General features: G+C 35.9%; 2 protein-coding genes and 1 pseudogene across 3 annotated transcripts; 1 reads left to right on the forward strand and 2 right to left on the reverse strand.

Annotated features, from left to right (window-relative positions):
- Window positions 1-8,019: 8,019 nt before the first annotated feature.
- Window positions 8,020-10,297, reverse strand: LOC110912545 (annotated as a pseudogene).
- Window positions 10,298-25,028: 14,731 nt separating this feature from the next.
- Window positions 25,029-28,859, forward strand: LOC118487960 (cell division control protein 2 homolog A). 2 transcript variants are annotated; one of them, XM_035984899.1, is made up of 9 exons: window positions 25,029-25,165; window positions 25,846-25,900; window positions 25,987-26,171; window positions 26,299-26,419; window positions 26,521-26,694; window positions 26,857-27,020; window positions 27,105-27,192; window positions 27,320-27,373; window positions 28,518-28,859. In XM_035984899.1, exons 2-9 carry the CDS (start codon window positions 25,892-25,894, stop codon window positions 28,605-28,607), a joined length of 885 nt encoding a protein of 294 aa, XP_035840792.1. In that variant the 5' UTR covers window positions 25,029-25,165; window positions 25,846-25,891; the 3' UTR covers window positions 28,608-28,859. The 2 variants fall into 2 exon arrangements, with proteins under 2 accessions (XP_035840792.1, XP_035840793.1); XM_035984900.1 differs by having other exon boundaries at window positions 25,042-25,165; window positions 25,852-25,900.
- Window positions 28,860-30,807: 1,948 nt separating this feature from the next.
- Window positions 30,808-34,898, reverse strand: LOC118487961 (FT-interacting protein 3-like). The gene is made up of 2 exons (XM_035984901.1): window positions 34,679-34,898; window positions 30,808-34,119 (listed from the first exon to the last, which is right to left on the reverse strand). Exon 2 carries the CDS (start codon window positions 34,059-34,061, stop codon window positions 31,062-31,064), a length of 3,000 nt encoding a protein of 999 aa, XP_035840794.1. The 5' UTR covers window positions 34,062-34,119; window positions 34,679-34,898; the 3' UTR covers window positions 30,808-31,061.
- Window positions 34,899-72,089: the final 37,191 nt, after the last annotated feature.

The following is a 72,089-nucleotide window of genomic DNA, read 5'->3' on the forward strand; positions in this document are numbered from 1 at the left end:
ATTATTTTGTAAAACGCAATGAACAAAAAACACACAAAAAGGTGTTTTTTCATTCTTTTGTAAAACGTAATGGAAAAAACGTTGTTTTTTCATTCTTTTTTAAATGCAATAGACAAAAAAAACACAAAAAATATGTTATTTCATTCTTTTGTAAAACATAACTAAATGAAAGTTTAAACTGAAAACTGTTTTTTAATTTTCTTTGAGACATTTTGTCAAAGACATGGTGTGCAACTTTTTACCACTGATTTCTTAGTAAAATTGAAACCAATAATGTTTCCCAAACGCAAGAATAGATAAGAGAAGGTTAGAATCATAGATATTACATGCTCTTTTTTCACAAGTTACCTAGAATAGATCAAGAGAAGAATAGATAATGTTGCCCAAACTTAGAATCATAGATATTACATGCTCTTTAATAGTCTAGTCGAAGTAGGGCAACGGGAATCATAGATATTACATGCTCTTTTTTCATAATTCTGCATTTTTTCATAGAGAAAAAAAATTGGTATAGTTGTGCATAAAAATCCCACTATCAAGAAAAATAACAACAAAACAATAAGAAAAACTAAACACACAAGGAGCAGAAATTTCATGTCATATAAATGATAGCCATTAAGTAAATAACGTAATCAAAATCAACATAAACACAGTGAAAAAAGTAACACTCTTGTATAAACAAAAATAAAGCAATCCACACTACAATAGTAACTACATACAGTCATACACCCGCTCAAGTGAAAGTTGCAAACCGCAATTTACAAGCCAAGTAGAAATGGTATTAGGTGGTCTGATAACAAGATATCAAGCTTTAGAATGTGAGTCGAGTCTTGTAAAAAAAACCATATTTTTTTAAACAATGACTTTCTTGTATTAGGCTACCGCACTCTCCAAATTGAAGAGCCTCGTGGCCCTACTTCGGCTAGACTATTAAAAAACCACACAACTATTAATAGCATATACTAAGTTTAGATGCCATCAACTAGCAAAAAGTGTAACTTATTTCCACTTTATTATTTTGTTATATTTATTTTCTAAATTTAATAATCATCAACTGCCATGAATAAGTTAATTTTCTCTCATGCAATAAATATAATTTAATTATAAAAAATCCGCAACTATATATTTATTTATTATTTATTCAATTATCATTATTATTATCATTATCAGTTATCATTATTACCATTATTATTAGCGGGCGGGGTTCGGCTACAAAGTACATTTTTCCTACAAAGTGTAAAAAGTCATAAAACACAATAATTTCAGGCCTAAAACACACTCAAAGCTACAAATAAAAGAGTGAAGATCACTAAAACACAATATCTAAACCCTATGAATCTATAAAAACTTCAAATACACTATCGTAGAACTATGAATATAAAACACAATATGATAATCAACATAAAATACACTAATGTTAGTCATTTGTTAATCAGAGTCTTATCATCCAAAACACAACACAAAACCTACAAATATGGCATTTTAGTAATCTTTACTTTGTTATTTGTGGGTGTTGAGTGTGTTTTATGGTTGACATTATAGTGTTTTATGATTTTTTTACACTTTATAGGAAAAATGGACTTTGTAACCAACTTCCACCATTCATTATCATTATTATCATCATTTATTAAATTTAGAAGCTTGTGAATAGTATCCTTGCCATGTGGCAGGATGCTATTGGGTCTTATTTTTTTCTATTTTTCTATAATTATTATTGTATATAAACCTTTTAGTTTGCTTGTATTTGGACAATTTGGTAAAGTGGTTTGAATGGAGCCACTTTATTCAAGCCGCACCCCTTTCTATTTTTTATTATTTATTTATTTATTATAATTTTTTTTTTTTTGCTTTTGCTATTCCCTATAGCCATATAATTCCATAAAGCCACACAACTATTAAAAAAAGTCATTATTGGAAAGTAAAAAATAGAGTAAATCAAGTAAGACTACAAGAAAAGTACTATAGTTTGTACGATAATCTATCCCTTCACCAAAAAAAGAACACAATCAACTAAGTTTAGATGTCATCAACTACCAAAAACTGTAATTATTTCCACTTTATTATTTTGTTACTAGGATATACTACCGTGTATACACGTGTTGGATAATAAAAATAGTTTATTTGTGAATAATACAAGTAGATGTACGTGGTAGTCATTCCACAAGTTTGTAATCTTTTACTTCTAGTAATTAATAACCCACTTGTAAAGTGCTTGTCGCGGTCATCAATTCTTTAGGAAACTTTTTAAGTGTAACACCTCGCAAAATCATGTCCAATACAGTGGTGACACGTGTCATAAACCCTGATCGTGATTAAAGATAACTTGAGGGACTAAAACTGTCAAACAGTGTAAAGATGTAAATGGAAGGACTAAAAGTGACAACATGCCAAACTTATGCCTCTGAATGACCTTATAAGATATTCATATTCGTTATTGAATAAATTGACGGATACAAGAAGCCGTTTGTGCTTAAAAATCAAAAGTTACGAAACACAGGGGTTAAAAGTGTCAACATGTTAATTCATACCTCTGAGTGACCTTTTAACATTCCTGAAGCTTTGTAATATATTAATATACCCTCATGAATATCTGATAAAGATCCGGTTCAATATTGTGGAGTAAATTGAAGTTTCCAAGAATAAGGGTTAAGAGTGTAAAAATAAGAATTTTTCAATCGGAAACCATTTACAATATGACCAAGACATCTTTTTGCATGGCTACACTCCCCAGAGCATCCCAGACCTGATTATGTTGACCATGCATGCTGAAAATGTTAGATTATCGAGCAATGGAAGTGCAGGGGCTGGTCTTGCAACAAAACAAAACAACTATAAAAAGTGTTGTCTCGCGTGGCACGCCAGGAACTGCCTGGTCTGGCGCGTGGCGCGACGAAGATGGTTTTTCAGCAGAACTGCCAGCTGCCCAGCTCTGCAACCTGCAATCTTTGGAAGATCTCTGCAACCTGTTTTCGAATTCAGCAGCAAGATTAACTGTTTTGGAAAACCACTAGACACTTGGGAGCATCATAATCCACCTGAGGACACATGGAGTCATCTCAATTCACCCTCATTCACTATAAATAGAGGCCTTAGTTTCTCATTGTTCTTACACAATTCAAAATTCTTAAACTTTTCACTCTCAAGTGATCTATGAAGCATCCTGGTCTTCAAGGAAGCTTTCTCAAGTCTAAATTTCGTGCTAAGGACCCTTGTAAGCGTTCTTAGCTTCTATAGTTAAGGTTTTATTAGCTTAATGACCGAAAGTCAAAGATATCGTAATTACGCTTTGACTTTGTGATTATTCACTAACGGTCCTGCCATTATTCAAATTGAAAGTGATTATGTGTTGGTAATTATGTAGGTGTTAAACCCTTAAAAGGGCACCTCCTAATTATCACATTTACTTGGTCAATTGTTGGGTCAAACTTCTTAACAGAAAAGTCAAACGAGTCAGTTTTTGCAAAATAAATCATAACTGATAATGTAGAAGCTATAAATTACATTTTATCAGTTAAACAACTTGGTAAATAATATAAGAACATGTTTAGGCATGTTCAACCCGACAATTCTGAGTTTAGGCTCGGTTCGTAACCGAAAGTCGCAAAATTAGACTTTTGCTTTGACTTTCAGTTCTGACCCGATTTAGCTTAGTTTAGTTATACCTTAGGGTTCCTTTGGGACCACATTATATGTTAGTATAACCCTCTGAGGTTATGCTACATGTTTCCTTAGAAATCTGAATCATTTGCATGTTTCCGTTAAATGCTTAAAAATGGACCATTATGCCCTTTTGTAATTAAAACGAGATTTTTGAAAATGTGAGAGGACAAAAAGTTTTATTACTGATATATAAGTATGTCCTAAAAAATTGACATCAGTTTATGGCCTAAAATGAAAGTTATGCAAGATATCGTAAAACAAAAGCTTTTTGTTAATTAAATGGCATTTTGGCATAAATCATATTTAAACCCAAATTTTGGCACCAAATTTCTACCCACTGTTATAATATAATATTTTGGAATTTTTTTCAAATTTTATACTGACCATAACATAGAGTTCTAGCATAAATTCGGTAATTGACGATAAAGCCTTTTTTTGTTAATAAAATGAGTTTAGCATATGAATTGCATACCAAACCTTTTCCTACTGATATCATATGTTAAATAAAATATTTTAAACACTTGAGACTGATCAAAATCTCAGATTTCCTTAAACAACTCGAATATCGTCAAATACCGACTTTTATGCGAAATAGGCGCATAGTATGGTTTAAAACCATATTTAGCACCTAAGACTTGTTACCTACTGATTTTAAAAATAAATTTTTATACTTTAAAAGTAAGTATAAATCTTGAATTCAGATTTCCAAATTAACCTTAAAAGCATATGTGAAATGACCAAAATGCCCCTACGGTGCATAGTTTGGCCATAAATGATAAACCTCATATATGTATGATATCTTACTGATGTAACTTGATAAAATTTATATTTTTACTGTATATTTTAGACCAGAACCTCAGTTTACTATTTAAACTCTTTTATAAACTTTAAAATGACCAAAATACCCTTTCGGGGCTTAAATTGGTTTTAAATCCGTTTTGGGCATAATGGAATATATCCTACTGATATCATAACATATTTAAAGCATATTAACTTGTGGAACTTGTACATGGCTCATTCTATTACCCGTTATGCTTATACGCGTTCCGTACGGTTTATGTAACTAGTTTGCATAAATTAACCAAAACGGGTCAAACCTTATCATTTTTACTTCAAAATCCAGAATGTGTTTAGTAAACCCATTTTATACAAGTCTTCATACTTGTTGGGTCTAAATCACATTCTAATTCGGTCTTCGCTTAATCTTGCGTTTTGAACCGTAAACCTTTCATTAAAACTAATCGGTCTAAGTTAAAACTTAAATAAAGACCCGTTAGGAATCTAATAGGTTATTAAAACCTTCGTTCCAGATTAGGAGCCCAGTAAAAGCTACTTGTACTTGCTGAATTGAAATATGACTGAGAATAAAGTAATTTTAGCTCAAGTAAATAAGTTTAACTTATTTTCCCTTATACGGGTTTGGGATACGGTATTTAATAATACCGCTTGGTCGGGTATGAAATCATTTAATTGGATTGTGATTAATAAATTTACATAACACGTTTTAATCTGTTTTGTTTGATGAAATGCCTTTGGGGGGTTAATGACCGTGTCCTGGATATCCTCTGCTCATTCATTAGAAATGACCACGACTTAAACACGGGGTGTAGGCATACACCTGACAGTTGCGTATGTAAAACGGTATCTCACTTGTGAGGAAACTTCTTGTGGGCCTATACTAGTGGTGTGTCTATTAATCTTGTCTCGGCTCTTCTAACCGGGCCCTGAACGGACGACAAACATATAAATCTGTATAGAAAGTTATTTTAAATAATTGTCCCAAGTTATAAAAGAATATTTGTGCCTTGTGCATTTAAATCAATTTTCTTAAATATTTTCAAAAGAGTTTGTTAATTGTATTTACCAGTATAAACTGACGTATTTTTCAAAAAAAAACTAAGTGCAGGTACTATGCATAATGGGCTGGAAACTCCTGAGTATTAAATAAAGAGTCTTGCAAACCTTTGATACTTAAAGTCTGTTGAACAATATTTTCTTTTTGTTTTAAGATCCGCCTGTGGATCCATTTACAATCCGTTGTGTAATATTTTATTATACTTTCAACTCGGTTTGTATAATTACTTTTAGACTTCCGCTGTGCATTAAACTGTGATTAATTGACTATGATGACATCAACTACGTCACGATACTCCCCACCGGGCCCACTGGTAATACGTGGAAATATCGGGGTGTGACATTAAGCCAATGAGGTAACGAAGTAATGAAATAAATTTCATTAAATACATTGGAGAATCCACGACATATGTGACTATTTTATTATGTTTAATTGTATCTATATTTTGTTATGTTTAATCGTTATCTGTATATACTGTTGAATATTTTTTAATTGTAGTAACGTATATTTATTTGCTAATGATAACAAAATTAAACGAAAAAATGTCATGTGGTAATTGTAGTTAAACATAATAACGATTAAACAAAATAGAAGTTACTTGTCGTAAAATATATTTATTGTAGTTATCCATATTAATTGTAGTTATTCATATGATATTTTTAATTAGTTATTCGTAATATATTTTAAATATAAAAATGGAATATAAATTAATATTATGTTTAGGTAGCATAAGGAATTGCCATATGACATTTATTGGAATGATTTATTAGAGTTTAGATAGAAGATTAGATAATATTAAAATGAAGAGAATTTATAATAAATAATAATAAGGATAACAAAATAATTTTTAAATTAAATAAAAAAGTAAAATTACAAGATTGAAGGAGAGATTGCCATATGTCATTAAGGGGAGTTTTTTATTAATATTTAGATTAGATTTAGATATTTACTAGGATAATGCCAGCGTAATATGCGGGTTTCAACCAAAACCATATTTTACTTTGAAATGAAATATTCTGTACAAATACATACATTGGAAGAAAAAACAGAAAACTATTCAAATGCCGGAAAAAACTTCCTTGTCGAGATATAGATGTGTAAAAATAAGTGGCTTTGATTTTTCAAGTAAATAAAAAAAATAGCATAGCAGGTAAATTTCTTCATATTAATAACTGATGAAAACATTTATAGAATATGAGATTTCTTGACAAAATGCTGATACATGACAATTATATATATGATAATTATATAACTTACAGTCTCAAGAAGTTGTGATGCAACACTAACAAAAGTTGCACAACCACAAACTTCTTTAATATAAAAAAGTCATTTGCAAGACCATAACAAATATAAAAATGAACATGAAAATGCTCATTATACACCAAGCTTAATAAGATATTTCACCATCAATGAATTCAGCGTTGTCCATCGAGGATAGCCGGAAGTGGAAAACAAATAATCATGAATAATTGATAGGGGCACTATAGGTGGGTTGGGTAACAGGTTATTCAAGTTGGTTCACCCTGCCCCTAAAATAGCCGAGTCGGAAATTTTGCTGATTTATTGGACACCTCTTAATCTCTTTGTTCAAATTATATCTATAATTGATGATTCAACTTTTGTAATCCTATATAACAAACTTAATTATCTAAAAACTTTCTACAGAACTGGAATAGCATTCATCTTGACCTGACCACTTTTTGCATGTTACTAAACATGTCTGACTTGCCTAGAATCAAAATAACAATCAAATAATACCTTCCATGAATAAAAGATATTAACAAACCTTGTGTGCGAATTCCTTTAACTTTGGCTTTTAAAACTTTGTATGTCCAATAGGCATTGATCTATAACATTTCTTTGTTAAATGGTAGAGGCTTAGCCACAACGTAGCTGTAAATGTATGACTCACAAGTAATATGTGTGCTGCAAGAATAATAAAATAAAAGTACAGATAAACATGCAAATAAATATAAACTTATGTTACAACCTTTCTTATTTCAAATGAACTTATTAATCAACCATTTTCCTTCAATCTCAAACATTGATACACCAGATAAAGCCAAAACTATGTTTTCTTGAATTCTTGTAACAAAGGGTGCTGACTATTAACTAACCAAACCAATTTGTTGCCTTAACCATTTCAACTTAAGCTCCTTAGTGTCATGTTATCCTTTCCCAGCATGTCATTCTACACCATGTCTAAACATTTCTTACATGAATAACACTATTTATTTCAAAAGAAGGTACTAGAAGGATATTGTATTTATGCAGAGTACGATAAAGATAAGAAATTTCCCACAATTACCCAAGTGTTCAAGATTCTTGAAGACCAATACAGGTGTGTAATGTATGTTAATTTTATGCACTAATTAACCACTCAATCAGTTTCAAAAAACAAACAAATTGGGTGTGTAAGGTTTTTGTGGCAAGAATATCTTATGAGCATCTATGGTGAGGAAACAATTGTAAGGTTTTTGAGTTCAATAACAAATGCAAAACACGTCAAAATGATTTATAAGATAGCAAATGCCAACCAAATACTTTTTATTTCCCATGTTTGTGTCAAACCCATGACAATAGAGCTACCATCCAGTCCGGTTCAAATATCGAACCATTGGTTCAATTCTACACTATCATTTCAAGAAAAAAGAACTCGAGACATTATGCTCTCAGTTGGAGGCTGCGACAATGCCATATGCTCAATCAGATCCAACACCCGATTGCTGCACAAATCAATTTTAAACACTCACTAAGTAACCCACAATCCCACAACAGGCAGCCAGACGGGCCCGAATGACAAAGAGCAAGACATGCTTTGTTACCTGTAACCCCACTCATTGTCGTACCAGGACACCAGCTTCACAAATGATGCACTTAGCCCTATGCTGGCCTTTGCATCAAAGATACTTGACCTGCAAAATGGTCAAAGTCAACATCTTCATCAGTCTACTCAAATATAAAAAAGTCAAAAGCCAAAATGAACCCTAAAATGACCTGGAATCGTCAACAAAATCATTGGAGACAACGTCTTCATTAGTGTACCCAAGGATTCCTTGCATGGGACCCTCAGAAGCATACCTTCAATACAAAGAGACCGTTATGAGGCAACTTGCTAAGTATGCGATAACTACAATAGACTTAATAGTGTAATATTAGATGGCATACTTTATTGCAGCTTTAACGTCTTCATAAGAAGCACTCTTCTCAAGTCGACAAGTTAAATCCACAACAGAAACATTAGCTGTCGTGACTCTAAAGGCCATAGGTCAATTTTCCATTTAGTTCTGGTAACGCCTTCCCAACAGCCTGTAATTTTACATAAAACAATAAAACTTATGTGTTCACAATCTCTTTTCATCTTCGAACAGCCCAAATAATTGCAAATTTCAGAAATTAAGCATATGCAAAGTAAGAAATTAAAAAGTTTTCACTTTTAACCGATCAGATAATTTAAAAATGTGTGTTAGTTGAAGACCCTTGTATAGTTGTATACCTTAGCACCAGTTGAACTGGGGATGATATTTTGTGCAGCACCACGACCTCCACGCCAGTCCTTCATTGAAGGCCCATCAACGGTTTTTTATGTAGCTGAACAATTATGGACAAAATAATATAATCATGATTTTTAATAAATGAAAGGAAGGAAGACGGTTTATAATTTTTAAACATGTACATGCACAAACATAAACAGACCTGTGGTTGCTTGCACAGTTGTCATCAGACCTTCAACAATACCAAACTCCTCATGAACCACCTGTACAAGTGGAGCATTTCAACATCAGCAAGACTATTTTAATTTGTAAATGCTGTTCTGTTTAAACCACGAGGCCCACAAATCACAATTGCAGAAAACTAAAATTAAGTTGTACCTTGGTCAAAGGAGCCAAGCAATTAGTGGTGCAGCTTGCGTTGGATACAACATCCATGTTTGGCTTGTAGGTGGTCTCGTTAACTCCTACAACAAACATAGGTGCATCAACTGATGGAGGTGAGATCACCATCCTCTTTGCACCACCCTGCACGTTGACAAAAAAGTCAACCTATGGGTATAAATGTCCTTTAAAAGTTTAAGTAAACAAAACCGTGATTTTTTACCTTCTTGTGTGCTGAAGCCTTATCAAGAGTTGTAAAAACGCCAGAAGACTCTACAACATAGTCAGCTCCAAATTCACCCCAAGGGATGGTTGTAGGGTCTCTGAACACGCATGAACTTAACGTTTAGGGTAAAACAAATAGAAGCTCATTTCACAAGTAACAAAGGTAAAAAAAAGCTATTAACCAAACGAAGACCACTTATATACCTTTGACTAGTAACTTTAATATGCTTCCCATTGATTTCCAAAGTGGATTCATCAACAACCGTGATAGTTCCTTTAAATGGGCCATGTGTAGAATCATACTTCAACATGTAAGCCTGGAGAAGACATTCATTTCATGGATATCTTTCAAATACACTTTTATAACCCTCACATCTACTTATGTCCTATTAACGTTTAGTTGTATGTTACTATGTTTCATTGCATGACATTTAAAAGGCCAGAGTTTGATGCACCGTCGAGCAATATTTGGACTTAAAAGTGACAAAACATTAGACCAATCACTAATCAAAAGGAATCATAGTTATTGTAAAGTTCATCCTTACCATGTACTTGGAATCAATAAAAGGGTCGTTGACCGCAACAACCTCGATATCATCTCTAATGTTGCTATTCTCGATACCAGCCTTCCAATTCTTCTAAAACCTGCAAGGTTAACACGACAATGCTCTTCAATATCCATGCTTATAGACCGTAACAAACAAAATGATATACATGTTCACTTTCATAAGATAAAGTAATTTGTCAAAACTGAAGCCCAAATTTCAATCTCATACACCTTAAATGTGCACAATTAGCACATAAATTACCTTAATATCACATCACCATCCTTAGAAAGAAGAATTAAAAACAACAATAACATACCATTAATTCCAACCTTAGTCTTCCCACCAGTACCAGACTCTATAAAACAATCAATTTGTCAACTATGTTTTTGATCTAAATTGATCAGTAACAACATAATGAATAAAAGAGATGATTAGTTCCATATTCGTATAACCACATCTTAAATTCTGAAATTACCTTAAATAGTAGATCAATTAAAAAAACTCATAATCTTACCCACTCATTTAGCCATGGCTAAATAATTAGTTCCATCTTCGTATGACCACATCTTAAATTCTGAAATTCTAATTTAAAATCCACATATATTAATTTCAAATTCCCAGATTCTACACCAACTTTCTAACTAAAACTAAACCCAGTTACATAATTAGTTAATTACATATATACTTCAAATATCAATTAAAGATTCAGAAAAGATATATAGATTGAAGATGAAAAAACCCTAGATGCGAACGAATGCAAAACCAAAACAAATCCAAAACAAATCATCATTAAATGTTAAACAATAACCAAATCAAGATGTTAAAAGAAAGAAATCAGGTTCGTACCTTGTTATTGAAGATCTTTCAGTGATGCGAATTAGGGTTCGAAGTAATGTTGATACCTCTTCACACAGGATCGATTGAAAGGGAAAGCAGAGGAATCGCCGATTAGGGTTGGTCGGAAGATGAATCGCCGATTAGGGTTTCGCAGAGGGTGTATGATAGATTTTGAGAGAATGAGAGAGAGAGTATAGCGTATGTGAGAAGCCAAATTCAATCGGACACTTAGAGCAATGCCACATGTCCTCTCATTTAAGATATGCCACATGTATGCTTAGGTGGATACTTATTTGACATCAACCATAGGGTGACATGTGTCCCCTAATGGTTTGCTTTATTGAAGACTAGGTTATAACCTGTGAATACTCATGGGTTGTTAATCTATCTTTGTACAAAAAAATACATACATATATATTAATAAATGAAAAATTGCATGATGAATAAGGTGGATGAATAAATGATAAGAACGTCTATATAAGTAAAAATTAATAAAATGTAATACTGAGAACAACAAACTTCTCTTTTATTCGTTCATAATCATAGCATAAATCTATATGCAAAGTAAGAATTAATACAAACATATAATAAAGAAATAAAAATAATTATAACATCAACATACCCAAGAATTCATCTTGTTGTTTGATAGAAAACGTAAAAAAACAGTTAAGCATCTTCCTTGATAATAAACCTTTGAATTGGATGAAGATGCTTTAGGTATTATCTATATTTATAAGAAAAAGTTATTTAAAGACAAATAATATGTAAAACCATGGTTATTCTATTTTCCATATATAATGAAAATTGTTAAACTTTTATTACACATATTTAACAAATTTATTTAAATATAGAGATACAAATCTATGATGCAATTATCATTAATAAGCAAATGTAAATAATTACTATAATTAAAAATCAAAAAAAAAATGCAACCGTTTGTATTAGAAGATTATAAAATAAATAAATGAATGGGTTAACTTTATAGGTAATAGATATTTGATCATTACAATCTACATTTATCAACACATCCATCAACTCACCAATCTTCATAATCTCTAGTGACCTCGATGCTACCATTTTTTTTTATTTTGCATCTTCCATCACATGTGAAAAGTTTGACCCTTTATAAATAAATGAGTCTATATATAACATGTGAAATTGGTAAAACAAAATATTACCTATTACCAATGAAGTCTGGTCTTTCAATTAGCATACTACCTAATACCATGTAACTTCAACTCTCCCACTTAAAAGTACATTGAAAAATCTATAAACCACCTATTTATATAAAGATACCAACGAAAATCTATAAACCACGTATTTATATAAAGATGTCAGTTTTATGCTTAAACATATAATTATTTCAAGACTATTATATTGTTTTAAATTTTCACTAAAGTTTGGTACAACTATTTCCTACTAATCACATTCCACATAAAAGTCTGGGTAAATGATTAATTCTATTAATATAGGAATTATCACTCGCGAACTTTGCGGGTTGGACCATTTAAATTTTATCAAACACAAATGTATATACATTTTTAAAAAAGATATTGGATTTAAATAACCTGAGCTTTCATCAATTGGTCGATAACACTCTCAACTTTCGATTTGTACCACACCACTCTCAACTTTTAACTTATTAGCCAATAGTACTCCAAACTAACCTAGTTTGCTGACATCAATTGCCACGTCACCAAACCAGTGCCACGTTAGCTACCACATCATCAAAAACCCAAGCTAGATGCCACGGTAGCTGCCACATCATCATAAAAGCTAACTCAGACGCCACGTCAGCTGCCACATCATCAATTTTTTTGACTTCAAATGCCATGTCACCACAGAAGTTCCACATCAACAAAAAACTAACTGGGTTAAAGTTTAGTTAGTTCGGAAGTGCTTTCAGACAATATATTGAAAGTTGGTAGTAGTGTGATACAAATCGAAAGTTGGGAGTACTATCGGTCAGTTGATGAAAATTAGGGTTATTTAAATCTAATATTCCTTTTTTAAAATGTAGAATGCATGATGATCAAGATATACTAATTAAAGTAACATATATTAATTATTATCATATTACATTTTGTTTATTTTGACAATAAAATTTAAGAAAATAGTGTTTTAAAGGATTAAGTTAGGTACTTTTTAGGTGTTTATACTATATCTTTTATCAATGATAACACAACAATAATATTCCATATAAGTAAATATATATGATTGTATAAAGGATACAGTGATGCGAATTAGGGTTCGAAGTAATGTTGATACCTCTTCACACAGGATCGATTGAAAGGGAAAGCAGAGGAATCGCCGATTAGGGTCGGTCGGAAGATGAATCGCCGATTAGGGTTTCGCAGAGGGTGTATGATAGATTTTGAGAGAATGAGAGAATGAGAGAGAGAGAGTATAGCGTATGTGAGAAGCCAAATTCAATCGGACACTTAGAGCAATGCCACATGTCCTCTCATTTGAGATATGCCACATGTATGCCTAGGTGGATACTTATTTGGCATCAACCATAGGGTGACATGTGTCCCCCAATGGTTTGCTTTATCGAAGATATAGATTTTCTAAATTTAATAATCATCAACTACCATGTAATAAGTTAATTTTCTCTCATGCAATAAATATAATTTAATTATATATACTTATTTTTTAATTTGTTCAATTATCATTATCACTATCATCCCTTTATTAAATTTAGAAGATTATGAATAGTATACTTGCCATGTGGCATGATGCTATAGGTTCTTGATTTTTTTTCTAGTTTTTTTATAATTGTTATTGTATATAGACCTTTTAGTTTGCTCAATTGTTGTACTTGGACAATTTGATAAAGTGGTTTGAATGGAGCCACTTTAGCGTCGGTTCAAGTCCCACCACTTTCTATTTTTTATCTTTTGCTATTCCCTTATCTAATGTGGCTTCTTCCATTCCTCTCTAAAATCTCTCACATTCTCTCTCTCTTAAAGGTTGCTCTCATCGGAGCATCAAATGTATTTCTTTGATTTCAATCATTTCCTAAGAGATGCGACTTTTGAGAGAAACGGATGTGTGACACCTCTGTTGCTCTCTGCCTCTGGCTTTGATTTTTTTTCGTTTTTGTCGATGTTGTTAACAATCTGACTGTGATGATGTGGTTATGAGTTTGGATTTTTTCAGAATTAGGGTATGATGATTCTGAGCCTTATGAGTTTTAAAGATTAAAGCATGTTATAGGTCTGAATTTGGTTATTGCTTCATTCGTTTTTTTTTTCAGGAACGAAGAATGGATGTTGTGGACTAGGGGTGTGCATGGGTCGGTTTTGGCCTAAAACCATAACCAAAAGCACGATGTCGGTTAATGGATAACCATAACCGATCGGTTACGGTGGTTATGGTTAATCGGTTTTAACGGTTATAACGGGTCGGTTATGGGTGGTTAACCGTGTATTTAGCCTATCTAAAAATAGCTTAATTTTTTACATGGAATAAATTGTTATTACATATTTGTATATATTAGTATGTTGCACAATATGAAAAATACATTATAATCTGTAATATTAATATCGATTCTTACCGAATATTCAAATAAAGTGATAAGATATATTCCATAAATTCAAATAAACAATCATCTATTAAAAAATAGTGAAAAGTCCTAAATCCTATAAAAGATTTATTACATGTCAGTTCGGTTCGGTTATGGTGGGCATGGAAACGTTGATAACCATAACCGACTCGCTACTTTCGGTTTTTAGAAAAACCATCAACCGACCCACCGGTTTTTTATTTGGTTCGGTTTGTCGGTTAATTCGGTTATGGTTCGGTTAATTCGGTTTTTTGCACACCCCTATTGTGAACTATTAGGTCCAAATACGGAACAACCAGTCAAGTTTCATAGTCTGTTTCGATTAAGATTGAAACATGCATGTGTTTGTGGCTGTTTAAAAGACCGATTGGACTGATCCAATTGCTATATCCGAGTTTGACTAAGAACTGGTGTCTAACATGTCTGATGGTGTTTTAATTTTTAGTGATTCAAGAACTATATTGTTTTGATTGATTTAATTTAGTAAGACTCTGTTTTGTAGGTGTGTTTGATAAGGTGTTGAAGGATGGTTAAAACCCTAATTGAAAATATATTTTGGGTTGAGCAGATTGATCCAGATAGCAAGAAATTTCACTAAGGTTATTTATTTGTTTCCGCTTAGGCTGGGGGTGTGGTTTAAAGCCTCTAGGGGCTTTATCACGCCATGTAAACGCCAAATAGATTTTGGGATAAAAATGATGCCCCCTTTAACAATGATGGTGTGGGATAAGAGCATTCACATCCATCTCACCATATTTTCTTCCTAAATTACACTAAAAAACACCACAGTTTCTCTGTCCTTTTCAATTAAATAATATTTTTTATACCTTTATTAATATCTTTTCTTTCTCCTCCACTCACAACACTTTCAAAATATATTAAAAAATTATAGGGGGTGACCAGTGTCCCCCCAAATATACAGATGAACAGTAACATTTTCTCTCTTCTCCACTCACAACCACTTTTTATACTCTTTATATTTTAAAAACACCACACACAGAATTTGATGCCCGTGAATGCTCTAAAGCCACACTACCCCCCCCCCCCAAATTAAATATTAAAAAAGAAAGAAATAAACAAAATCTCATTGGTCAAGAAGCACGGGGCCCACCAGATGCAGCCATTCACGCCCACTATCTCTTTGGCGAAGGTTAAGGATAGCGCCCCTTTGACGCTAAGGAAATAGGGAAGGGGCGCTATGGAGCGTTATAAAGGGTGAGGTGGTAAGGGCACGAGTCCACACCACCTGGCCTTAAAGTTTTTATATTTATTCAATTAGAATATATATTGAAGAGTAGTTAAAATAGTGGTTTGTTTGGGAGGTAAAATGTAGAATGTGGTTCGTGAATGTCATTATACTACAACTTAAATAATTTGTTCAACCTTATATTTAGTTTTGCAATATTTAGAACATGAAAGGTGTTGTTTACTTTTTTTGTTCGCTATTGTGTGCGCCAAACGACTATTTTGATTTGTTTAAAATTGTAAACAACAACTTTACTTCGTATAATTCCATTTATAGCAAAGCTACTAATAGGGTATAAGGAGGGTGTGATGTAGGCAAGCCTTATATCTATTGTCACACCCCAACCAATGGCGGAATCATCGGGGCATGGCACTGAGCGAAACAGATTGTCCAGAAGTTTCCACAACAACTATCATTACCATTCAGTTTAAATAATACGTCCCATACCGTATTCCAAATAGTAAAACAAATTATTACAGATAAACATCTAGGCAAGTATTCTGTTCCGACAACTCAGATTCAAATAAAATAAAATATAAATATTGTTCAAATGCTTCTAGAGACTAGATCTGCAAGATCTACAGACAACTATGCTCTAGACGCTTATTTTAAGCTCGCCTTCCTAGCAGATAAGCATCCTAATTGCCTGTCACATATGTTAAAATAAAGTCAATACATATAATGTAAAGGTGAGCATACAAGTTTGATAATAGCATATAGAGTTCGAAATAGTTTACGCATAACCAGCACGTACACAGAGGAAAACGAAGCATGTTAATTATCGACATGGATCTATCGATACCAATGACTGCGGGTTGACTGCCCGAGGCAGTTCGCAATACATGATTACCACTGTAATCCATGCAAGTAATTGTCCTTAACAACCCCCGTGTGAACGGGTGCGGAGTCCAAACTATAGTACTATGTCGTTAAGGCAGGTAGAGAGCATTCCACGTGTAAACATAACAACAAGCATTCATTTAGTCACGTAATACATGCAGTAACGGTTAGCGTATAAAGTAATTGAGTAGTGTGTTCGATTGTGATTTAGAATAAGTAACGTATGTAACACCCAAAAGTGCTAAAGCAAAAAGTGTTCGAGTATACTCACAGCGGTTGATGAATTCAAGGGAGCGCTTGAGAGTAGGATTAGCCTGAATAGTTCGATAGTATAAGGATGAGTGACGCGTGAAACGGATACAAGTGTTGATGGGTCGAACAGCCTGGTCGATCGGACGGTAGGTTCGATCGGACGGCTTGTTCGTTCGGTTTGACAGTCCGTTCAGACAGCCTGCCCGGTCGGTCGATAAGCCGAGCGGCTTGGCTGTTCGAGTGGATTGTTTCTTCCTTTGAGTAGGATGTGTTTGTGTATGATGGTTTGAACTTTTGAGGTTTTTGTTGCAGTATTTTAAAACATTGAAGTATCCTTACCTTTCAGGTCGATCGATCGAACGGGTCGTTCGATCGGTCGGCTTAACCGATCGGTCAGGTACTTCAGTAATCAAGTTCTCAGCAGGGTGTCACCTGATCGGACGGTATGTTCGATCGGTTGGCACTCCACTGCTTCGAACAAGTTAAAAATCGATTAGGTGTAGAAGCATAGTATCTCATGATCCGAAGAGTAATGTATTCAAACAGTAGTTCGATCGAACAGCACTTCGTTCAATACTAGACTTCATGAAATTGTTAAAGAGTGGGGCCACATGTTAGCCGGTCGGCTGTCCCGGTCGATCGGCTGGCATGTCCGATCGGCTGGACTGTCCGATCGGACAGTCAGACCGGTCGGTCAGCTTTCTGACCTGGTCATCCTGTTCGTCTAACACTTGGCAGTTGTGAATTGTTTGTCGTTATATCGAGGTATTTTGACAACGAGTTAAACCATAGAACCCTCGTTCTTACTTGTTTCTCCTGCTCGGATAGGAATCACCCAAATCCGGCCAATGAACGGTTCGGAATGGAGTTTAAAGTTTTAACCCGAAATCGGTGAACCTCGTAGATAGAATCCGAATCTTGAACCACACAACTATTAGCATGATTAGTGAGTTGGCTCAAGCTCCGTTTCTACCGGTTTGAAGGCATTGAGTGTAAAAGAGTTGAAAGAAAGTTGGAAAATCCTTCTTTCAATCCTTCACACCGTGTAAATGTTCAGATCTGTGATGGATCCTTGTTTGTTTATGTGGAAATCGGCTAGATCCAAGTGGTTCTTGGTGGATTGAGGCCAAAACATGAAGTTCTTCGAGAACACCATGATGACATCATCCTAGAACACTTGAATCTTGATGATTTCACGGTTAAAAAGTAAGATTTGAAAGATAGAAAGGTGTAGGAGTATGCATAGATCAATAAAGTACAAGATTTAGGACGGAATCTTACCGGGATTGAGGGAAATCTGAGAAAGAGTGAAGAACACAAGCTGGTCGGTCAAAGAGTTTCCAAAAGTGGAAAGAATGACAATGACAGGGCTATTTATAGGCTTCCCAAAGAGGAAAGAGCTGGCCGATCGGCCAGGCATCCCGATCGGATAGCCTGCTCGATCGAACAGTCCGTCCGATCGGCTGGGCTGTTCGATCGGCTGAAAGCCTGATCGATCAACAGCCTGTTTTGAGCGTTCGGTGCGATGATTTCTGATATTTCAATTTCGATTGAAGACGATACGAATATGATAAAGTTTCCTATTCAAATTACTTTTAATCCCAACCATTATATCTAACATACAAGCATCTATATCTCACACTATCTTTTCCCCACCATTTATCATAATTCGATTTCGATTGAGTTCGATTGAGTTTCGAGTTTCGATTCGATTGCTCACCTCACACAATATAAAGTAAACACACACAAGTAACACATAAGGCACACACACACGTATAATAACACCAAAGATGCATAATTCGAGTTTCGAGTTCGATTGATGATTTGATTAGCTTGATTATTGATTGATTAACTTTATCGCATTGTTACTTCCTACTATTCAAGGTCGTAAAACGTTTCGCGTCGATTAAGCATTCGATTACTTCGATTCTTTGATTAACAACACTTACTCCACATAATACAACTAAAACAAAACGTAAAATAGACTAATTACAGTCAAAGAAGTCAGTCTTGACTTTGACTTTGACTTTGACTTTGAGATTTGAAAACACAGGGTGTCACATCTATCCCAAGGAATAGATAGGCTACTTTCAATGAGACCCTCGGCTCCAAAAAACATAACAAGACATAAGATTTTATAGTGAAAATAAGTATTATATGTGTTGCGTACTGCTTTTGTTTGTTATCATTTGCTTACACGTGTCAGTTTTCCCTTTATACACTTTTATGTTTTTTTGTACATTTCCTATGTATGAGTCAGGTCACATATAAATACTTTTATGATTGTACAGTATAAATTTGATTACTTAACATTCTTAACATTTTGATCCAACTACGATGCTATTGAGTTAAATCGGATATGTCAAAACACGCATTTTCATATGGTATACGCATCACATAACGCTTGAACTAATTCGTTCAATATTTGCAATATACACACGCCGCAACACGCGTGGGTCTAATAACTAGTTTTATTTACAAGCAAACATGAGTTTTTATTACTAACAGCAAAGCATGAAATCTTTACTTACGCAACTCCTATTATAAACAATCAGATCATATCACTAATCGAACTAATGCAAGCCCAACTTAATTAGGTGGCCCAAAACCAATTAATAAAGTAAGTCATTCGACGATGGGTGTGAGCTCAGTGGCGGATCTAGAAAACCCTTTAGGGGCAACATTTCAAAGAAAAGGGGTGACGAAATAGAAAAAAACGTCAAAATTTTTCAAAATTTAAATTAAATTTACACTACCGTCGGAACGTTAAGGGACAACGTAGGTTACCCCTTATTAAGAGGTACATCCGCCACTGTGTGAGCCACAATTTAAAGCGGGTAACGGGTTGGGCCCCAATGGCAGCGGGGTCAGGCTTTGGTAAAACGGTTCGGGTCGGTTCAACACAAAAGGATTTGGTTTCAAATTACCGTTTGCACACTATAAATTAGGTAAGTGTAAAATTAATTTTGTGGAATAAAATAAGTACATAAATTAATTTATAAACTCGAAACTAATGGTTTTTACCTTGAGATTTTGGATTGTCATACTAAAGATGCTATCGGATCAGTTAGCAAATATCAATGCTCCAATCACGAACCACCGGCAATGAGAATGTAATCAAGTGTGACAAAATACTCTTATTAAGCAAATTTTTAGCAACATATAACATGTGTAAAATATGAGCCAAAACTTTGAATTATAAGATTATGTTGCACCTTACGAAAAGTGATACTCAATTTGATTCTTGAATCCACATATAACTTTTATTTTTTGTTTGTTTCGATGTCTTTTGCTTTACTTCCAAATAATTTCATATGCTTTATATAAAGTAAAAGAGGTAGACGAACATGGATAAATTAAGATTTTTTTCATTCAAAACCACTTAAGAAAATTGATACGATCGGAATACACATGTTGTGAATTCTTATACATTCTATATTTTTTTGGTTAAAAATACTAATTTACCCATGATGCGAATTATTAATTTACACATGGGACCACTTTAAAAAAAAATCGAACTCATTATTCCACTCACGAAAGTAAGACCGTGGTGGGTTATAACTTTGTGGTCCATGGCATGGTCTTAGGTGGCCTTCAGCCAGCCATGGTGTGGAACACCATGCCGCCATAGGCGTGGCCATGGCGTTCTTAGTTTGGTGTGGAGAATTCCAATTGCATGTAGCTTGAATGTGAGTTAACAAAATTATCTTTTTCGTTTTTTAGTCAAAACTCAAAAATAAACATATCACGGGTGTGGAGCTTGGATATGTAAAGTACAACCACACCTCCCATATTTGAAAACCGTATGAAAATAATGTTATACCTACGTGACATTTTCCATACCAAATCTCCACATGACCACACCTCATGGTCTAATCATTAGGTATGCCTGCGACTTATCTTTATTCTTTGAAAGTTCTTATTATTCTACACCCTGAAGTTTTTAGTGTTAGAGATTAAACAAAATATCCTACAAATCCTTACAGTTTAAGAAAATGATGACGTTAAATACCCTACTAAAAGTTTTTCTAATCAAATAATCAACCAAACACTCTCTAGTATTACAACATATGGATATACACTTCAAATTCGTACTCCTCATTTGAAAGCGAAATATTTTGTCAAGTACACACCTACCTAATGCATCAAATGAATTATAATATTTATAACATTTTGATTTACCTTTTGTTTAATATTTGTATGCTAAAAACTCCAATAACTTCAATCAATTATTGTTATTTTTTCAACTACTAATCGTAGCTAACAAACCAAATAGATAATAACCATTAATCACCACCAACAATTAAATACATAATGTCAAGAGTAACAATAAAATTTGTTACATGCCATCAAAATAATAACAAATCTCTTATTTGTACCACATCCGTTCCCATTTTCTCATCTTCATAGGATGAGTAGGTTGGATAATAGATCAAACACGAAATTATCTATGCATACAATCTTTAGTATGGTCAAAACGTGATGGGCTGCAAATATTTTTATATTTTTCCTTTTCCTCTATGTTATAAACGATTATAGTTTTGCCATGAGTACAAAATTATATTGGTAGTGATATCTAATTATCTAAATAGATTGTGCTCTGTTCCACAACCGTTTCAAACCAATTATCAAGTAGACAACAATTCATACAAGTCGATTGTGTTGCAGAAGCTTACATGAGTTAATTAACAATAATAACCGACTCTATTAGGTAACTATGTGTGTTAGCTATGTCAATCTCTTCTCAATGTAGTTTTTAGCGGTTTCAATTGTTATATACTATCCATAAACTTTTGGTTTACTTTTTGTTTAATATTTGCCTTCCCTTGAACCATGGGTTATATGTGCTAGAAAAGATTATAGTCTTGTATAATTCTATACTCACAAGTCACACCTCCTATCTTGTAATAACGTTTATATTCAACATGTGATTTTAAGTAAACTCAACTAAAGTAAAATGACCTTGATGTTGGGCCAGACCTATAAGCTTTTAAATCTAGACAATGACCTAGAGCCTCCAAAAAATAGGGCCTCAATTTTTTTAAAAATCTTTATATAGCATATATGTATTAGGCTCAAATGAACAAAATAAAAACAAAATTTATTGCAAGGCTCAATTGAAAAAAATCACTTTTAAAATAAAAGAGGCCCAATTCCAAATCCAAGCAATATGTAATTCATGTTTATTTTAGGCCGACATAGTCATTCTCGCTTTCTATAACGTCGCACATGCTCATTCCGCTCAATGGAGTCACGGATTGGGAAGAAGTCAGAGGCCAAATTAGGAGAAATTAGTGGTGTCGTAAAGATAATGCAGGTTGGTTAACAGCTATTTTTATACTAATTTCTATATATTTTGATTCACTCAATCATTGTTTGCCCTAAATTCCTAATTTATACTTTGAAGTTGAACTGATGTTTTCTTTATACCAATTTAAAGGGTCCCAACCTTTATAGTTTGCTTATGGCCTTTAAAAAACGTTAGGCTGACTCTACCTTGATGGAAGTAAATTTACTTGACAAAATGAAAGCTAATATTACATCAAAAGTCACAAAGGGGACATATATATTTTGGATCAGAAAGACAAAAGGAAACTAATATTGTTTTTGTTTTTGTGTTGGGTTCGCTTGATGTTCATAGTTTTAAATTGGGGTAACTTTGTAGAATAGTAACCAAGTTTTAAAAGTGTTCCAATTAGATCACTCAAGTTTCAAAAGTGTTTCAATCAGGTCACTCAACATTCATTTTTCATTAAAAATAAAGGTTTTTTCATCCATTTCATAAGTAACCATGGTGATGTAGATTTTTGTTTCTTTTTTCCCTTTTATTTGATGCTAACTTTGAGTGATGACGTGAATTGTAACTTGTTTTTTTAATTTTTAATGTAATTAGAGTGTTTTTATTTTTAATAATTATAATTTCATATATTAAAATAATCCGACCCCAACATCTTGTTCTTCATTTTTAACTTGACACATAGAAAAAAGGACATGACTCGATTTGAATGTGAAGTTATCTATTTGAGACAAAAACGATAAGAGTGACCTAATTAGAACACTTTTGAAACTTGGTTTCTATTCTGTGACATATTCCCTTATTCAATTATGAGTGACTTCTTATCCGTTTTCTTTGCTAATGTTCTAAGTTTAGTTCACCCAACTGACTCGTTTAGTAAAAAATTGCCATGAGGTTGAATTTGTCTGTGTATCAATTATACTCGAGAGTTGTGTAATGGTGTTGTTGCAGGAACATGCCAAGCCACGTGAGTACATTCATGGCCACTTACCCATGTTCTAAAATGTGACTACTATAATATTTTTTTATAAATAAAATGATTTTTTTTTTTAATCCGACTATTGGTATTTGAAAATATTCTATAAGACAAATGTTTTATGAGCACACGTTTTCGGTACATTCGGTTATGGAGACCGGAGAGTAAACCCATATGCTTGACGGTTAATATATGGTTGTACTACATGGTTTTAATGTTATTCATAACTAATTAGTGTTTAATTTTTTTTTAACAGCAAATTCGGATCACTGATGGACCACTAACGTATCATCGTGACACCATCAGAACCATTCGATTATATCTATAATCCATCTCCACTAGGCAATAATGGATTACATGTTAAGCGAAAGATTTGAGATTAAAAACAGGGTTTTGCTATGATCAAGATCATAGGACGTGCATGAATTTCAATTAAAGCAAATTTGTAGCAATTGTACTCACCAACGTTTAGTCGAATTGGTGTTCACCTTATCCACGTATGTTGTGTTGGCCATGTATCGTTGTTACTTTTGCTACAAATAAAATGTCCATTTTACTTGATTACTATTAAACAATTTAAATTACATGTCAAAAATTGTGTTAATCAATTATAAATAATTTCTATTAGTTTGGTTTTAGACTTTTAGTAACAAAACTAACTTCTTTTATTCATTATTTCTAACGAACGAGTGACGAAAAATAAACAGGAGATATAACTCTCTTCACTTTGTTCCATTCAAAAAAACAAGAGGCTCTTGTTATGTGATTCGTTAACAAATACTTAACATAAGCTCATTCTATTTCCCATAAAGAAAGATTAAACACAAAAACACAAAGTGCTATCTTAAACTAGTGAGTTAATCCATCACATTACCATTAGAGTATGGGGTATAGGGATCGTGGAGGTGCCATGCGGGCAACGGAGGACCTGGAACACCATGCGGTCCATGCCCCACGCCCTTTGGTCCATCATGATCGTGGAATTTCCAACGACTGCCACGATCCCCAATCTCTCTTCTCTGTTTTATTCATTTATCATTTAATATTTAAATAATAAAAAAATGTAAAGGAAAAGAGGATCATCACCACACCTCATGTGAAGAATGGTTATAAAGTGGAGGCCGCCAACCATCACCACACCCACTAGCCTTTGTGCTTCAACGGGTGTTCCATGAAGACAAACGCTAATAGTCACGAAATCCGTATTAAAGAAACCGTATTAGTCATTATTAAATTCTTATTTTATTCATTATTTCGTTATAACACAAGATACATCATTTTGTATTACTAAAAATACACATAATTTAATCATCAACACATAAAAACAGGGGGTGTTTGGGATTGCGTTTTCAATCTGATTTTTTGATTATTGTGTTTTGAGATCGCAAAAGATCTATTTTGAGTGTTTGGTAAAAAAATATTAAAAAGTGATTTTTTACGTTTTGTAGAGTTCAAAACGTGATAATCCATAAGTAGGTCACCCCTTGCTGCAGGAAAACGTGATAATCCAAAAACTGATTTTTTACGTTTTCACTTATTTATTTTTTAAAATATATATACTTGCCAAACACTCAAATGGTTGATTATCTGATTATTGTGATATCAAACAACATAATCAAATCCAAACAATGTTGATTATCTGATTATTGTGATATCAAACAACATAATCAAATCCAAACATTATCTTTCTGCAACACGTTTTGTTACAGTTAATAATCTGATTCTAATTATTCAAAACACATAATCTATTTTGAAAAAGCAATCCCAAACACCAATTCATTTGTTATATTCATAACCACAACAATCATTTAAAAAAAATACATATAAAGTCACAAAAATACATAAAAAAAATAATAATAAGTAGTATTTGGTGATTAAATAATACACACCATTTCCATATATCTTCTCCCCCACAACGTGTTCTCCCCCAAAACCTAGTGAGAGGCTTTGTTCTCTCTCACACAAAAGCTTCGATTCTTCATCTCAGGTATCCGTTTTCACCACTAACCGAAGCTTATTATCCTTCGATTTTGACTTATTTCTTTTGATTTTAACTTTGAATTTGCACATGATTTGGAATATTGTTGACTGAACCACACATTTCACTTTGAAAATGACATCACGCGTTGCTGATTTGACCTAATTTGAGTTGACTGATGTTTAGTTTCAGTGATGTTGATTGTAGATCATTCATGATTATTGTTTGTGCATTTTGAGTTCTCATTGTTAGAAATGTTACAGTTTTCACTGATTTTGATTGGAGATTCAGTTGTTATTGATCTAGGGTTGAAGATTGAGTAATTTTGGAGATATTTTTTGAATTGATTTGTGTTTTGGATGCTCAGATTGTTCATTATGTCATAGTTATAGTATTCATAGGGTTTTTGATCGTTTTTGTGTTTATAGATTTGGCTCAAATGTTGTTCGGTTGAATCGATATTTCGTTTCGTTCGATTTTACTTCAATACATTGCGAACTTCTGTTCTGAACTTGTTTAATTTAGTTTCTAATGTCATGATTAATTATTCTTCTGCTAGTTGCTGCTCATTTTGAGGTATTCATCGTTATATGTTTGGTTAATGTAGTTGTATCGATGTTGTTTCGCAGTTTCGGTATTAGTGGAGTTTTTTTTAAATGGTTTTATTAATTGGTGTTTCATGGATATAGATACAGATATCCACTATCCAGTTGAGTTTGTTTTACTGGACTTGTGATGGAGCAGGTATAATACATTTTAAGTTTTTGTCGAATATTAGTGATTTGTGTTCTTCTGCTACTTGATTGTTAATGTTGTTTTTAAAAATGTAGTACGAGAAGGTTGAGAAGATTGGTGAAGGAACATATGGTGTGGTCTACAAGGCTCGTGACAAAGTGACCAATGAAACAATTGCTTTGAAAAAGATCCGTTTGGAGCAAGAAGATGAGGGTGTCCCGAGCACGGCTATCAGAGAGATTTCACTGTTGAAGGAGATGCAACATGGAAACATTGTCAGGTAGTTTCAATTCTAGAACCATCTTAGATGCAGTAAATAATTTCGTATGTATGTGTTCTTAGTTTATGTTCAGTGTTCTACAAGGTGATTATGATTTATGAAGCAAATGGTGACATTTTGGTGACAGGTTACAGGATGTTGTGCACAGTGACAAACGATTGTATCTAGTTTTTGAGTATCTGGACCTTGATTTGAAGAAGCACATGGACTCGTGTCCAGAGTTTTCAAAGGATCCACGCCTTGTAAAAGTGAGCATACTTTTTTTCTGACACATTATGTTACTTTCTTAAATTTGAAGACTAATGTAATCGATTAAATGAAACACTGTGTAATGTTCTAAAATTTGCAGACGTTTCTTTATCAAATCCTACGTGGCATTGCTTATTGTCATTCCCATAGAGTTCTCCACAGAGATCTAAAACCTCAAAACTTGTTAATTGATCGCCGTACCAATGCACTAAAACTTGCCGATTTTGGATTGGCCAGGGCCTTTGGTATCCCTGTCAGGACATTCACACATGAGGTAATTTCATTGTTATGTTTTCCGTTTGGCATTAATCATAATCATACTATGGACTTGTTATTCTGTTATTTATACGCCTAAGCGCCATAAAATCAATCACATGGAATAAAAAACAATGCCACATGTTAGTATGTTACTTATTCGTTGGTGTACTTCTTTTAGGTGGTGACACTGTGGTATAGAGCCCCCGAAATTCTTCTTGGGTCCCGTCACTATTCTACTCCTGTTGATGTGTGGTCCGTTGGTTGTATATTTGCTGAGATGGTGAACCAGCGACCACTCTTTCCTGGAGACTCAGAGATTGATGAACTTTTCAAGATTTTCAGGTTTATCCCTTGAAACTTGTGATTTTATAAACAAGTGAAAGTTATTTTATAAACCTGTCATTCATATCATTTATATAATTATAGGATCATGGGAACTCCAAATGAAGAGACATGGCCTGGCGTCACTTCTCTGCCTGACTTTAAGTCCGCCTTTCCAAAGTGGTCATCAAAGGTGATGATTCTTTTTATTTAATACCATCTGTTACTTTGGTCCTTGATATTCCTACTATTATAAATGTTTATAGACTTTTGATATTTTTTTATTAAAAGAATTAAACGGTGCATCTTTTACTTTTCAGGATCTGGCAACCGTGGTCCCGAATCTTGAAAAAACCGGTCTCGATCTCTTACGTGTAAGTTTAAACTCATTGTTACCTTAGTTCTTATTTGTTGACTGATTATCAATTACACATCATCACATGCTCCACAAATGGACTTCCAAACATCAGACTACACAGTACACGCTGTCTCATGACATTTAATGTTCAAATTGGCGCTTGTTTTAAGTAAAATGTTGACAAACTGTTGAATATATGAAGAAAAACCTCTGATAAAGAGTAAAATGCCAATTTCGTCTCTGAGGTTTGGCCAGTTTTGCAACTTTCGTCCAAAGGTTTGTTTTTCCGCATCTGGATTCAAAAGGTTTGGAATCTTGCCATTTTCATCTGGCTCGTTAGCTCCGTTCATTTTTCTCCGTCGAGTCAGAGGTAAAACCGTCTTTTTTGTTAACTTAAAAGGCAATTCGGTTTTTTTTCAGGGGTATTTGGTCTTTTTACATAAAGTGAAAACGACCGAATTGCCCTTTAAGTTAGCAAAAAAAAAAGTCTTAATTGCCTCAGTTAACGGAGAAAAATGGATGGATTTAACGAGTCCGGATGAAAATGGCGAGATTTTTAACCTTTTGGATCCAGATGCGGAAAAACAAACCTTTGACGACAGTTGCAAAACTGACCAAACCCTAGGGACGAAAATGGCATTTCTCTTTGATAAAATAATTAACAGAACACCATGTTTTCAGATAATTTTGATTTGGAATTAGATTGGAAAACATGCTCCTATTATGTTTGTGGGACGGAAGTAGATATGTGCGCATAGGAAATAAGGAAAACAAGTTTTGGTCACAGAGTTAATAAATTATATTTTCGCATATCACGCCTCATGGTGTAAGTTGTGACCACTTGTAGCCTTTTGGTGTCATGGTTTCTGTCAATAGTAGAAGTGACATTGACATAAATGTGTAAGAAAACCTCCCTTTTTGACTAGGTCATGTGGGTGACGGGACCATTGGTACCAAAGCATGAGATATAGGCATATGGCTATCAAATATACTTTACTCAATAACACCATACCAGAAATGCACTGATATTATGTTCATCAAGGGACCATATTATGTTTTAAACGGATAACAGGGTGTTTGGATGGTTTATAGGAGATTAAGTATGGACATACTTTTAGTGCATGAAGTTCTAATATAAAATAATGATGAATTAATTTCAGAAAATGCTGTGCTTGGATCCCAGTAAAAGAATTACAGCCCGGACCGCACTGGAGCATGAATACTTCAAAGATATCGGATTCGTGCCATAATCCACCAAGGTTGTCTTCATGAGCCCTTTTTTAAGGTTTGATTATGTGATATATGTGTGGCGTTTTTAGGAACCTTAAAATTAAGGTGCTTTGTTGCTAAGCCATTATCGAATTGGCTTGTGCTTGTGCGTGTTCGTCTGAATCCTTAAAAAGTTTTAAATCCCTTGTAACAGTTTTCTTGATGAAGGACATATCATCATGCTTTTTATTTCCTTTCAATGGATTTGTTTGGTGTGCAATTTGCGCGTGGTACGGATTTGTGCTATTATTTGGCTAGATGTCTTCATCAAATTTTCCAAGGGCCGCATCCTTTAATTGGAGCATCTAAAACTTGTTTGTTTCATGTGATTGATGCATTTTGCATGGACCCTGTATGCTAGTTTGATCAATTATACCAAAAGAGTCAAAGACCAAACCACCCACCCCTACATGTGATGTGGCATAATATACATCCTTCCAAACTTGGTCTAAAAGTATTTGTAGTAAACACTAGATGCTAATTAATCTATCAAAGTGGGAGATGGTTCATTCTTTTGGTGAATGAATTCATGTTAAGGGTGAGGAGGCACCCATCGTGGAACCCATTTCAACCCTTTGAACCTGGCCAATAGGATGATGACATCTCATTTGAAGTTTTGAACCCATTTCAATTTTCAAATTTCAACCCAATAAGCATAAGAGTGGGGAGGGGGTAGTGGTGCACAAAAAACCCGAACCCGGACCCGAAAAAAGAACCCGGAACCGGGTATTATAAAACCCGGGTTTTTTATACCCGAACCCGACCCTACCCGTAGGGTAGGGACCGGGTATGCATATTTGATCTAAAACCCGAACCCGGAACCGGGTTTTTTTATACCCGGTTTATACCCGAAACCCGGTTTTATAAATACCCGAACCCGAACCCGAACCCGAACCCGGAACCGGGTTTTATAAATACCCGGAACCGGTTTTTAAAAAAACCCGATTTTGATGTAATCTTGTTTAATTATGTATGCATTAAGACTTCTAGTTCTTATGATTTAACAAAATTATGTATGCACTTTGATGTAATCTTGTTTAATTATTAGGTTTCTAATGATATTTGCCACCGCTACTTAATTATTTAGTATATTTCATTACAAGTGGAAATAAATATGCCAATATATGTTGGCCCTTCTATTTTCTTTGTTTGTTTAATATCATTATTAGTTTTTGTATTTAATAAATTGTGCCTCTGGTTTATAAAGTTCAAGAATAACCACATGAAGAACTACAAATTGTGCCTCTGTTTATCAATAGATTTGATGTCTATGTGTGAGAGTTATGTTTGATACATTTTATAAGCATAGTTCCGGTCGGGTTTTTTTAATACCCGGTGCGGGTTTTTTCCCAACCCGATGCATACCCGAACCCTACCCGATGAATACCCGAACCGGACCCGAACCCGGAAATAGGGTATTATAATACCCGGGTTTTATAAAACCCGACCCGAACCCTACCCGAACCCGGGTATATAGGGTATACATTTTTGGTAGAGAACCCGGACCCGGACCCGACCCGGTTTTTAAAAAAACCCGATTTTGTAAAACCCGATCCTACCCGAACCCGATCCTACCCGAAACCCGGTTTTTAAAAAAACCCGATTTGTGCACCACTAGGAGGGGGCACCCATCTGGCCTTCTTGGAAGACAATGGCTAGGAAGACACAGGCGGTGGGTTCGTGAATCCGGAAGTGAAGCTGCCAAGGGAACCCACACCACTTACGGCGGTGGCGGTGTTCACTGCCTCCCTGGCCTCCTCGCTTGAACCTGTGCTTAAATCCGTGGGCGCCCCCACCACCCTAAAAGCGTTTTAGATTAACGTGTTGTATGATATTTTCTTTGACTAAAAATAAATGTCTATTATATAATAGACATGCAATTTTAAAAATATACGTCTAATTTCAGTAGTTAAAACGTGTAGTGTTACCCCTTATTGTTTATGTAGTTAAGTAGTTCTAAGACTGCAATTAATACAATATTAGGAAAAAAGTGCAAGTAAAGACACCGACAAAGCGACTACAGAATCTGTTCGGTACCGGTACAGTACCGGTACTTACCGGTGTTTTACCCATAAATACCGGTATCGGTTCCAAAAAACGGGGAAAGTGGGTACTGGTACCGAATATACCCGGTACGGTACCGGTACCCGATACCAAATGATCATCCCTACTACAGATACATTAGAAGCCAAAGATGTGTTTCATAGTTTCAGCCAAAGATACATTAACTAAAGTGTATATTTGATCCCAGAAAGATGGCTACAATCTACAAAACCATCCTCTACTTACAAACAAGACCAACATACATTGTTCGAATCATATAAACACGAACAACTTGCAAATTCAACAACCCAACGCTTTCGATGCTACGAAAGTCAAAAATACAATACATAAATCGCAAACACAATACGAATCCTGTGACCAAATACTTAAACTCACAGCATGCTGTCGGCACGCGCTGGAAGCCGTCTGAAGAAACTCAACGCTGCAGACGGCAACCTATGGCGAAATCTCGGATGTCTCATCACATAAAACCCGCTCAGTATCACAAGCACCTGGAACGGCGTTGCGTATAAAACAAATGCAGCCACAAGACAGAACACCATGAATATAAGCGTAGCGCGTGGATCTCGCCAGCTCAGCAGGCCTTGTAGTCTTTCCCCTTGGCTTGCGATATCGCCCACCACAGACTGGATTCTTCCCGCCACGCTTCGTAACCGGTCATACCGGTGCCGGACGACGTCCGGGTGGCGAGAAGTCGGAAACGTGTCGAATTCCTCGTCTAACTCGTCGGGGTTAACCCCGTCAGCATATGATAACCGGGTGTTCATATGCGGAGGGTATTGTGCTCTAAACCAGTAGTTCCAAAGTCCGATAAGGAACATGTAGAGGAAGACCGTCGGTAGAATAAGCTCCGGGAAAGACACGAGCATCACGAACAGGACGTGAACAAGCACCGTCGTGATCGGATTCTTCCACAAACAAACTTCACCAAACCATTTACTCACCGCAAGAACGCCACTGAAAACCGACATTAGCCTGAAGAAATTCGCTTTACTTCTCCGCATACTCCACAGATGCGAATTCGCATCCGTCATGAACTCAACTATTTCTCTCCTCAGCGGCGGTTCTGCTCGGCTGAGTCGAGCCGCCACTATCCCGACAGCTTGGTGACGTAGCAGGTCAAGCTGAACCACCGTCAACGGCCTCACATAGTGCATTCTAGGCAACAGTGGCTTCGAGTACGTATACATCATGTTCATCATTGAAGTACTCGAAAAACGAATCGCCAGATGCAACTCACCCATTTTCTTGACACCTGACGGGTGCAGAACGAGCAACGGGTACGAATGTGTATAAACCCGACCCGTTTCAAGTGTCGAGATTCTGATACGGATTTTACCGATTCTCACGTCTTTCGAATTAGAGTCGTTATCGACCTGAGAGTTGTCGAAAACACCCACGGTTATAACCGTTGACGGGTCGTACACTTCCCAAGTATATTGCTCGTTGAACTTTGGAGTCAAACTGTCGATAACTGTTCTTGTTCGAACCCATTTGTGACCGTATTTAGCGACACAATACGCATCCGTCGTTCCTCTACCATCTCGGGTTTTCATAGGGTGAAGTGCACTAGCGTTTAGAATACCGACTTCCAGTATCCCAATCGACGGCTTCCATAGCTGTTTAGCACTCGGTCTGAGATCGCTGCTGTACTGAGTTGACTCATCGAGAACATGATACCCGCCTTCTAGACAAACTCTAAGATGCAACCGAGTAGCAAACTTATCTTTCTTCTTCATCTTCTCATCAACATCGTGATCACCATGGTCTTGAACATGAAACCACCGCGAAGGAATCATCCGATCATCCGCACGTCTCTCGATACTATTCAACGGTATAAACACCTTCCCCAAAGCTTCCTCTTTATTGGGTCCCACTCGATCTTCGATAGTAAGAATCAAATGATCTTCAAACGGCTCAGCAGCTACCAGCAACATATCTTCGTTCCATAACGCATTTGCGTTTCTTGCTTGAACCGATCTTGTTTTCGAAACATGGTTATTAATCTGTACTTTTACGTATACATCCGGGAACCGGTTTTTTTCACCCCAAATGAGATCTTGAACCTCGATTACGTTAACACGAACGTACCAAAGTCTTGGCGAATGGTAGACTTTCGAGCGAGTGTACATTGAAGAAACAGCGCTATCGACGTTGTTCGTTGCTTGATCCACAAGAAAAGCATCGGGAAAGGCTTCATCGGCTTGTGTCCCCATCCAGACTGCAAGCATTAGCTCACCTTTCTTTTTCTCACCCTTTTTGTCCTCCAGCCGATACCATTCTGGAGCTAACGGGCTATCCGGTGGGACCCTTGTTGGAATATCGTGAAGATTTACACGAACGAGCCCAACGAAGTCATCTTTTATCGTGTCTTTGTCTTTAACCACAACGTCTAATACGGTCGCTTGCATTCTTTCTCGAGAGAATGCGAAAACCGTGTTCCATTCCGGGTTTGATGTTTTGGAAAAATGTTGTGTGATCCCTTTATAGTTCCCGACCCGTACTTCAACAAACGGGTCGAGACTTCCGGCCACGTCCATGCTCGGGAGGTCTTGTGCTTTCACGACGCGAACGAAAAGGAACTGCATTGCTTCCACGAGGTCGTAAGTGCTCGCTCGACGGTTATCACGGGTCACAACGCGTCCCCCGATCACCTGCCCACCGCCAAGAAACGGGCTTGTTTCTTTAAGAGCATACTCCATCGGTTGCGATGAAGATCCAGAGTACATCCTCACAACCTTCGATTGACCTTGAAATTGACTTTGATTTCTCATTTCGTCAACTCCGTATGCGTATGCTTGCTGCGGCTGGTTCATATCTGCCATGTACGGTTGCTGCGAAGGAATATGCGGTTGTTGGACAGCGTTGGAGTTCGGCAAATGATGAAACGTTCTTCTTGAATCTTTCGATTCTCTTCGGCCATGAGAGGAAGTATCCATCTGAGGAAGTGGATTCGATGACATAACCGACGGGTTATCAGTGAGAAACACTTTCAAACCTAACTCGCCTTTTACACGCGTAAGAATGTTCTTTTTTTCCAAAGGGTAATGGAAAACAACAGCATCCGAATAAGGTACAAATGAAGTCCCAAGGATATGAACTTTACCCATGAAATTTTTTGGGTTAATTCCTCCTTTTGTTCTGTTGTATACATATGCATCAAGTTTAAGGTTATGCAGGTTGCTCGGGTCCGAAATGTTGAAATAAAAAGTCTCGTCCCAACTCGGGTCAAGATCCTTTTCTTTAACAGTAGTTACAAACTTCTGATGATCAAAGTGAAGCTCCACATACGGGCTAGCCGAACCCTGACCGTCTTTCGGTATAAGCCCGTGGGCGCTTTTGACCTCAACTCCTAGCCTCAGGTTGCTCATGTTATCAATTTGTTCTCAGAGGACTTTTCACAAACAGTTGGTGGGCGTCAATGCACACCTGAAAAAAATCAGTTTCAACCTCTTAAAACACAAAATTACAGTGAAAAAAATGAAGGGATTTCATGAACACATGTGTATAAACAGAATCACAGATTCAAAATTGAATCTTTACGATGACGAAGTGAGATTCCAAATTTGCTTTTTGAGAAAAAGAATCAATTTTTAGAGATAAAAGGGGGGAATAAAATCAGAAATTGGAACAACAAAGATTCATCAGCAAAAGGGATAATACTTTAGCTTGTTTATACTTCATACTCCAATTTTCAATCAATTTTGACTTTTAGGTCAAACAGAACAAATTCCGAATTTAGGGTTTTTTTTTTCTTTCTTTTGGAACAAGATATTTAAAAATTATGCTGAATATATTCCAAAAACACCAGGTAATACTACTTCAATTCGCGTATTTTTCAAAGTAATTAACAATCAACCATAAAAAATCACAAAGCAGAAAAGTCAAACTATCAAACAAAAAGTGAAAATCAGCATATGATTCTTCTTCAAATCAGAGCTTAATTAAAAACAGAAAAAAAAGTGAAATGAAACAATTAATTAATTACCTTTAAAGTTTTAATCTTGTAACAGCTTCACCAACAAGTTTATCCACCTTATGATCTGATGAATTTGTTATTGAAATTTAAAAGAGAAGAAAAACAGAGAATATGAAAGAAAAGATGAAGAAGATGAAGTGAAAATTCTGGGATGATTCATGGGAGTAAACGACCAATATTGTGGGGTTATAGTGTCAGAGTACAACACGCTTATTTTCAATTTCAGCCACTTGTTTATTTCAACTCCGCTTTTAAAAACATTATTTTATTATTATTTTAATACTAAGCAAAGACTATTCTTTCTTATGGCATATAATATTTTATGATATAATATTATAAATGGACACCAAACTTACGTAGTAGTAGTCAGGGCCGGAATCAATGTAAACTTAGCCATAACACGGGGCTCCACCCCGTATTTGAATTCACAGTGTAATTTTTTTCGGTTTATACATAAGATGCTCCTAAATATATACGAGAATACACCTAAAAGAAGATTATGAAACTTGATATTATTCATTAAGTTCAAAACCTTTGGTAACTAAGCTCAAATATTTAGTTTTATGATAATTAAGCCCAAATTGTATTAACTAATAAAACCCAAACAATAAAATAATCAATTTGAAAAATGCCATGGTTGTGCGGCCGAAAATGATTTTTTCATAAGGTAAAAAAACGAAGATGTGATGAAGCGATTTCAAGCTATGAAAAAAGAAGACGACAAATCTATTAGGTATTTGCTTTATTTTATTTATTTATTGTCGTTTTTTCTAATATTATATGATTGCACGATAAAAAAAATTGAGACACCCCTGATTTAATGTGCTAGTTCCGCCACTGGTAGTAGTATTTGATAAAACTAACATACATTTTGATTGACTATACATTTTTGCAAGTCGATATAGAACATGAAGATAATGTGAAATTTCCATATGTGTATAAGGGTGTTTTTCAAGTAAAATGAATTTATATTAGGTGTGACAATCGCATCATATCATGATATCAATACATGACCAATCGCATCGATTCCACCATGGTCACCACCATGACGCACCACCACCATCGATTCTACCATTTGTTACCACAGCTAGCCACCATAAAAGGATAGGGATAGAGCTTATGAACTCATATATATATATTTTCTTAAACGATTCATTAAAAAAAATTTGATTAGAATTCGAACCTAAAATGATATGTTTTAACCCATATGCGTTGTAACGCATCTTGTTATCTGTTACCCAACATTTCATTTTGTCCAAAATCGTCCTTTAGATTTGGGCAGGTTTGCCATTTTCGTCCAAAATGACATTTTTGTACGAAATTGCCCCCAACGTTTGTAACTTTTTGCCATTTTCATCCAAACCACTAACTTAGTTTATTTTTTCCGTTAAGTTGAGTATATTTGGATGAAACTAGCAAATATAAAACCACAGGGACGATTTTGGCAATTTACTCAAACTCTTTTAAATTTCTTTTATTTAATTAATTTTGTTACTTATATAATAAAAAAGAATATACATGCAATTTTTATATGAAAAAAATAATAGCTTTGTCACATAATTTTTATAAATTTTCATCAAACCACTAACTAAGTTAATTTTTCTGTTAAGGCGAAGGATGTTTATAAACTAAGACAGAAATAAATTCTATTTTTTTATATAGATCTGTTTTATAACAATAAAATCTACTTAAACCTCTAAATTTTATTAAACTAAAATGTTGGTGACCTTATTGAAAAAGATCAAATAAAAAAATCTTATCATATGTACCAAGTTTCTAATTTATCTTCTAATCTTTTAAATTCGCTTCTAAGGAAAAACATAAGCCAGTGCCCCCCCCCCCAATCAAACAACGTATCGTTACCAAACCTTAAAATTACCTACCAAATTGTAATTATAATGCTATGAACCAAAAGTTCTTTACTCAAGCCACTCAGAATAAGTATTCGTTAGTTACTCTCATAATCTTAATTAAATAAATATTTTATTTCTACCAACATATTTCCTAGGTGCTCAACACATTTAAAAAATATGTAACGTTTTACAATTTTTTTTTATCTCTACAATTGATAAATACTAAAAGTTGTAATCGATTGTTATTTGTTGCACACCAATGACGTTTTCTCTTTATAAAACCGATTTATATAAAGAAGTTGTAAACTAATTTCTGTCTTAATTTATACAATTTAAAACATCCTTCACCTTAACAGAAAAAATAAACTGAGTTAGTGACTTGGATGAAAATTTATAAAAAATATGTGACAAAACTATTAATTTTTTTTTCTAAAAACTCCATGCATATTTTTTTATTATATATGTAACAAAATAATTAAATAAAAGAAATTAAAAAAGGTTTGAGTAAATTGCCAAAATCGTCCCTATGGTTTTATATTTGCAAGTTTCATCCAAAAATCTTCAACTTAACAGAAAAAATAAACTAAGTTAGTGGTTTGGATGAAAATGGCAAAAAGTTACAAACGTTGGGAGCAATTTGGCACAAAAGTGTCATTTTAGACGAAAATGACAAACGTGCCCAAACCTCAGGGACGATTTTGACAATTAACTCATTAATCTAATTTGTAGCTATGCATAAAGTGAAAGCTGATAAATTAATTTTTGATAATTGATGATAAATACTTCTAAAAGAAAGGGAGAGGAACTTACTACGTGAGAAAATATAGTTAGACTGAAATAGGGACGTGAAAGTGATAAGAACATCTTTAGCGTGTTTGAAAAGGACGTTTAAAATATATGTGGCCTCTGGATGGATGAGAGAGGAGTAACACTGTAACATAAGTTTTTGGGCGATTTTCTCTAAAAAAACGCTTCACGAGCTTCATAAAAACCTAATGAGCCGAGCTCGAGCCTGGTCGAGCTTGGGCTCGGCCCGGCTCGTTTACACCCATAAGTAACACCAGTTTTTGGGCGATTTTCTCTAAAAAACGCTTCACAGCGCCATTTTACTATCCTGGTGGGCGTTTTTTTCAGCCAAAATGCTTTTGACGTGCTTTTTTCCACGCCTTGCTTTTGGCCAATCACCCTTCATCTTCCTTTTGTTTGTTCAATAAGATTTTTGATGGTTTTTTTATTTAATTTTATTACAAACATAATGCCCCACAATGCCCACATCCCCACTACACCTATTTTAGAAAACGCCCCATAATGCCTCATTGCTAACTGGGCTGCCACATAACGCAAAACGCCCAAGGATAGAGACATTACCACTACACGTAGTCTAATTTCATTTTTTCCCGATGAGAATTGATGAAACATGTGTGGAGAGAGAGTGTGTGATGTGGCATCCAAACTTTTACTCTTGGCTACAGCTATGGGGTATGAGGGTGGTGGATTGTATCATGGATTGCCATATAAGACTATGGAACTACTGCTACACAACCTCCTGTGTAAACCACCGTGGTTCGTGTGGTTTAAACCACGTCAACCACGCTTCAACTTTTCCAAATTTCAAGGATTTGACTTAGGCAAAAATAAATTAAAAGGAGGGGAATGGTACTTTGGGTCATGACCACACCTTATAAAGTGGTGAATTTGGATGGTCAATGAAAGTAGAGTGACATGACGCTAACGTGGAGGGTTATAATCACACCCTCTAGCCCTATTGCTCTAAGGGGGGAGATAGTCCTTTTAGAGCATTCACATTCAACTCCTTAAAAATATACATACATTCCATTAAAAAACAAGTCATATATCAATATACTTCCACTAAAAACAAATACTTTATATCTCTTCTTTTCAATTAGAGTTAAATGCCATTTTAGTCCCTGTGGTTTGGGCCATTTTGCTAGTTTAGTCCAAAGGTTTCATTTTTAACTTGTGGGTCCAAAAAGGTTTCACAGTTGTCGTTTTAGTCCACTCGGTTAACTTCATTCATCTTTTCTGTTAACGAGAAGACCAATTTGGTCATTTTGTATGTAATTCTGTTAACTAAAAGGGCAATTCGGCCATATAAAATGACCGAATTGGCCTTCTCGTTAACAGAAAAAATGGATGAAGTTAACCTAGTGTAGGGCTATGCAACGGTTCAGAACCGGACCGGACCGAACCAAACCAGAATCGAACCAGAACCGTTAATTGCTAAATTTAAGAACCGAAACCAAACTGTATTATAACGGTTTTGTTTCTATTCCGAACCGGTTAAACGGTTCTCGTGTAAACGGTTCTCGCGGGAACCGGTTGACAATTAAATCGTAAAATTATCAATTCAATAAAAACAAATCAAACCATTTAAGACTGCGGGGTATGGTGGGGCTTGGGTTGGGCGTGGGTTGGGGCAATTGCTGACACGTGGATGTTAACCCAAACCCAAGTTTTAATGGGGTATGGTGGGGCTTGGATTGGGCGTGGGTTGGGCCGGCGTGGCCTAGCCACATCATCATTTTTTTTAATATATATTTAAATTAATTAAAAACATAAAAAACATATTTTTTTTAAATACATAAACAAACATAATAATTATTAAAATAAAAAACAATCATTCTTCGTCGTCTTCGTCGGTTTCGAACCCAGGAATCGTTGAAACATGTTCCACCAAATCAGATCGAAGGTTGTGATGTATATCCCTTGACTTGATCCAAAATTCATTAACCGCTTTATCTTGGTCTGTTACGTTACCTGGTTGGGAATCATCGTCATCATAGTGGGTAACGACCGCTCTACCTTCGTCCTCCAAAATCATGTTGTGAAGAATGATACATGTGTACATCACGTTTCCAATCCGATTCTTGTCCAATAGTCGACAAGGTATTTGTAATATTCGCCACCTTTTCTTCAAAACATCGAATGCTCGCTCGACGTCTTTACGTGCAGCCATCTGTACCCTGTTAAACTTTAATCTCTTTGGATCTGTCGTACCGTGTTTTGTGAATGATTTTACAAAATCCCCCCACTCTGGGTAAATCCCATCAACTAGGTAGTACCCATACAAGTACTCAACCCCGTTTACAAAGAAAGTTCCTTTGGGTCTTATACCATTTATTCGATCATTGAAAAGGGGCGAGTGGTTTATGATGGTGATATCATTATGTGAACCTGTCATACCGAAGAACGCATGCCATAACCAAAGATCTTGGGACGCAACCGCTTCAAGCATGATGGCTAGAAATATTTCCGCCCCATCGTCAGATGATGATGACGATTCAGTATAACTTGAAGAACTCATGGCGAGATTGTGTTTTATGTGTTTGATTTTGTGTGAGAAAAATGATAAATATTGTAAAGTATTTATAAAGGAAGAAATTTTTTTTTTAGCCCAACGGCTAGCCTGGTTTGGCCATTCACAACCCGCCATGTCAGCTTGGCCAGACCGCCCCACGCCCGGCTTGAAACCCACGAAAAAGGGGCCATGCCCAAACCCATGCCCACCCGGGGTGGTGGCTTGGGCGTTTTCAGCCCACCCACGCCCAAACCCCCGCCCCATACCCCGCAGTCTAAAACATTAACTAAGAGTTGCAACATTCAATGTTCAAACCAACAAAAATAAAAGTAGCAAAGCAACAATAAAAAATTTCAAGCCATAAAACAAACTCTAAATAAAACTATTACAACCATCGTGTTAACAATTAAAACAAACATCTTCAAACTTCATTCGATCTTCATCCTCTCAATCTTCTCATAGACATCTAAATGAAACCAAGTGTTAGCAATTAAAAAAAATAAACGAATAATGCATCTACTGTATTTGGTTCACGTGGATCAGTAATGCATCTACTGTATTACCAAGTGATACACTATTAATATACACATTTACAATTTGATCAACATTGATTTGATTATTTTTGTTCAATTTTTATTTTCACATACAGAGAACTTTATGTATCAGAAAGCAAACATCTAGAAAGAAAATGTATGCAATCATAAAAAAAGGTCATGTAGAATAGCGTTCCTGTAGTTGCAGGGTGTTGATGAAGATGAACTTGTATGATAGCAATTAAGGTTAGGGTTGAGAGATGGAGAAGAATTAGAAGATGAAAGATGAGATTGTGGAATGAATATAAGAGGAGGGAATAAGAATTAGGATGTCGTATGATGTTGAAAAGCCCATTAATAAAATAGGGTTTTAAATATTTATAATCCCAACTAGTTCTAGTGGTTCTTTAACAGGAACTGTGCTTTCAACTGGAACCGAACCGGGAACCGTTTTTACCCAAATTTAAGAACCAGAACCGGACCCTATCTACAAAAATACGGTTTGGATCTAGTGGTTCCGGTTCGGTTCCCCGGTTCTGGCGGTTCTGAACCGTATACTGCTCAGCCCTAACCCAGTGGACTAAAACGGCAACTGTGAAACCTTTTTGGACCCACAGGTTAAAAATGAAACCTTTGGACTAAACTGACAAAATGACGCAAACCACAGGGACTAAAATGGCATTTAACTCTTTCAATTAAATAATATTTTTATACCTTTATCATTACATTTTTCTCTCTCCTTTACTCACAACCACTTTTAATATATATTAAAAAATTATAGTGGGTGAACAGTGTCCCCCCAAATATACAGATGAACAGTAACATTTTCTCTCTCCTCCACTCACAACCACTTTTTATACTCTTTATATTTTAAAAACCACACACACAGATTTTGATTCCAAGGATATGAATGCTCTTAGCATCCTTTGTGCCTTCATTTTGCAGTGTGTTTAGTGGAGTTTCCAATCTCCCACATCCTTTTTTCATCTTGCATCCCCTCTCCCCTTCCATCCATTTCTTCTTCCTTCTTTGTGGCAAAACTTATTCAAGTGAATATCACCCTTCTCCATTCTCTTCATCCCATATCTTTAGCCATGTCATCTTCCACCTCAACCTTCTCCATCTTGTCAGCGTCCCGTCTTGTCCTGAGCCCGCTTTGTCCGTTTCAAGAGAAAGTTTTATATATTGAAAGGGTATAACTAACTGGCTGGCACCTTACGAAGTAGTATACTTCTTTTTTTAGTAGTAGGAGGCTTCACATACTCTTACTACTCGAGAGATAGGATAGCACCCCCCCCCCATCCCGAAGTGACGAAGATGAAAAGTGCTTTTGCTAACTCTTTCTCGTCTTCAAAAAAGTATCAAAATGCAGTTATATAAGCTATATATATATATAAGTATTGTATAAAATTAAGATTACACATATATCTCAGTACAACGTTTATCAAATTATTAGTAAAACAACTTAAGAGGACATACAGATATGAGATATCAACACTAAAATCATTTCCATAATATAAATTACCAACACATTGTTGCATTGTGTTATTATACCCCAAGCATGGGGTGTTTTTTTTTTTTAAATATTTTGATTTTTCACTTTTAACCCAAAGGTTTTCATCTTTTGTATTTTAACCCTCTTAATTTGTTTAATTTTAACCCAAAATTTTTCATCTTTTGTAATTTAGCCCAAAACTTTTTTATTTACAACTTTGGACCCCCATACTTTTTATTTTTCGCAAGTTTTTCATTTTATGTTTCGTTCTAAAATTTGCAAGTTAATACCTCGCAACACGCGTTTGTGGTTCAATGTTTTTGGTCTATTTTTTCACATTTGACAGGTACGTCGCAACGTGTCTATTTTCCCCCTTTGGCAAGTTCGCCACAACGGGCGGATCATACGTCGACTTAGTTATTCTTTTCTACGTTATTTTGCGAGTTAACACGGCGCAACGTGCGTGTGTGGTTCAACGTTTTTACGTCTATTTTTTCCATTTAACAAGTTTTTTGCAACGCGTGGGTCCTAAATCGATAAAATGATGTAACACCTCGAAAAATTTCGTCCAGTAATGTCTTGACACGTGTCATAAGGTTCCGTTATGTGAAAACATACTTTAGAGGGACTAAAAGTGACAAACAGTGAAAACTATGGAACGTAAGGGTCCAAAGTGTCAACAATGGATAAATAGGCTCTATGATAACCCCACATAATGTTTATAACCTTTAACGGATGGTTCATGGATCATACGACGCGGAAATTGCACGAAAGTGAAGTATTTCAAACTATAGGGGCCAAAAGTGTCAACATGTTTAATTTATACCTCTGAGTGAACTTTTGGCAGACCCGAAGCTTTGTATAGCTAAAATATACTCACTAGAATATGTGGTAAAAATTTCATGAAGTTTCGTCAACGTATGAGAAAGTTATGGCCAAAACCGTACTTAAGGGACTAGAAGCGTCAACGTCGAATTTCAGGGCTTTTCGGTTGAGCGCAAAGTTATCCGAGGGCATTACCATGTTGGTAAAAGTCCTAAGGTTCTTAGAAACCAAGTTTGGGGGTTTACGGGTCGAGAAAAGTAGCCGAAACGGCACGTTCAAGCTCAGGGACCAATTCTGTCAATACACGAAAGTTGTTTGGCTGAAACAGGGGTCAGGCGACCCGCCTGGGAAAGCCCAAGCGGGCCGCGTGGGTTGCCCAGCGACAGAAATCGTGTTTGGGTCAGATTTGGGTCCGATTTTGAGTTGCTAACAGCTGGTCTTGCCTCCAATTGCACCAATTAAGAGCCATGCATGCCTACCATCAACAGTAAACCTCAGAATCTCAGCTTTAAATCCGAATTTAGCTCATTTCTTGACATTTACAATAGTGAACAAGAACACCAAGACTTGCAAGAGCTCTCAAAGCTTCTCTGGAGATAATCTGAGCATCAAGGCCGACTTCTAGAGTCCACTAAACATCCTTAGGACCATTGTAAGCATTCAATTCGTTCCCTAATCCATTCTTGTTGTGATTATTAGTAAAAGTCAAACTGGGTGTTCATAACCTTTGACTTTCTGATCAAACGGATTTCTTTCAGTAATTTCTCGAATTGAAACTTGTTATAGATTAGTATTTATGTGGGAAATAAACCCTCTAAAGGGTACTAACTGATTCCCACTACATGCATGCTTAATGTCGAGTCAAACATGGTTCTAAAAAGTCAACAGAAGCAATCTTTGTGAAAAATAACATGATTAATGATATAGATGACATGCAACCTGATTTATCATTAAAAATAACTTGTAACACATATAAGAATGTGTTTTAATCATCATCAACTCGACAATCTATAGTGTAGACACGAATCGGAACCGAAAGTCTTGTAAAACGATTATTTCGTAGACTATCGATTCGGATTCGTACATGCATGTTCAAGATCTGTATTGGAAAGTATTTTTGACTATTTTTATTTTAGTTAAACTCTCTGGAATTTTCTTTGATTGAGTCTATGCTTAGCCTATTCGAATGCTTGTTTCCGGTTTATGCATAAAGTTGACTATCTTGCCCTTTTTGATTTAAAACGGGATTTTTGGAAAAGTAAAAGAGTAGAGATCTGTATTTTTATTATATAAACTTGCACCGAAAATTTCGGATCAGTTGATAGTCCAGATTGTGAGTTATGGCCATTAGCGTAAAACTATATTATAAATTTACATAAACGGTCCTTTTTGCGTAAAACCCGTTTCTGGCCACGTTTTGGTACAAAACTTTTTACCAACTGATTATATATAATATTCTGGGAATTTTGATGATTTTTAATTAATTTTTGGCTGAACGGATCCTCGATCACCTAGCCATTTCGGCTTATGTCGGTTTTGACCGTTTTAGCCATAAAAGGAGTTTTACACATCCGTTTGACCCGAAACCTTTTTCTACTGATTTTGTATGATGAATAAATTATTATAAGACTTCTGGAAATATAAAAATCTCAGATTTTATTTGAAAACCCGAAAACGCCCTTAAATCGTATTTTTAGCGTTTTAAGCGCATAGTAAGCGTCATACTTGTTTTAAACCTACAAGACTTATACCTACTAATGTAAATTACATATTTTCATATAATAACAGTAAGTATAATATTTTGAACCCAGGTTTCCAGTTTTGGCATTTTTAGCCCTTGTGAAATTACTAAATTGCCCCTACGGTGCATAGTTTGGTTTTAAATGATAAATTTGATAAATGGGTCATACCCTACTGATATAATATGTTATATTAAGTATATTTACTGTATGAACCAGACCCGAAACTCAGATTTCTAATTTTACCCTTTTATTATCTTTTAAATGACCAAAATGCCCTTCTAAGGCATAAATTGGGTTTAAAATTATTCCGGGCAATATAGAACATAACTTACTGATTTAATATCATATTTTAAGCATATTACATCAGGGAACTTGCATTTGAATCATTTGGCTACCCGTATCGCCCTTTTCGCGTTCGGTTCGGTTTACGTAACTAGTTTGCGTAAATTGACCGAAACGGGTCGAACGATATCATTTTTATTTCAAAATCCAGAATGTATTTAGTATACCCATATTATACAAGTATTCAAACTTGTCGGGTCTAAATCACATTCTATCCGGTCTTTCGCTTAATCGTGCGTAAACCGTATCATTCCTAAAACTAACCGGTCAAAGCTTAGGCTTAAATAAAAGACCCGTTAGGAATCTAATAGGTTAATTATAAACCTTTGTTCCAGATTAGGAAGCCCGGTAAAAGCTACCACCACTTATCGTTTGTGACTTATACTTGCTCAGGTAAATACTTTTTGACTTATTTTCCCTATACGGGCTTGGGGTACGGTATTTAAAATACCGCTTGATCGGGCGCACAAGTCCTGCGCCTTATGGGTGTACAGTCTTGAATAGCTTGTGCGACTTCGTTTAAACAGTCTTGTTTTACTTAAAGGCTTTGGGGGGTTATTGACCGTGTCCCGGATATCCTTGGCATTATCTTACGAGATGGCCACGACCAGAGCACGGGGTGTAGGCGTACACCCGTCGTGTATAACTCTTTAATGTGGTGTGTCATTTAATCTCTAGCCCGGACAGTAGATCCCGGGCCACCAGAGATATGAGTGCATGTAAATCGTTCACAAGTTTATATTATATAATTATCCCAAGTTAATAAAAATATTTATGCCTTGTGCATTTAAATCAATTTTAAATCATTTTCAAAATGAGTCAGTCGATTTGTATTTACCAGTGTAAACTGACGTATTTTTCCCAAAAGATTAAGTGCAGGTACTATACGGAAATAGGCTGGCTGTTTCCTAGAGAGCGTCCACAATAGTCTCGCAAACTCGGACGACATTTATCTGTTGAACTATTTATTTCTATTTTTATTTGATCCGCCTGTGGATCCATTTCAACTACTGTGATATTTATTATTACACTTTATTTAAAAGTTGAAATGTTTCTATTCTGCTTCCGCTGTGCATTATTATATTGTGTTGATTGTCTATGACGATGCCAACTACGTCACTGTACCCCACACCGGGCCCACCGGTGACACGTGGAAATCGGGGTGTGACAGGTTGGTATCAGAGCCAACGCTGAGTGAATTAAACACTATCCTAATGTGTTTAATCTCAGTTACACAATTGCACATCTCTCGATTTTCGAGTCTAGACAAAGAACTTAGGAAATGTTCGACATTTCGTTTAATTTATTTTTATTTATTAATGCATTGTCTTATATATTTTGTTGTGCAACTTGTTTGACTTTTGACAGGATCAGGATGCCGCCAAGGATGAGAGGTCGTGGAGGATTTCCTACATCGCACGATCATGAGGCTGGTCCCTCGCATAGGCGGGCTCCATCTGCTACACACAACACAGCCGCTAACGACCTTTGGAGGTCTTTTGCCGAGCCTGCTAGGCACTCGGTTTCCGCGAGCACTTCTCCGTCGTTACCCCACTCGTTTGGGCCCCACTCGGAGAACGGGCCCCATGGTTCGCATGGATCGTACATACCATTGCACCAGTCACCGCAGCAGTATCCAGCGCCAGCCTACCAGGGTTTGTATAACCCTAATGCTTATGTGGAGGAGCCAGTGGGCCATAACCCACTTGGACAGGAGGACCACTTTTCTGGTGGTCACGAGATGGACGTAGACGAGGAGACGGACCCTTCGCTCCCACCATCAGGTACACCAAACCACCCGATTGAGATATCGGATGGGTCGCCATACACAGGATCACCATTTAATGGTGTGGACAGCTTCCAGGAGAGGTTCAAGCAGCATGATTGGTACTTCACCCCTAGCCACAACTCTCCGATGCTTCAATCACTCCATGGTACTCCGATGCTCCAATCGCTCCATGGTTCGCCGGTGCACTCACAGCACCACTCGCAGCAGCAGCAGCTCCAGCAGCAGCCGCCTCTACCGCAGGACCTATCTGAGGCCCTGTGGCGTGACGTGATCACTCCGTCACCACCGCCGCCACCAGTCTTACCTCCTCCGTCTCAGAGGCCTAGGAGGAATGCGCGCATATCTACGCGCGGAGGGATTCGCATAGGCACCCCTCCACGTGTTAGTAGCAGCCGCTACACGTCTCTTCCCGGGGAGTCCGAGACAGGGGAGTCTCAGCATCCCGTATCGGAGGTTACTTCTGTTCCGATCCCGCCTCTGCCGCCGCAGAATTTTGGAGAGCCGATTCCGGCTTATGCTAGTGCCGCTCAGTTCAACCCGTTCGAGCAGGTATTCCCTCAGGGTTATGATTACACGGGAGACCCTTATTGGCAAGCTGTGAACTACAGCTCACTCCCACATAGTGGTCCACTTGGAGACCCTTGGGCTGCTGGCCCATCTACTTTTGGTTACCCTCCGGGTTACCAGCAGCCACCACAGCCGCAGCCTTACCAGCCGCCGCAGCCGCAGCACTACCAGCCACCACCACCGGCGCCTATGATGTCGCCGCCGCAGGTTCAGGAGATCCTGCAGGGGATTGATAGCATGCGACGCGAGTTTCAGCACAATATGCGAGAGGATCGCCGACGCACCAGTGGCATGTTTAAGAAGGTATTTGATTTGCTCAAGGGTAAGAGCAAGAAGGATCGTTGAATCCTTCGATTATCATTGCATGTACTCATGTCCCTGCGTGGACATTTATTCCAGTACTCTACCCCTGCGTGGGTATATCTATCTTTCTCTACCCCTGTGTGGGTATGTTATCCTGTTAACCCCTGCGTGGGTTTGTTTTATTTTATTTTGATATTGTTGTACTTGTTTAGCCCCTGCGTGGGCATGTTATTCATGCTAGTTATGTTATTTCAAAGTCCCGTTTAGGGCAATTATGTACTGGTATTTTCGTGGAAATTAAATGGTTAATTTGAATTTATCATTTTATTTATATGCATGAATAATATTAAAATAATGGAAAATATCAATTTTTATTTAATTTGCCATTTTATAAGAATCTTAGTAAGGTATAACCTAGCCTGAATGCCTTATTAACAGGCCTGGCTCTGATGGTAAAACCTGGTTGAAAAGATTCAACTCCCTGTTAACATCTGAGAACATGTTAACATTCTGGCTAAGCGTGATCTGTAGAATCACACGAGCCACCCTTTTAAATAAATTATCTACAGATTTTATCTGTATACAAGTCTATTAATGACTTGATACCTACGGGTTATGACTATGTCATACAGTGGCAGTTGTGGTCTATGACTCCCTGCCTAGTAAAGAAATATCTACGGATTATATCTGTACACGAGTCTATTAATGGCTTGATACCCACGGGTTATAACTATGTTATATAATGACAGTTGTGGTTTATGACTCTCTGTCTAGTAAAGGATTATTTGTTTAATTATACAATTTATAGTCCTATAAAAATCTAAATTTATAATTTAGTGGTTGTCCTTGTGACTAGGCCTATGGTGCCAATATATATATTTTCATTCCTTGATTGCTAATAAGAGCCTGAATGAAATTTATTAAATTAACTGCTAAGGTTTTTGATACCATGGTTAATAAATCGTCTAGGACGATAGTACTGTTAGGTTCTAAATAAGACCTTGTCCTTTATTGTAGCTTAAAGCTACAATGGCCAAATCGGAAGAAACCAACAGTCATTCTGGGGAACGCTCAGATAATGCAAAGATTCACGTTACCGGTGCAGAATTGCAAGCACTGATTGATAATGCTGTCGCCAAGGCTATGGATAGGCAGTTCAAAGAATCTAGTGGTACTCAGAGTAGAACCCGCTCAGTGACGCATGTCAAGGCTAAGACTCATTCTGGGGCTCATAGTAAGCCTCCATCTAAAAAGAGTGAGCCAAAGAAAGTTGAGGATGATAATCATTCCTCCAACCACAGCAGCGTCCCAAAGCAGGAGATTGAGCTGAAACGTGACACGTACAGCAGGTCCTGTACGTACAAATACTTTGTATCTTGCAAGCCCAGGGATTTCACTGGGGAAAAAGGAGCCGTCGACTGCATGACGTGGATTGATGAGATGGACACTGTAGTTGATATCAGCGGATGTGCTGATAGGGACGTCGTGAAGTACGTGTCCCAGTCATTCAAAGGAGATGCGTTAGCATGGTGGAAGTCACTCCTACAAGCTGCCGGTAAGGCCACACTGTACGGTTTGTCATGGGAACAGTTTGTGGCCCTGATTAAAGAGAACTTCTGTCCGCAGCACGAGGTCGAGCGAATTGAATCGGATTTTGTATCCTTAGTCATGAAGAACCTCGATTGTCAAGCGTATCTTACTACGTTCAACACGCTGTCTCGTTTAGTGCCTTACTTGGTGACCCCGGAGCCGCGTAGGATTGCTCGATTCATTGGGGGTTTGGCACCGGAGATTAAAGCCAGCGTCAAAGCTTCAAGACCCACTACATTTAGGTCCGTAGCGGATCTATCACTCTCCCTCACTCAAGACGTGGTTAGATTGAGAGCCATGAAGAGCTCTGAGGAGAACAAACGAAAACGTGAGGATGACACCTCACGAAGATCTGAAAAGCGACATAGAGGGAACAACGACCACAGGAAAGGGTCGGGGTCTAGGAAAAATGATCATCAGTCGGGTGAAAAACCCAGATGCAAGTTTTGTAGGAGACACCACTTTGGGAGGTGTCGGTTTGAAACAAAATCCCAGTCTTCGGAGAAGCGATGTGGAATCTGCAAGTCCACCGATCATAAGGCTGTGGATTGCAAGAAGATGAAGGATGCAACGTGTTTTGGTTGCAACGAAAAAGGTCACATTCGGCCCAACTGTCCAAAGTTTGCGAAGAAGGCCGAGGAAGGGAAGAAGACTAATGCGAGAGTCTTCAAAATGGACGCAAAGGAAGCAGTCCTTGACGATAACGTCATTACCGGTACGTTTCTTGTAAACGATGTTTTTGCTAGAGTCTTGTTTGATTCTGGAGCTGATAAGTCGTTTGTAGATAATAAGTTTTGTAAACTGTTGAACCTTCCTGTTAAAACCTTAAGCGTGAAATATGAGGTGGAATTAGCCGATGGAACCATAGAAACCGCCTCGACTGTTCTAGATGGATGTGTTATATCCATTAGGAATCATTCTTTCCCGCTATCCTTGCTTCCCTTTAAGTTAGCTGGATTCGACATAGTGATAGGCATGGATTGGTTGTCGAGTAACCAAGCCCAGATTCTGTGCAACAGAAAGCAAGTAATAGTTAAGACTCCGTCTGGTGAGTCACTTACTATTCAAGGAGATACCCAGCATGGATTGCCGGAGCAAGTGTCCATGCTCAAGGCATCCAGGTGCATGCAGAAGGGATGTGTCATTTATATGGCACAAGTTACCATAGATGAGCCGAAGCCGAAGATTGAAGATATTCCTGTTATCTCGGAATATCCTGAAGTGTTTCCAGAAGAACTACCCGGTTTGCCACCGGATAGGCAAGTAGAGTTTCGGATAGATATCATTCCAGGTGCAGCACCTGTAGCCAGAGCACCATACAGATTGGCACCAACGGAGATGAAGGAGTTGAGGACGCAGTTGGATGAGCTTTTAGCCAAAGGTTTTATTAGACCTAGCTCGTCTCCTTGGGGAGCGCCAATCTTGTTCGTTAAGAAGAAGGATGGTTCGATGCGTCTGTGCATCGATTATCGTGAGCTTAACAAGGTCACTATCAAGAATCGGTATCCGTTACCCAGGATCGACGATCTGTTCGATCAGTTGCAAGGAGCAAGTTATTTCTCCAAGATTGACCTGAGGTCAGGTTATCATCAGTTGAAGGTCAAGGAGGAAGACGTACACAAAACAGCGTTTAGGACTCGTTATGGACATTACGAGTTCCTAGTGATGCCGTTTGGGCTCACTAACGCACCAGCCGCGTTCATGGACCTCATGAATCGCGTCTGCAAACCCTATTTAGATAAGTTCGTTATCGTCTTTATTGACGACATCCTTATCTATTCGAAGAGCCAAACTGATCATGAGAAACACCTTCGTTGTATTCTCAAACTTTTGAATCAAGAGAAGCTTTATGCCAAATTCTCGAAGTGTGAATTTTGGCTTCGTGAAGTCCAGTTCCTTGGACATGTTGTTAGCGAGCGTGGTATCCAAGTAGATCCCGCTAAAGTCGAAGCAGTCATGAATTGGCAGGAGCCGAAGACGCCTACCGAGATTCGTAGTTTCCTCGGATTGGCAGGATATTATAGAAGATTCATCGAGAACTTCTCAAGGATTGCTGCGCCCCTAACCTCATTGACCCGTAAGAAGATTAAATTTGACTGGGGCCCTAAGCAGCAGGAATCCTTTGACATTTTGAAGCAGAAGCTGAGCAATGCGCCAGTATTGACGTTGCCAGATGGTATAGATGAATTTGTGGTGTATTGTGATGCCTCACATACTGGCATGGGTTGTGTACTCATGCAGAAAGGCAAAGTCATTGCCTACGCTTCTCGACAGCTAAAGGTGCACGAGAAGAACTACACCACCCACGATTTGGAATTGGGTGCAGTTGTATTTGCTTTGAAGTTATGGAGACATTACTTGTATGGAACCAAGTGCATAATTTATTCGGATCACAAGAGTCTTCAGCATTTGTTCAATCAGAAGGAATTGAACATGCGTCAAAGGCGATGGATGGAAACTCTCAATGATTATGACTGTGAGATAAGATACCATCCAGGCAAGGCAAATGTGGTTGCCGACGCCTTAAGTAGAAAAGAAAGGGTTAAACCGATCAGAATCAATGCCAAGCGCATTGAAATAAGAAATAATTTGAATGAAAGGGTGTTAGCTGCACAGAAGGAAGCTGTGCTGGAAGCTAACTATCCTGCGGAAAAGTTGGGAGTAACTGAGGAGCAGTTATCCCACGACAAGGATGGAATGTTACGACTAAACGGACGAATATGGGTCCCAGTATATGGAGGACTTCGGGATGTTATCCTCCAGGAGGCCCACAGCTCTAAATACTCAGTTCATCCTGGAGCTGATAAGATGTACCAGGATTTGAAATCAAACTACTGGTGGATTGGTTTGAAAAAGTCCGTGGCCGAGTATGTGGCCAAATGTTTGACTTGTGCGCAGGTCAAGGCTGAGCATCAGAAGCCGTCAGGTTTGCTACAGCAACCTGAAATTCCCAAGTGGAAATGGGAAATGGTGACAATGGATTTTATCACCAAGTTGCCGAAGACCAAAAAGGGAAATGATACCATATGGGTCATAGTAGACAGACTGACTAAGTCAGCTCATTTTCTACCCATCAAGGAGACGTATAGCTCAGATATGTTAGCTCAATTATACGTCGATAAGATAGTAGCGCTACATGGTATACCTATATCTATTATCTCTGACAGAGATACTAGATATACGTCACATTTTTGGAAGAGTTTCCAACAGTCGTTGGGCACTCGTCTGAATTTTAGTACGGCTTACCATCCTCAGACTGATGGTCAGAGTGAGCGTACTATTCAAACTCTGGAAGACATGCTTCGGGCATGTGCGATCGACTTAGGAGGTAGTTGGGATAAGCACCTACCACTGATTGAATTCTCCTACAACAATAGCTACCATTCCAGCATAAAGGCTGCGCCTTTTGAGGCCCTATACGGTAGGAAGTGTAGATCGCCCATTTGTTGGGCAGAAGTTGGAGATGTCCAGTTGTCTGGACCAGATATCGTCTTTGAGACGACAGACAAGATCGTTCAAATCCGTGATCGTTTAAAAGCTGCCAGGGATAGGCAGAAAAGTTATGCGGATCCTAAGCGCAAGGATTTTCACTTTGATGTGGGTGAAAAAGTGTTGCTTAAGGTATCACCTTGGAAAGGTGTAATGCGATTTGGAAAGAAAGGCAAGCTGAGCCCGAGGTATATAGGACCTTTCGAGATTATCGAACGTGTCGGGTCAGTCGCCTACAAGTTAAACTTGCCTGAAGAGCTTAGTGCCATTCATAATGTGTTTCACATCTGTAATTTGAAGAAGTGTTTCGCTGACGATTCACTGGTTATACCGCATACAGATATACACATAGACGAAAGTCTAAAGTTTGTTGAAAAACCTTTGTCGATTGAGGATCGACAGGTAAAGAAGCTTCGAAGGAAGCATGTGCCTATTGTAAAGGTCAAATGGGATGCCCGTAGAGGTCCCGAATACACGTGGGAAGTGGAATCCACGATGCAAGAGAAATATCCCCATTTGTTTGAATAAATCTCGGGGTCGAGATTTCTTTTAAGGGGGTGAGGATGTAACACCTCGAAAAATTTCGTCCAGTAATGTCTTGACACGTGTCATAAGGTTCCGTTATGTGAAAACATACTTTAGAGGGACTAAAAGTGACAAACAGTGAAAACTATGGAACGTAAGGGTCCAAAGTGTCAACAATGGATAAATAGGCTCTATGATAACCCCACATAATGTTTATAACCTTTAACGGATGGTTCATGGATCATACGACGCGGAAATTGCACGAAAGTGAAGTATTTCAAACTATAGGGGCCAAAAGTGTCAACATGTTTAATTTATACCTCTGAGTGAACTTTTGGCAGACCCGAAGCTTTGTATAGCTAAAATATACTCACTAGAATATGTGGTAAAAATTTCATGAAGTTTCGTCAACGTATGAGAAAGTTATGGCCAAAACCGTACTTAAGGGACTAGAAGCGTCAACGTCGAATTTCAGGGCTTTTCGGTTGAGCGCAAAGTTATCCGAGGGCATTACCATGTTGGTAAAAGTCCTAAGGTTCTTAGAAACCAAGTTTGGGGGTTTACGGGTCGAGAAAAGTAGCCGAAACGGCACGTTCAAGCTCAGGGACCAATTCTGTCAATACACGAAAGTTGTTTGGCTGAAACAGGGGTCAGGCGACCCGCCTGGGAAAGCCCAAGCGGGCCGCGTGGGTTGCCCAGCGACAGAAATCGTGTTTGGGTCAGATTTGGGTCCGATTTTGAGTTGCTAACAGCTGGTCTTGCCTCCAATTGCACCAATTAAGAGCCATGCATGCCTACCATCAACAGTAAACCTCAGAATCTCAGCTTTAAATCCGAATTTAGCTCATTTCTTGACATTTACAATAGTGAACAAGAACACCAAGACTTGCAAGAGCTCTCAAAGCTTCTCTGGAGATAATCTGAGCATCAAGGCCGACTTCTAGAGTCCACTAAACATCCTTAGGACCATTGTAAGCATTCAATTCGTTCCCTAATCCATTCTTGTTGTGATTATTAGTAAAAGTCAAACTGGGTGTTCATAACCTTTGACTTTCTGATCAAACGGATTTCTTTCAGTAATTTCTCGAATTGAAACTTGTTATAGATTAGTATTTATGTGGGAAATAAACCCTCTAAAGGGTACTAACTGATTCCCACTACATGCATGCTTAATGTCGAGTCAAACATGGTTCTAAAAAGTCAACAGAAGCAATCTTTGTGAAAAATAACATGATTAATGATATAGATGACATGCAACCTGATTTATCATTAAAAATAACTTGTAACACATATAAGAATGTGTTTTAATCATCATCAACTCGACAATCTATAGTGTAGACACGAATCGGAACCGAAAGTCTTGTAAAACGATTATTTCGTAGACTATCGATTCGGATTCGTACATGCATGTTCAAGATCTGTATTGGAAAGTATTTTTGACTATTTTTATTTTAGTTAAACTCTCTGGAATTTTCTTTGATTGAGTCTATGCTTAGCCTATTCGAATGCTTGTTTCCGGTTTATGCATAAAGTTGACTATCTTGCCCTTTTTGATTTAAAACGGGATTTTTGGAAAAGTAAAAGAGTAGAGATCTGTATTTTTATTATATAAACTTGCACCGAAAATTTCGGATCAGTTGATAGTCCAGATTGTGAGTTATGGCCATTAGCGTAAAACTATATTATAAATTTACATAAACGGTCCTTTTTGCGTAAAACCCGTTTCTGGCCACGTTTTGGTACAAAACTTTTTACCAACTGATTATATATAATATTCTGGGAATTTTGATGATTTTTAATTAATTTTTGGCTGAACGGATCCTCGATCACCTAGCCATTTCGGCTTATGTCGGTTTTGACCGTTTTAGCCATAAAAGGAGTTTTACACATCCGTTTGACCCGAAACCTTTTTCTACTGATTTTGTATGATGAATAAATTATTATAAGACTTCTGGAAATATAAAAATCTCAGATTTTATTTGAAAACCCGAAAACGCCCTTAAATCGTATTTTTAGCGTTTTAAGCGCATAGTAAGCGTCATACTTGTTTTAAACCTACAAGACTTATACCTACTAATGTAAATTACATATTTTCATATAATAACAGTAAGTATAATATTTTGAACCCAGGTTTCCAGTTTTGGCATTTTTAGCCCTTGTGAAATTACTAAATTGCCCCTACGGTGCATAGTTTGGTTTTAAATGATAAATTTGATAAATGGGTCATACCCTACTGATATAATATGTTATATTAAGTATATTTACTGTATGAACCAGACCCGAAACTCATATTTCTAATTTTACCCTTTTATTATCTTTTAAATGACCAAAATGCCCTTCTAAGGCATAAATTGGGTTTAAAATTATTCCGGGCAATATAGAACATAACTTACTGATTTAATATCATATTTTAAGCATATTACATCAGGGAACTTGCATTTGAATCATTTGGCTACCCGTATCGCCCTTTTCGCGTTCGGTTCGGTTTACGTAACTAGTTTGCGTAAATTGACCGAAACGGGTCGAACGATATCATTTTTATTTCAAAATCCAGAATGTATTTAGTATACCCATATTATACAAGTATTCAAACTTGTCGGGTCTAAATCACATTCTATCCGGTCTTTCGCTTAATCGTGCGTAAACCGTATCATTCCTAAAACTAACCGGTCAAAGCTTAGGCTTAAATAAAAGACCCGTTAGGAATCTAATAGGTTAATTATAAACCTTTGTTCCAGATTAGGAAGCCCGGTAAAAGCTACCACCACTTATCGTTTGTGACTTATACTTGCTCAGGTAAATACTTTTTGACTTATTTTCCCTATACGGGCTTGGGGTACGGTATTTAAAATACCGCTTGATCGGGCGCACAAGTCCTGCGCCTTATGGGTGTACAGTCTTGAATAGCTTGTGCGACTTCGTTTAAACAGTCTTGTTTTACTTAAAGGCTTTGGGGGGTTATTGACCGTGTCCCGGATATCCTTGGCATTATCTTACGAGATGGCCACGACCAGAGCACGGGGTGTAGGCGTACACCCGTCGTGTATAACTCTTTAATGTGGTGTGTCATTTAATCTCTAGCCCGGACAGTAGATCCCGGGCCACCAGAGATATGAGTGCATGTAAATCGTTCACAAGTTTATATTATATAATTATCCCAAGTTAATAAAAATATTTATGCCTTGTGCATTTAAATCAATTTTAAATCATTTTCAAAATGAGTCAGTCGATTTGTATTTACCAGTGTAAACTGACGTATTTTTCCCAAAAGATTAAGTGCAGGTACTATACGGAAATAGGCTGGCTGTTTCCTAGAGAGCGTCCACAATAGTCTCGCAAACTCGGACGACATTTATCTGTTGAACTATTTATTTCTATTTTTATTTGATCCGCCTGTGGATCCATTTCAACTACTGTGATATTTATTATTACACTTTATTTAAAAGTTGAAATGTTTCTATTCTGCTTCCGCTGTGCATTATTATATTGTGTTGATTGTCTATGACGATGCCAACTACGTCACTGTACCCCACACCGGGCCCACCGGTGACACGTGGAAATCGGGGTGTGACAAATGATTTTATTATATGTTACATGTTTCAATCTTATTTCTTCGCATTAACACGCCGCAACTTTAGTGTTGGTGGTCGCTACCAGCGGTGTGACATTGATTCTATTTGGCATAGTTTTAGGCACCCGGCGCAACGCGGGGGTGCTTAATTCTAGTTAAAATTACTTTACAATCAAATGATCAATAGACATGCAAAGTTATAAGGCGTGACATTAGGGCTGTAAACGAACCGAACGAACACGAACAAGGCCATGTTCGTGTTCGTTCGTTAAGGAAATTAACATGTCCGCGAACTGTTCACGAACGCATACCGAACATAAGTTTATGTGCGTGTTTGTTCGTTAAGGAAATTCAGTTATTCACGAACAGTTCGTGAACACTGGTCTCGAACACAAACGTATACAAACAAATAACAACGAATGTAAACAAACATTTAAAATTGAAAACAAAAATAAAAAAACATTGTTATCCTTAAACATTGGATATAAGCAATTAAATACAACCATCAAATGATAAATCAAAACACAAGAAGTCTACTACACCACTAAATGATAAATCAAGGTTAACTAACCTAGACATAATTATCCCAAAAAATGTCTTTGAGTATCCAAATTTTAGCTAACTTAGAAAAAGACAGTGTTTCAAGTTTTCAATATGTTTAATTAAAAGATTTATTATTTATTTTTTTGCTAATATAATCGAACGAACACGAACGAACGAACATGAACAAATGTAAACGAACATATTACCGAACGTTTACGAACGCAGTCGAACGAACGAAACATGTGTTCGTGTTTGTTCGCTAAGCTAACCGAACGGAATTTTTTGTTCGTGTTCGTTCATTAAGCTAATCGAACGAACATAAACGAACTTCACGCCGAACAGTTTACGAACTGTTCGCTGAACATTCGGTTCGTTTACAGCCCTATGTGACATATAATAAATATTGCGGACAACATAATAAACTATAGTCTACAAATCGTGTGCATATAAGATATAACTATAGTGTACTCAAGACAATGATAACAGCGATTTGTATATAATTTTCTAACGGACGCAACTTTTAAACGAAAGGACATGACTCAAGTTGCTTTTTGTAGTTATATATAATATAATTCTTACTACCTACTCTCGAAATATTTAGTGTATGATATGTCCCTCATACATATGGATGTGTATTACAATTCATTTGTGGATTAAATAACATCTATTACTATATAATAAAAGAAACCAATTTTGGGACACTTGTCATCATATTAAGCCATATTTTATAGATAAGTATTATTTTAGTTTAATCTTTTCTAATTAATTATAGATAATCCTCCTACTAAATATTATTTAGTTTAATTTCTTATGGATAATTATTATTTAGTTTAATCTCCTTCTCATTTATAATATTATTTATTTAACTAATAGAGTAAATTACGATTTTGGCCCCTGTGGTTATATCACTTTTACTCTTTTAGCCTAAAAAGAATTTTTAACATCTGAACCCTCAACATTTTTTTCTATTCTTTTTGGCCCCCAACGTCTTTTTTCTAACCCTTTTTGCCCCTAACATTTAATGGATGGAGTTAGTGTTAGGAGCCAAAAGGGTTAGAAAAAAAAGACGTTGGGGGCTCAGATGTTAAAAAAATCTTTTTTGGGCTAAAACGGTAAAAGTGATATAACCGCAAGGGGCCAAAATCGTAATTTACTCTAACTAATATTATTTATCATTTATACATTTACGGAGTTTTAAATAATGGGTTAATTTATTGAGACTTCGTTAACAAATTTTGCTACAACAAAATAATCTATTTATATTAATCTAAATTTTTATCTATACTATACTATATAATAAAACGTTAATGTGTGACACATGTCGTTCATTGTAGGTATTTCTTTTATGATTTTCTCGCCTCACTTCCAAACTTATCTTATATTAAGTAAATAAATAAATAATGAGCTAATATTAAATTTTATCCTACTTTAAATTTCGAATACCATTCTTCTATTTTTCTAATAAAATAATATCCGAAATTGTTAATTTAAAACATTTTAAATAAAACAAATTATTTATCACAAAAACCAAACTGTGTATTAATATATTAAATATTTTTATTTTCACTATACGAAATTACATTTTCTAACTTTTTTTATTATTTGGTATATAAAATTACATTTATTTAACTCGTGTAATAAATGAGGTTTTTTAAAGATGTATTATTTTATTATTTGGTAAACAATATTACATTTATTCAACCCGTGTAATACATGTGGTTTTAAAGATATAATTTTTTTATTTGGTATATATAATTACATTAATTCAACCCGTACAATATGGTTCTTATATATATATATATATAACTTTTTATTATTTAATATATAAAATTATATTTATTCAACCTGTGCAATAAAGGAAGTTTCTAAAGATATAATGTTTTATTATTTAGTATATAAATTTATTTACTCAGCCCGTGTAATACACGGGGTTATAACCTAGTATTATATATAGCAATGACATAACATATTATATATAACAATGACAACCGACAAATGGTAACGTGATCATGTATAAAAGTTTGGGGAAAGATTGCAATACTACGAAAAGTATAATTCTCTTTTTGTTTTTCAAAACTCGTTAACTCTGATAATATAGTAAATAAGACAAGTATATGTAAAGTAGTTAGATGGTGTTTGTTTTTTCAGAGGTAAAACGTCTGTACTCTACAGCCCACATCTACAGACATCTGTAGCAGAAGAGGTGGACAAAACCTCTGCAGTCTGCAGGAAGAAGACTGTTTGTTTTTTAATTTCTGCAAAATACCACCTAAAATCACCAAAATACCATCAAATTTCTGAAATTTAACACCTAAAATCAGCAGAATACCAACAAATTTATGAAATTTAACACCAAAAATCATCAAAATACCACCAAATTTTTGAAATCTAACACCAAAAATCATCAATTATGAACATAAATGAACAAAAATTATACTCAAACAAACAAAATCTCTAACTTTATAAGCGAAATGATCAAGTAGAACAAACAACAACTCTAATCACACAATTTTAATCAACCGATTCATCAAGTTTAACAACTAATCAAACAAACAAACAAACTAACAATTATAAACAAAATTCATAATTAAATTAACAAAATAATCAACCGATTTAGAATTAAATTAACAAAAATTCAGAATTAGATTAATAAAGAAATTTTTTTTGAAAAAAAAATAAAACTTAAAACATACCTGTTGAGTGTCGGCTGAAGTGGTGTATATGAGTATTGGCTGCAGTGGTGGAGAAGACGGCGCAGGAGGTGGGTGTCGGCTGGAGTGGAGTCGCGATGGAGGTGGGTGTCGGCTGGAGTGGAGGGCCGACGGAGGTGGAGGCCGGCGGAGGTGGAGAAGTGGAGTGGGTGCTAGGGTTTTGAGCTTTTAAAGATCTGGATGTTTTGAAAGAAGGAGAAGTTAGAAGAGATTTGAAGAGGATAGAAGACCTAAGACCATGTCTGCGCGACAAAGAGGTGTGGAGGAGCTTTTTAATGAAAGCTCTTCTAAAAAACAAACAAGCTACAAATCTCTATGGGGGTGTTTGTTTTTTTGCAAGAAGTACTTCCTGACCTCTTATGTCTGCGCCGCACAGACCACACGCAGACCTTTTGGTCTGCAGCCTGTTTGTTTTTTTGGAAGAGATTTCACTAAAAAAAAAGCTATTCTTGAGCTCTTCCTCACGCAGATGTGGACCAAGCTCTTCAAAACACCTCTCTCTATCAAAACACGTGCACATCTTCAAATCTCAAACCCTAGCACCCATCTCCAGTTCCAGCCGACACCTCATCTCTTGCGCCACCCCCTCCACCTCCGTCGCCCCTCCAATCGTTCACCCAAGTACGAATCATATCTCATTACGAACCGACACCTCACATCCTCTGCCGTCAACCTTCTGCGGCGGACATCACCAGCGATCTCCCTATCTACAATCCGGCTTCCGCCGTTTGCCAGAGAGAGAGCTCCACGTCAGCAACGAAGTACAAACTGATTCATCTCATTCCTCTTGTCGTCATGCTGTGCTTCTTCATTGTAATAACTAATAAAGCTCAAATAATAAAATAATCCATTTGAACAATGTAATGGTTTGTGCGGTCGAAAATGATTTTTTTCATAAGGTAAAAGATGACGATGTGATGGAGCTATTTCAAACTAAGAAAAAGAAGAGGACAAATCTATTAGATATTTGCTCTACTTTATTTTTTTATTGTCGTTTTTTTAATATTATATAATTATACGGTAAAAAAAAATTGAGATACCCCTGATTTAATGAGCTAGTTACGCCACTAATTCGTATAAATGTCCAGGTTCATCTAATCATCTAACAATTTGTATACATCCATTGATAATATATACGCATAAATAGCACATATCAAATAGCATAGTGACACGAAGGTGTTGGAAAAGTGTCTCTTCATGTGATGGAGGGTTTAAATCTTCAAATGGACAAAAGATGTAGGTTTAGAGTAAGGTTAATTAGTCATTACGAAGCAAACACACATATATCATACTAATATGTTTCTAGATTAAGACAGAGAGAAAGTAGGTATTGACTATTTGAATTTGAAAGAACATGTGTTGCGCCTAAAAACAAAACACTAATCTCGTCCAAAAGCACATATAAACCCACACGTTGTTTGTGGTTATACCCATACCCCCTTTGAGTTTTTTCATGATAACAAAATTACACTATAAATATATATTTGATGTTTAATTTATCTTGTTAAATGAATAAACTAGTCGGTCTTGAATTATTGTTAATATTATAATCAATATTATTGATAAATAAATAACTTCATTAAACAAAAGAGATTGATAAGTTATTTATTTATCGAGGTTTTACGCAGGGCTAACTCTTGGGCCAATCAACCCGTGCCGTTGTTTAAGGCCTAAATTTTCAAAGGCCTCAAAAGGCTATATATATATTTAGTATATATATCCGTTTATTATGCAAAAAAATATTGGTTGTGGAGTGGAAAAACCATCTCAAGATAATGTAGATGTCTCTAGTTCAAGTCTTAGCTCCACTACCAAGATTTTATTTTTTTTAATTTATTTCCCCTTAACCACAACTTTGAGTTCAAGTATTTATCGTCTAGGGCCTAATTTTTTTTAGAGTTATCAGGAATGGCTCTGATTTTACCATAACTATTTCACGGATGCAAATTTTCTATTCCCATACAATATCAATAGGTTTTTTATTTTCACCATTTGTCCATTTGTATTATAAATGTGTTGTAAAGACGGTTGTTATATAAAAACAAGTTACAATGTTACATGGATAAAGCTTTAAACATGAAAATAATATTAAAGACGGTTGTTAAAACAAACATGTTACAATGTTACATGGATAAAGCTTTAAACATGAAAATAATAAATAATATTAAAGACGGTTGTTAAAGAAAAAAACAGGTTATAATGTTACATGGATAAAGCTTTAAATTTCAAAACTATAAATTAGCAACAAATACATGCATTATGTGGTTGTAACTTTGGTATTGGGAGGTTTTCAAAAAATAATTGTATTTTTCACTTTTATCTCAAAGATTTTAATCTTTTGTATTTTTACCCTTTGACTTTTTAACTTTTACTAAAAAGTTTTTCATCTTTTTCAATTTAACCCCCAATACTTTTTGATCTCATCTTTGGTCCCCCATACTTTTTATCTTTCACAAGCTTTTCGTTTTAAGTTTCGATATAAATTTTTCGAGTCAACACGCCACAACGTGCGTGTAGGATTCAACGTTTTTTCGTATGTTTTTTCCCGTTTGACAGACAATCGCAACACGTCTATTTTTCTTCGTTTGACAAGTTTATCGCAACATGCGGGTCTTGGATCGATTTAGTTATTCTTCTCTACGTTTTACATTTATGTCTATCGTTTTCGTATTAACACGCTGCAACAGTCGTGCGTGGTTCAATGATTTTACGTTTGTTCTTTGTTCGGTATTATTTTTTACTTTTTTTGTTATTTTACTTTTGTCTTTGGTCCCCCATACTTTTCATCTTTCACAAGCTTTTCGTTTTAAGTTTCGATATAAATTTTTCGTGTCAACACGCCACAACGTGCGTGTAGGATTCAACGTTTTTTCGTATGTTTTTTTCCCGTTTGATAGACAATCGCAACACGTCTATTTTTCTTCGTTTGACAAGTTTATCGCAACACGCGGGTCCTGGATCGATTTAGTTATTCTTCTCTACGTTTCACATTTATGTCTATCGTTTTCGTATTAACACGCTGCAACGGTCGTGCGTGGTTCAATGATTTTACGTCTGTTCTTTGTTCGGTATTATTTTTTTACTTTTTTATTTATTTTACTTTTACGAGCTCTTGATGTTGGTCGTCACTGGCACTACTGTGGCATTAGTGCTACTTGGCATGATATTTTACGAACGTATTTAACCTATTGAGTTTTTTACAATAATTTGTTTCGACTTTACAACTATATCTCCTTTACTTAAGAAAAACTAATTTTTATATGCATATTTTTATGTACGTGTCGATATAAATTCGATTTGCTCTACATTTCGACGTGAACTTTTTACGGAAACGAGTCTGGTTAAATATAATACGTTTCTTTTAAAAAAACAGATTTTACCTACATATTTTTATGTACGATTCGGTATAAATTCGAGTTGGTGTATGTTTCGACGTAAACTTTTTGGGAAACAAGTCAGGTCCAATATAATATGTTTTCGTGACTTTTATGAATGTTTTGTAAATTTTGTTTCCATCCAAGTCGAGTCAAATTGCGGTTTCTTTTTTCCTTTTTTTAAAGTTCCAATTAATCTCTTTTAATTATATGTGTCAGCATTTCCGTTATAACTGTTATATTTTCTATGTATGACTCGAGCAACATATAATACCTTATAACTGTACGGTATAAATTTGAGTTCTTTGTGTTTTGATCCAATCGCAATGATTATATAGGTTGCATTGAGTTCAATAAGCTACGTCGAAACACATGTTTTCATATGATTAACGCATCACATAACGTTTGAACTAATCCATTTGATGTTTGCGATGTACACGCGCTGCAACGCGCGCGTGAGTTATTTCTAGTTATATTGTAATTTACATGTGCAAAAGGAAAAAAGAAACATTTTATAATAAGATACTATATCTGTACTAGCTAGGTGCTAAATGATTGTATAGTAATCCCACAACTTAGGTAAGAATGACCTTTTTATTTTAATTTAGTATGTTAAACTTCTTGCAGCTTAAAAGCAAACTTAATTAAGAATTTAATCTTATAAAAATAAGTTTAGTGTTTCAATACTAGATGTTCCTTCAACCGTATTTTTCTGAATTAACATTTCATTGTTACTTCGGACTATTTACGTTTACTTAAATTTGTTAGTGCCTCAAAGTTGGATTACTAGATATCGTCAACATCTTTTTTACCGTATTTGATTTTGAGTATTTATTACGATATTTATGTGGAAAACATAACAAGAAATAACTCAATTTTCTTACAAAATTCCCTAGTAAAAAAAAAACTAGTCAAAAATTGCGACCAAATACCAACAGCATTTTCATGGGAAATGGCCGGAACTATCCTACGCATTTCCCACATAATACCAACAAAAAACCACATAAAATCATATTCATGGTAAAATGGTCAGAAGCTTCCTACGCATTTCACACGAAACATTAATTTTTAATATATTAAATTTTTCATGGGAGCATAGTTGGAGTTTCCAAAGCACTTCTCACAAAAACATTGTTTGTTAAAATCAACGATGGAAACACGTTGGAAATAGTTTGACCGGAAATTATTGGTAGGATATTTGTTCGAAAAATAAGTGATCGGAAATTGATTATGGTGGTCGGAGTTGGTTGGAATATATTCTGGTAGGAAATTTGTGGATAAAATAATTGGTCAGAAAAAGTTTACCACGACCCTTTTCCGACCAAATTATTGTGTACGAAATATCTAAATCGCGACACACACATATGTTAGAACGATTGTATATACACTCGATAGATTATATGTTGTTTTATACGCATCATTGTAAGATGTTGAGATCAACACCTTGATCAAAGGTTACGCTTAAGATAGCAGTTTTCTTTTTATTTCATTTGATCCGAACTTTTCATATATTAAATATAATATAAGAATATATTGTATTAATTTAAATATAAGTGTTATTTATAGCCTAACAAAAGTCATGTGACATGTGGACTGGAAGGTGAGTGGAAGTGTTAGGTGACAATGATGTTTTCCTTAGGCAACACTCATTCGTTTATTTCCGTTTCAACATCATTTTCTTCTTGTTATTTTCAACAGAAAGCTATGGGACAAAAATCAAATGGATTTTAATATTATTTAATTAATACATATATAACTACAAGTTTTATTAATATAAAAGTAATCAAACGTTTTAAATGAGTGATAAACACACGTAAATTGTAAATAAGTGTTGAAATGTGTCGGTCTGATTGAATCACAAATTCACAACTACTTTGTGTTATAGTTTTAAAAGGTTTTATAAATAATTAATGTGGTAAGTAATATCACCAAACTTATAGTTATAGTTATTACAATACGATACATTTTGCGCAACTAACACACTTCTTCCCAGTGACGGACCTAGGAAATTTATTCATGGGTGGCGTTAATTTTTTAAGGGTCATTCGTCTATTGCTATATATATAATATTTTTTTTTCGGGTAAGCGCAGGGGGGGGGGGTTCTTACCATGATTCTCATTCAAATCAATAACCCAATAACATATCCCAATATCACATATTCATTCACAATTTTAAGTATTTAACATGGATTTTACATAATCACATTGGTGATTGGACTCAATTATAACTCATATGTATTCAAATATTCAAAATATTATAAATTTTTAATCCAAATTAGCTACTAAATAATAAAAAAAACTATACGATACAATTCAATATATTAATTGGTAATTAAAACTTTTAAAGTAACATATCTTGAAATTATTGTAAAACAACTTCATTTTAGTACTTGTAATAACATTTCTTGACAGGGCACAACAACAAAAAATGTTTAGTGTCTCTATGTTAACAAAGATTTTTCGTTATTTTCACCTCATTTCCTCTCGCATACGACACTTCCTCTCGAATAGCAAACACATAATAATTTATTGGTTTAATCAAGGCAATCAACAAATATCATTTTTTATAGAAAATGTTGCATATTTAAAAATATCATACTACATATATAATACGTGTTTAAAAAATAGGACTAAAGTTTTTCAAAACTGTAACTTTTAGTGCCAAAGCAACTTTTTTAAATAGTAATAGGAAATTAGAATATTTAAATTAAATTATAATATTATAACGTCTTTGTTTATCATGATAAATTACTTAAAATGATTAAGATTAATATTTAATTTTTAATGTTATTATGAAGTTTCACCGATATTTAAGGATGGAAATTTATTGATATATAAAATATTAAAATCCGAAGATATGAAATCACAAGGGTATTATTAAATAAAAAGTTTATTTTGGCTAAGTAGGATGAGAAAAAATCTTAGCCATTCATTTTTCAAATCAATGTTTAAAGATGAAAGTCTAGTAAAAAGTAGAAGTACAAGGGTATCTTGGGAAAATCATATATATGAACTTTCTCTATCCATATGCAAGGCACATGCATATTTCACCCACATTTTTTAAACGTTCATAACTTTTTTATACGGAATTATTTTTTCATACAAATTTTACCGTAAAATCGAGCGTTTTTATCTTTAATTTGAGTACCATATTGCTATATAAAATATAAAGACTAAAAATACCCACTAAAATGTGTTGTATTTCTATGTTGTATAACATTTTTTTGTGCTGGATTTTTGTACAAATTTTTTTTTCCTCAATTTTTTGTGCTGGATTTTTTTCTACTACATTTTTTTGCTGAATTTTTTCATGCTATATTTTTTTTACTAGATTTTTTTGTGCTATATTTTTTTGTACTACATTTTTGTGCTATATTTTTTTGTACTAGATTTTTAGTGCTAGATTTTTTTGCACTAGATTTTTTTTGTTGTATTTTTAAAAAACAAAAAGGGTGTCACATGTCATTTTCACTCTTATTTATAAGGACCAAAATGCCCTTCAATCCTACTTATTAGGAGTGACACATGTCATTATCACAATCCTTAGGTTACTTAGGCAAAATCCATTTTTAGTGGATCCTTCCCCATTGAAGATAGATGCATTTTGCGCATTGTTTTGAGTATTTCAGTATGAGACGTGTCATATTTATATTAGTAAAATTAGGAAATCTGGCAATATGTAATTTGCGTTTTTGAACGACAAATTTGGATCACTGATGAACCACTGGACTATTATCGTGTCACCAGTGGAACCACCTGATCATATCCATCTCCACTAGGCTATAATGTCTATACACCAATTCAGGAGGAAACCTAATTAATTAACTATTTTTGTTTTTATGTTTTAATTGTTTTTTTTAATGAAGGGCATTTTAGTCCTTTCACACTTTCTTAACATCAAAAACTAACTCTCATCCACTCTAGGGGCTATAAGAAGAACAAATCTGCAAAAGTTCGGGACTATAGCTGTAATTTTAAAAGTGTAGGGACTATAGATGAAAACGGAGCAAACCACAAGAACTATCCGGACCTTTTTCTCTTTTATTTAATTAATAGAAAGGATTATTTAAGCATGAAAAATATTGGATAGGAAGTTTTTTTCAAGGGATAAGGAGGTGTTGTCATGTGACATTAGTTGAAATCTTTTATTATAAGTTAGATTAACAAGTAACAAATCTGTGAGTAGAGTCACAGTGGCGAATCTTAAAGAAAAGTTAAGGTGTAGTGCGGGCTAAAATTTTAATTTGCTTAATAGTAGCCGATACATAAATTTAAGAAGAAAAAAAAATACACTGAAAATGTACTTCGCCAAGAAAGTTAAGGGTGGCTCGGGCCACCTCTCTTACAATGCTAGATCCGCCCTAAGTAGAGAGACGTTGAATGAAACTTAATTTTAAGCTGACAGCTGTGAAAATTACATAAACAGTTTTACTAGTTGCTTTAGTTGTGATACATAAGTTAATAATTATGCAATACCTATTAGAGTCTCTAACTCTCAATCATATATACCATCAAAAACTATATACAAATGTGTTATTAATTCGGTTCTCCAGAAGCATATAAGTAATCTAATGGTACCAGTAGCTCAAACATCGACCTAGTTACAAACTAAAGGAGTTTGCTTAATGTGGACAACCTCAATAATAATAATATATTGTAGTTAAACTATTATTAATTTGTTTTTTTTTCTTTAGGACTTGTTTAAGTGGAATCACAGAATCAAATTAACGGGAATCATAAATCATTGAAGGTAAATGTGACAGACAGATACTCTTTTATTTATTTAAATATTACTTCAAAAAAATTGAGTATATTAAAGAATATATTAACATTACTTCATATGGGGGGACCTTAGGTAATCAACGACTATTGCTTCATTTTTCAAACGGGACTAACTAGTCGTAGTGATCAACATCAAGAGTCATTTAGGGTGTAAGGGGCACTCCCCTAAGAGGGGAGTCCCCTCTCTTACGCCCTACCAATTCTCGTGTGCCACGTCAACTCCCCTCTTAAACTCCCCTAACACCCTAAATTGATGGCGGCACTCCCCTCTTAGGTGACTTGGTTTTTTATTTTTTTTTTGTTTTTTTATTTGTTGAAATTATGCATGTTTATAAAAAAATATTAATAAAAATTAAATAAAATTTAACAAAAGACATTTCAAAGTAGAAAATAAAAATAAAAATTTTAGAAATCGTATGGCCATCCGTACTTGTTAGCGATGTCGTGCTTTCGGGCGAGGATGAACGGCAACATATTTGGCGGAGCATCGTCGTTCGGCTTGAGGAATGTTTTCATATCTCGATCGTAATTGTAGTTTTTCATCGTCTCGCGTTGTTCCGGTATGAGCTCGCGAGCCTCCGACTCTCTTTTCTTCCTCAATTCGATCGCCTCCAATTCCATCGCGTGCTTCGCTTCTTTCATGGCGGTGTACTCTTTAAATTGTGCCGCCAACTCGGCCGAGCTTCCCTCGGACGATGTCGCTTGACGCTTGTCTCGCCGTTGTGGTCTTTGTGGCGAGGGGTCTTCGTTCATATCCGGTATCGAAGGGTCCACGACAACGGGCTTTCTTTTATGTGCTGAACCTTCACCTTCCTCACCCAACAATGGGACTTGGGCCCATTTGTCGTGTTTTCGAACGACCTCCCACGCCTCGACATGTTGAAAACCGTTCGGAAATCTCTCTTTAAATTCTTTTAAAGCGACTTTCATCACGTCGAGATCCTTACATCCGCTTCCTCGTGTGTGATCCTACATATTATAAAATAATAAGTGTTAAAAAAATATGAACTTAGTAAATAAAATTAAAAAATATACAATGTTAAAAAAATATAATTTTTACCGCTTGTTGGTATAGGCCGTTGAAAAAGTTTATTTTCGTCAACATCGGGTTCCATTTAGACCGTACTTGATGCACGGTCCGGTTACTTCCATTTAGACCGTACTTGATGCACTACCTCATCGTCCTCGTCGTCGTAGATAGGTAGAGGACGTTCGACATTTCCTCGTGTAGATGGAACTTGTGGGGCACGAAAAGCATATGGGTCGAAGGCGGGGGATTGAGGAGGAGCGTCCATTGATAACAAATTTTGAAAATAGCCGAAATTGGCTTGAAAGTTGGGTGGTTGGGTGTTGTAAAAGGAGGGGTGTGAAGGTTGTGAAGTGTATCCGAAAGGGGGTTGTGGTTGTGCACTTGCACCGCTCGAACCACCACGAGACGGTTGCGAGCCCCGTCCCTTAGTTTTTTTCTTGGCTTCGCGGGGTTGGTTCTTCATTGCTCGGTTTGAAGTGGGTGTGGTTTGAGAGTATAAAAAATGAGTGAAGTGGGTGTGGTTGGAGAGTATAAAAAATGTGTGAAATTGTTGTGGTTTGAGAGTATAAAAATTGAGTGAATGGTGTGGTTATTTATATATGTTTAAAAAGTAATTTTTTTTTAAAAATTCGACCGTTAAAATAATGACCGTTCCTCAAAAATCGTGCCCTTTCAACGCGGTGAATACACACCGAAACCATTCCCTGAATCGGGTCCCCGCGTTGATGGCGGCGGTGCTCCCGATCGGGGTTAGGGGTCACCGCATGCACTCCCCAAGTGTGCCCCGGATACCCTTATTGCATCACTAGTTGTAGGGCCCGTGTGAACACACAGGTAAGTTTAATAACGATCGAAACTAAATACTAAAAAACAGATTATAATATATCATTTAAATTATTTGCGTTTAGTTACATATCTTTATAAAACAATGTTAAAGACATTTTCTATCAAAACGCTAATACTCACTATCATTAAACAATAACAAAAGCAACGTTAATAACTAAGAAAACACGAATTTTAATATCAAAACGCTAATACTCACTATCATTAAACAATAGTTCAAGCATACCGCCAACAATGACAAGGCCATCCAACTTCAAAGCCTTACATGCAGCCATTGCGGGATCAACTTGTTCTTGCGTTCTTATTTGATCTTTCGTTCGTCCCAACAGATCATAAACACCTTTATAGGATTCCACAGCCATTAATGAATATACGTTAAAGAAGAGAAATACATTCACAAAATTGTATTTGCTTGTACGTTACCTTGGTTTCTGTAGGTTGCAAGTACATTCATAATTAAACAGGACACAATTGCCACCTCTAGTAAGTTTGAACCACTGTGAGACTTGGGTCGATTTTTAATTAACTACGGTGGACGGGTACTTGAGGGGACGAAGCAAAATGATAAACTTTTCTTGGCTATATTTGTCGGAAAGAAGAAAAAAAGATAGTATAGGGGCTAGAATGTAATATGGTGTTCTATATATACACCATCTCTATGTAACCCAATTGAAAACACAACTTCAATACAATTCAATACAATTCCAAACCCAAATCGGCTCATTCTCTATACCAAACAACATGGTATCAGAGCAGGTTTCCGATTCGTAAAACCGATTCGCTTATCTCCTACAATCGATCTTCGCTTGGAAATCAAAATCAATTTTTTACTTATCCTAGCCTATTCAAACTCAAACCTGAAAAACCGAAATCAATCCTCAATCTGTCGTGTTTAATCGCAAAACCGCAAAACCAAACCAAAATCAGTTTTGTTCGATTGTCGTGTTCAACCGAAAATCAGTTCAATTGATACATCACTTCCGGCAAAACTAGCAAAACCATCGGTCCAATCATTGTTCGATCACACCTGTTGTTCCAATTAATTGTTGAGCAAAATCATTGTTCCAATCATTGGTCAAATCAAAAATTTGTTCGACCGTTTTTTGAAATTGTTCCAATCAATTTCAATGTGATACCTTCCAACTTTTCTTTGGTCCAATCAATTTCAACCGACAAATCATTGGTCCAATCAATTTCAATTTTGAAATTAGTTCAATTGATATACCTTCCTTTTCAACCTGTACCTACCTTTTTTTTTCCAACTTCCTTTTTTATAATTACGCTGCCGACAACCAATCCCGACCAATTTTGCTGCTTCTATTTCGCTATTTTTATATCGCTATTTGATAATTTCTCTATTCGCAAAGGATCAATTTGCTTGCTGTTAGATATTCGCTATTTCGTTGTCGGTAGCGAATTTGCGGGCTTTCAAATCTTGAACGCGAGTTCAAGTAACCGGTGTATTTAATAAATTCGCCGGTAAAATACCTTCGCTACCTAGCGACGATATTCCGAACGAAAATCTTGAACGCGAGTTCAAGTATCCAGCGAAATTAATAAATTCGCTGGCTTGGTTGGTTACTTAATAACAGTGCCGGGACAACGTTAAAAAAAGGAAAAAAAAAAGAAAAAAAAAAGAAAAATGGAGATCAATCACGTAAAAAACAATTCATGGATATTCGATTCTGGTGCCACCGACACCATGACGTTTGAACCACTAGACATATGTTCGATGACCCAACCTAGAAAAACTCAGATCCACAAAGCAAACAATGGAATGATGCAAGTGAAAGGAGGATGAGTAATTGAAATTTCACCAACTATGAAATTACCAAATTGTCTCTATGTTCCGTCACTATCACACAAATTACTCTCAATTAGTCATATTACCAAAGAATTGAATTGCACGGTACTAATGCACCCTACTTTCTGCATCCTACAGGATATCAGGACGGGTGTGATTATTGGACGTGGTACTGAGCGCCAAGGATTGTACTACGTGGATGAAGTGGCTCAACAGGGTACTGTGATGTTGGCACATGGAACTGAAAATCGGGAAGCCTGGCTATGGCATAGACGTTTGGGGCACCCATCCGCTGGTTATTCACATCTTTTGTTTCCAAAAGTCTTTCCCTCAAATGGTAAAATAGATTGTGAGACCTGTTTTCGTGCCAAAAGCCATCGACAATCATTT

Source organism: Helianthus annuus, chromosome 16 (assembly GCF_002127325.2).
Source record: "Helianthus annuus cultivar XRQ/B chromosome 16, HanXRQr2.0-SUNRISE, whole genome shotgun sequence".
Lineage (NCBI taxonomy): Eukaryota > Viridiplantae > Streptophyta > Magnoliopsida > Asterales > Asteraceae > Helianthus > Helianthus annuus.

Excerpts from the sequence above, each read along its gene's own strand:
- LOC118487960 (XM_035984899.1), top strand. Across the intron at positions 27,021-27,104 it reads GAACTTTTCAAGATTTTCAG|GATCATGGGAACTCCAAATG; the intron begins GTTTATCCCTTG and ends ATATAATTATAG. Across the intron at positions 27,193-27,319 it reads TTCCAAAGTGGTCATCAAAG|GATCTGGCAACCGTGGTCCC; the intron begins GTGATGATTCTT and ends TTTACTTTTCAG.
- LOC118487961 (XM_035984901.1), bottom strand. The coding sequence starts at position 34,061 with ATGAGCAACCTGAGGCTAGGAGTTGAGGTCAAAAGCGCCCACGGGCTT.